The sequence below is a fragment of the Convolutriloba macropyga genome, chromosome 4, assembly GCF_964194025.1.
Source record: "Convolutriloba macropyga chromosome 4, txConMacr16.3, whole genome shotgun sequence".
Taxonomy (NCBI): Eukaryota; Metazoa; Xenacoelomorpha; order Acoela; family Convolutidae; genus Convolutriloba; species Convolutriloba macropyga.
The window spans coordinates 11,914,596-11,986,684 of record NC_134471.1 but is presented as its reverse complement, the minus strand read 5'-3'; the positions used below and the strand labels follow the sequence as shown (position 1 = coordinate 11,986,684).

Below are 72,089 nucleotides of genomic sequence, written 5' to 3'. Positions count from 1 at the left end.
TATTCAAAGTGGACTAAATAAGCTTATTTCGTGCTGTTTTTGATGAAAAAGGCTGAATTTTGAAATATATAGCCAGAATTTTTGACAAAAAATTTTAATAAAAAGAGTCAACAAGAATGTTGTGTCTTTTAAAATAAAATCAACAACACTGTTCTTCAAAAATTTAACAAATTTTTGCAAAAAAAATTTGAGGCAAAAAATTCGGAAAATGTGAATAAAAACAACGGAATTCACTCTAATTTTCTCAGAAGTTTAAACCTCGATAACTCCCCCTAAAAAACGAATATAAAAAAATCTTTTTGATTCCATATTCTACGCTCGACGGGCTTTCTAATGGTACCAGTCTCAACTCTCTACGATGAATATATCGATCGGCCAAAGTTGTCTGAACAAAAAAAACCATTTGAGTATACAGTTCCTCCCCCCTCAAGAGGGTCGGAACAAAAACAGTTATTGACATATCAAATTTTTACAGAATATTGCACCAATGGGTGGGTAATGGGCATTAAGGATTGTTGGTGGAGATTGTGCTAAGTGATATAGAGGCCTCTTACAACAAAAGAACGTGAACAAAGGCTTCTCAAGATCACCTACCAAGCTAGTTGTAGTTATGGGAACATTAGAGTCAGCAACCAAATGTTCAAGAAACTAAATAACGGGGAACAAATATTTTGTAGATAAAAAACCGTGACTCCAGGATTTTTATAAGATAAGACTTCTTATCAAGCTTTTCATTTTGTAGTATATTATAAGTTGTCATAAGATATAATAATTTTGTAAAATTATTTGTTTGGACGGCTTCTGAGGCAGCTATCAAACATTCTCACTGCTTTAACAAGCACAAATTTCTCAATCAATACCTTATATTTATAGTAGCGTGCATCAAAAATTCAATAGTATGCCTATCATGCTTATTTGGACTTTTGCTCACATTTTTCATAAATTAAAAAATTAATTTTCACATACATCAGAACAGTTGTCGTACAATAAGCATTGTAAAATTGTAACTGTTGCAAAATGACATAGAAAATGTCCAAAATCAACAGAAGATCAAGCCATCGATTGATATAATAAACTACATTTATGTTTACCAAAGTGAAATTTTCTAAAATGATTTATCTGGCTCTTAAATTACTATCTGCATTTATCTGCGAAGTTAAGTGCTATTGAAAGGGAGCTTAGAATATCCATAAGTTCGGTGGCTCTAAGTCCTGAAAAAGATGATTCGTGTTAGCTATATTCATGACGCCGCATTGACCAAATCGTGGACAAATGTGATAATACCTCGTGATTTTGTGCACGATATAAGCTATAAATTTTGTGCCGTTGTTTCAGGAGTTGTAACGGCTGCTCTCATTTTGTTTCACAAAGAAAGTTTTACACCGCCCCGTTCGTTTTGAGTGGTTACGAAATCTGTCCGGATACTTCGTTTATGCAGTTTGCTTTTGTAACTGTATATCCGTTCTGCTTTACTTACCGATGCATTAACTACTTTAACTAACTTGGTTTTGGAATTTTTTGTCAATTGAACTGGGTCCACAGATCACACAATACGGGATCTCTGTATGTTTACCAGTTCAACCGTTTTGATGAAACAAATCAAAGGCAAAATTATATGCCTGATTAGTGTTATGCAAAATTGGTTTCTAACTTAATCATAGGTGTCTGTGTTGCGATTTTTGCAGACTCACGAGTTGAAGATTGGAAATCAGGACACAGAAAATTGAATTCACTGTTCGAGACGTTTTCGATACAAGACACAATATTAGATAAAAAATTGCTCGAGACAAATTTTGTTATCGAGACACGGGAACAATTTAACAAATATACTGCTCAAGGGGTTGGTTTTTGCATTACGCAGTAACAAATATACTGCTCAAGACTATATTAATTCTACCATTTTGTTGCTGGGCTGACAAGAATTGAGATTGTTTGTGAGTTCTTATTTTTGTTCAGTTTGTTAACAATTTTTTCTGTTTACGTGGCATACGCGGCTGTTTCCGGTTTGCTATACATGGTTTTCTCGCTAAGGGGATGGATAACCGGATAAAAATAGAACACAGTAATAGTTTTCATCCTACGCATTTATTTAGATCTGTTTTGAATCTGCGCTATATTTTTTCTTCCTACGCAATTTTGTTATTCCTTAAGCTCAGCTCCAACATCGCCGGCCAAGTTTTCCTTCGCGAAAACATCATCGCCAGTTGGTAGTCCTGGATCAAGCTTCACTACTGGCCTCTTGTAGTATCCATCTTTCGTTCGGAGTTTCGCGGATCGAATCACTCCGTCGGAACCTTCAAAGGTTTCGGTTATTCGACCCAGATTGTAATATCCACGTTTATCGCTGTCTTCCACTAACCACACAAGATCACCCTGCCGGAGACTTTAGTCCGTTGTGGTCTTCTTTCGACTCTTCAACGTTGGCAAATACTATTTACGGAATCTGTCTCAGATGAGGTATGCGTAAGCTTGTGTTTGTAGGAAGATCTTTCTACGATCAACAAATTTCTCAGCACCTGATAGATACGGTAAGCAAATATTCTTGTTGCCAAGCAGAAAATAGTTTGGAGCAACAGCATATAGATCGGTAGCATCAGAACTGATCGGTGTCACTGGTCTAGCATTCAACGTCTGTTCAACAAGACACATCGTGGTTGAAAGAACGTCTTCCGTGACTGATCGATTGCCCAGCAACGCGTACATTGCCTTCTTGCAACTCCTAACTAGTCTTTCCCACACTCCTCCAAATTGTGGTTCTGCAGGTGGGTGGAACTTCCATCTGATATCTTGCTGAATCAGATATTCTGCAATTTGCTCCTTGTTCCATGCTGCTATATACTCTGCCAACTCCTTTCAGCTCCAACGAAGTTTGTCCTGTTGTCGCTAATCATCTTGACCGGCTTGCTCCTTCGAGCAATGAATCGCATAACTGCGTTCAGACAACTCTCAGTGTCTAATTTTAGTACAATCTCAATATGTACCGGTCGTACAGTAAGGTATGTGAATAGACAGCCCCAACGCTTTTCGTTTCTTTGACCAATCTTTACTGTGAAGGATCCGAAGTAGTCTACGCGCACATTCGAGAACACTGTTGATGCAATTAATTGTTCTTCAGGTAGATCTGCCATTACTGGTGCCTTTGTGCTCTTATCTTTCGCACTTGGTTTTGATCGATCTCAAAGCATTTCGTATGCCTAGGATCCAGAATTTCTGCTGAACTATGTCTTCAGTGCCTTCGTGATGACTACTCTTATGTTCTTTTCGCAAGAAAAATTCAACTAAATGCTGCTTCCAATGTAACAGTATTGGATGCCTGTTTTCGAAATTCAAATGACTTTTACCTATTCTGCTTTGGGCACCAATAAGTCCTTGCTGGTCAATGAATGGTGAAAACTGGAGGGTTTTGCTTTTTTTGGGAATTTCCTTTTCAACTTTGAGAGATTTCATCTCTTCAGCAGACTCTTCTTGCTGCAATAGTCTGAAGATACTTGCTTGTGCACTCTCTTTTTCTTCAACATTTAGTGTTCGTGTTGCCAGTATGTGTTTTTTAAATACGCGCTGCACGTAGGCCATTGTACTTACTAGTTGATTGAAATTGCTGAATTGTTCCCACTGGATCATCGGCTTCTTCTCCTCAATCTTTACTGAGAAGACCTTTTGGTCGTTTTGTTCGTCTGAAGCAAATGTTAAATTCACCTGTTCAAGTCATTCGTTCTCTCGCTGCTTCAAACAGGCCGGCCCAGTGAGCCATTCGCTTCTCTTAAGTTCGTCAACATTGATCGCTCGTGTCCCGATGTTAATACCACTCACATGATTCCACTGTGAAACATTAGTTGAGTCCATAATCTCTGTTACTTTGTCTGCAACAAACACCTGTTGCTTACGGTGGGAGCTGTGAATCCAATGCAGAAGAGTAATGAAGACTGTCCAAAATTTGTAATTGTGAATCTTTGATTCGTGTTCCTTCACTATCTGCTCATTAAGTCTCACCGCCATCACTGCGTGGTATGGAAAGGTGTTGCATCAGTGCGACTCTGCCCGTTCCAATTACAAATGCTAAGTCTGCTGTGTATTCTTTGGGCTTTGAACGTATGTATGCCACACATTGTGTCTTCAGATGCGTCGGCAAATACATGAAGTTACCATTTGTCCTTGGCCGTGCTAAAGTATCTTCTATCAAAGCTGGTTTCTGCTACCTCTGGAAGCTGGTCTTTCCATTTCAGGAACTCCTCTTCTTCGTTAGATTCCATTGAGTTGTCACAATGTCGTCCATTTTTTGTTTCGATGCTCTTCAGGTGTCGTCTCATATGAACACTGAATGGTGCAAACAGTCCAAGAGGATCAAACACTGAAGAAACTAGAGATAAGATCTTCCTTTGGGTCATTGGGGTCTCAACTTCTTTGCTTGTACCTCTACAAACCTGTAGACTATCGTCGGTAACCGTGCGATAAAGCTCAAGCACGGAAGAACCTTCCTTGATGGGTTCTACTTCAACCTGCTAATTGATCTTAAGTCCTCTGGTATTCTGTTGGTTACCACGTCACTGTTGGTGATCCAATTCTTCATTTCAAATCCATGTTTTGAGAGAAGAGGCTACAGTTGTTTGAAAACCTTGATTGCTTCTTCAGGTGTGTCGACTGAATTGATGAAATCGTCCATGTAGAAGTTGTTTTGGATTGTTTTTGCTGCAATTGGGATATCGTCCTCGTTATCGATCCCTACTTGCTTCAGAGCGTAGTTGGCACATGTTGGTGAACTCTTCGCTCCGAAAACATGACGTGGATGCTCGTAACTTTGCACAGGTTCGTTCATTGTTGGACGACATAGAAATCTCAAGCAGCCTTTATCTCAATCAGGAACTTGCACTTGCAGAAACATTGATTCAATATCTGCGGTTAGGGCTATTAGTCCCTCTCGAAAACTGAATATTGTTCCAATCAATTCGTGTAATATATCGGGTCCGGCTTATAGCTTGTCATTTAGGCATACATTGTTTTACTTGGCTGCAGCGTTGCAAACACGACGAACTTTACCCGGTTTGTTGGGGTTTAGTACTGGATGGTGTTGCAAATACCATTCCTTTTCGAAAGTGCCTCTGACTTCCGATTTTTTCAACATCTGCATCAATTGACTGTTGATACCTTTTTTTTCAGTTTGGGGTCCTTTTGGAGTCTTCGTTCCAATGAGTAGAGCTGACCAAGGGCCGAGCCGTAGTTGTTTGGAAGAATGGGATCTGGTTCACTCCAGAGCTTGCCTACTTCATTCAGCTCGCCTGTAAATTTTGTCGTGTTCTCTAGAAACTTCTGAGCTTGCTGCTCTTTCTTTGATTGACTTATAACATTTATTCTGGATGCATAAGTTTCTATGTCCCACAATGATTGGATATTTTCTGCCACTTTCACATCTTCCGTGGAGGCGAAATGACAAACATTTTGACTTTTCTTGCCAGGCGTGGGACCACTGACTACCCATATTATTTCTGTTCAGACGGCGAAAGGCTCACTTCGAGCTCAAAACTTATAGTTCAATGGACGTTGAAGTTCGTAAGCATCTTGTCCAAGTTTGATGCCTGCTTCCATCAGGTTGAATTTTTTGTTAGAGAGAACATTCAGGTGCCTGAATTTGTTCTTCAGTTCCTTGTAATCATTTTTATGTGTTTCCCAAGGAGATTGATGAGTGTGCAAACGCTTGAATCAAATGCACCGTTGAATGTAGTCCCTTTTTCGTAGTAGGAACCTTCTCTGTGCTCGAATATTGTGTCCCATGTATGCCAGCTATGTTCAAAGTAACGTCCGTGCCTTTGGCTTGTAGTTGATCCTTTACACTTTGATCGATTAATGATACTGTTGACCCACTATCGAGGAAAGCGTATGTAGTCAACCTGTTACCACCCCTCTGAACCCATACCGGAAGTATTTGAAGAAAACTAGTAACTTGGTTACTCTGGTTGATTCCTGCTGCGCTTACATTAACTGCATGACTACCCTCGTCCATTTGGTTTTATGGGTGTAGCAGTCTGTTGTGCTTTTTGGTACATCCATTTATACCGCACGGGTGGACTTTACAATCTTTGATTGCATGCCCATTCCCCAGACATCCATAACATAAACTTTCTTTTCTCAGTGCTGCATAGCGGTCGATGACATTCATATTCTTAAATGTTGGACAGTTCCATATTTTATGAGTGCCATCCGCTAGTGGAAAGTTGTTGTTTTGCGTTTGCTTCGTTTCGTTCGCATTTGAACTCGCACTAACAATTGATAATTTTCAGAATCGTTTTTCCATTTTAGTTTTTGGTCGATCATCCTCCTTACGTTCGCTCCTGAATGATGGAATTCCTTCATGGACAAAAGCCATTCGAGCAAACCAATTTTCGAGGAGAATGAGGTCGGGTCTATCTTCTTGGCACTCGTCAACGAAGAAGAACCACTTTTCTTTCAAGTTTGGGGGCATTTTTTCAATCGCCACTTGCAGCGTTGAACTCGAACGCACGTCACCCTCATAATTGTATTGCTTCAATACATTAACTAGGTTGCTGATTGTTATTGAGTAATTAATTATAGCCGTTGAGTAGTGCTTTCGAACTGGTTGTTGTTTGCGCAATGTGTTAAGCTGAGCGTTGACAATTAGGTAAGGTCGCCCAAACTTCCGTCCCAGTAGTTCCGACGCTTGAGCGTAAAACTCTCCCGAATAGCCCATTGCTTATATAGGTGATTTTGCTTTACCTGTCAACAAGGTTTTCAATTGACTCATTTTCTCTGAGTCAGGCATATCGCGATGGTGAACCGTTGCTTTGAACATATTCGACCCCTCCGGCCACTCTAGGGGGTTTCCATAGAATGAACTTAACTTCAACTTTGGTAGTTAGCTACTACTGCTTGGCATGCTCTTCGTTTGGTGACCGTGAGTTGAGTACACCTTCGCATAGAAGCTTACTCTCGGATAATCGTTGTCAATCCTGGTTTTCGCACGCTCATAACTATAATCCGGTCAGTTGGAGAATTTATCCGAGCTATGGAGCCAACTAGAATTATGTTTGTTTTGCGGGGTTTCCCAGTTGAATGGTGATCTACTTCGAATACTAGGGGCTGCACTATCATCAGAATCTGATGCCCCTGCTTCAAGAGCTTTTTTCTCGAATTCCAGTTTCAGTGCACCTTTTTCAAAAAAAATTGCATCTCCATCTCAAGCTCTTCCCTTTTCAAGTCGAATTCAATTTTCATCAACCTCATTTTTCTTTCTCTAGAGTCGTAAAGTCTTTCTCTAGAGCCGCAAGTTTTTCTGCCTTTTTAGCTCGTTAATCAGACGAAGCCTTTGAATTGTAGTCTTTGTTTGGGTTTCTATTTTCAGCAGTTCATTAAAGAACTCCTACAACAGACTTTGAAGTCTTAGCGGCAGTTGTTTCTGCATCGCTTGTCAATTGTACGGTTTGATTCTACTGATCCGTCATGTTTGTTTCTCCGTGAATGAATGATAACCAATCTGCGTTTAATGTTTGTAAGAATTTTAGTTGTTCGGCTTCGTAACATTCAAACAATTCGGGATCACGAAGAATATTTGCTCGCATTCGAAGAAGAATGCAAACAGAGTTGTCAAGCTTCAGTAGCTGTTGATAAATGGTCTTGAGCTTGCTTGATCTATTGTTGTTTCTGATTAGCTCCTGGCCCTCCTGAATTTTTACTTCGATTTGTTTTCGACAGTAGCTAATCTGTCTATGCAAAATGTCTAGACTCTGTGACGGAGTCACTTCGTTTCCAATTTGGAACTGCAGCTTGATTGAAAATTCCTTATTTAAGATTTCCGTATTGAAAATCGCGGAATTCTTAATTTAAGATTTTGTGTGTTGAAAGTAGCGGAAATCTTAACGTTTCTGTACTTTTGTTTATTTGTTTTAATTAAACCTTGCTATTCGACTTCTAATGCACTTTGCCTAATTGGCTTTGCATCATTAAATTGCCTGTTGAGTTTTGCGTTATTCGCTGATGCCCTTGGCATTTCACTTGTTGAGTTGGACAGCAATTTGTATATCACTGTCCAGGTCGGCGGACCAATTGTAACGGATCAAGATAAATTTTGGTATCAAGACACAGTAACAATTTAACGATTATACTGCTCAACGGTTTGGTTTTGGCAAGACGCGATAACAAATATACTGTTCAAGATTATATTATTCCAAAAATTTTATTGCTGAGTTTCTGTGCTAGCTCGAGTTGCTGGGCTGACAAGAATTGAGATTGTTTGTGAGTTCTTATTTTTGTTCAGTTTGTTAACAATTTTTTCTGTTTACGTGGCATACGCGGCTGTTTCTTGCTATACACGGTTTTCTCGCTAAGGGGATGGATAATCCGGAAAAAATAGAACACAGTTATAGCTTTCATCCTACGCATTTATTTGGATCTGTTTTGAATCTGCGCTGAGGTTTTACCTCCTACACAATTTTGTTATTACTTAAGCTCAGCTCCAACAAGAGTTTTTGGTGTAACATGGAATGAATTGATGACAATTTGAACTCATTGACAGACTTCAAAAGAATTTACAATGTTGTATTAAAACAAATTTGCTCCTCATTTTGTCGGGTTATTTATGGCCCATATTTAAAGATCAAGTTTTAAGCGAGAGTAGAAAACACTCACAATAAACGGAATTTATTTCAAATTTGAGGAAGTTTGGAAATAACCTTCACATTTGTGTATGATTCCACATTTTGAGCTATCGTCGAACAAAAGCCGCTAACATAGTGCCAATAAACAGAAATCAGAGAAAGCCTGATTGACATTTAATTAAAGAAGAGTTCTTCATTTAAATAATTCCGGACTAAAAGGCCAATCGCCTGTTTTAACGTACTCACAATATGGAAATTAGGAACGTGGAAATTAGTGACAAGCCAATACTTTTTTGCCGTATAAAATTCTCCTCATCTAAAATATAAATTTCGCCTATAAGGCACGTGAAAAAAATTGTAGTGTGTATAAAAAAAATTAAAGATCTATTCCTTTTGTGCCCCCTCCCTGCTTAGTGGGTGCATATTATTTGCACTCCGCCTCCCCCAGACCTAATGGAGGCACAAATTAAAAACATTCTGAATTAAATCAACTCTTTAAATTTGGAAACTTCAACTCCTTTTGCGTACATGTTTTGGGGTCTTTCCCATTATAGCCCAATATTATGCTATATTCATTGGGGGGGATACAGGTTATACAGGATACAGGGGGGGGATCATCATTGGGGGGGGGGATACAGGTTATCTGACCACTAAGCTGGGGCGGGGCTATAATGTGAAAAACCCACGTTTCTATAGAAATGAATTATAGATAACCGATACAATTTCGGTGGCTGGTGCCATGCTAACCTATAAACGTGTGCTATGTCTTCGCTCAAGTTTTGCAGGAAACGCATGACATCCAATTTTCTTTTTGTGACAAAGGAAATGGACCATTTGAAAGAATTTTCTTCTAGAAAAAATGACCTGCACGAAACCTTTTGCTTGCGCTGGTACTGACGGTATTGACGTTGACAGCAGTGGAAGGTGTTGACAACCAGGTTATATGTGCAATTATGGGTGCGTATTTTTTGCCTGAAATCTTGCCCGAATCCTGCTTCAAATTGATGAATGTCACCAACGGACCCATCAGTTACGGAGATGCAGCTACCTTGTGCGATGGTGGGGAGACTCCGACATTAAAATCAAAAGTTTGCTTCCATACATTCAGACTGTCTCGCCGATTCAGAACCTCAAGCAGCTCATTAAAAATATTTAGTTGTTACCAATCGCTCGTGAAAATTGCAAACGTAGCAGACATACAGATGAAAAAACAAACTTTTGAAAAATAAAACAGTATTTTGAGAAAGTCTTCGGAAATTATTTAAAGGAAATCTAAGAATTCCAAGGAATTTGTTGCCGACAGTTATAACTCAAAGAGAGCAGCAAACAAAAATTACTACTTCCAATGAGTGCAATATTTGGAAAAGTTTGGACGAGTTCATGTCTACGAAAGGACAAATAAGAAAAGACAAATAAGGCTTAAAATTGGGGGAAAATGTATGAGGTTTTTTTGGGAATAAATTTCTGATATTTTGCGAGCGACCAAACAATCTTAAAAATTGAAGCTAATTTTTTCAGCAAATTAATTATCGTTGTATCCTAAAAAAGTGAAGAAACATTGGTGTAAGTGCTGGATTAAAATGGTTGCTCAAAACGTAATAAATTTCTTCGAATATATTCGCCCTATAATCATTCACTTTTTTCAAATAGCATGTGATTTCTAGAGATGATTTCGGATTGGTTTTTCAGAGGCAATTGTCCACAGTTAAAAACAGTTGTGAAAAGAATATGAAAAATTGCAAAAAATGAAGTGAAGTTGTTATCAGAGCTGTCGTACCTTTTTCAAACAAGGTGCCAAATTTTCTAACAAATTTATTAATGGAATTATGGTCACTATCTTGTTTCTTAAAAAATGCTTGAAATTGGAGAATGCAAAGAAGACCCAATTTCATGTCTTGCGTGGTTATCAATTAGCACTTTTTTTAGATATAGTGGTAAATTAATTCTGCAATTTTTTGCAAAACTCTTGAAAAATGAAGAGTCAAATGCCTCTACTATCTATCAATACTGCCTTCCTTTAATGCATTCTACGAATTTGAACTGAAAGTTCCTTTAGGAGTGCCAATGAAATCAGAAAATTGCACATGTTTTGAAGATTTTTGAAAACTTCATCAAATTAGAGGTGTCAAAATCATTAAAATTCATATAAATTTTTAGCTATTTATCGACACGATATGTCCTCGGAAAGCATGACCAAATTTGTATGAACAGTAAATTGAGACAAGACATCAAAAGAGAAAATGATAATTTCGGTCAGTATCACAATGTTCCTGAAAACAATTGGTGCCAGCGTTAACATTTTTTGCAATAAATTGTTGAATAAGTCAAAAGAAATGAAGACTAAGAGGCAACAAAAATACAGCCAAGAGCAACAAAACTACAGAAAAGCAAAAAAAATACAAATAAACGAAAGAAGCTCAAAACAACACTGCCACCTTTTCCGAACAAATTTTTTGTCATAGTAATTAAATTAAACAACTATCAATTAAAAGGTTGTATAGGCTAATTTGTGATTGTTTAGAACAAGCAATGCAATCCGTCATTATCTGGCATAAATAAGTGTTAAAGTTGCGCGAAGTGAAGCAAAGAAATCCAAAACTCAAAAAGTTTTCGAAAACACATGATAACAGCTATTAAACAGCTATCAACTCATAGAATTAATTAGGCTCATTTATGACAGACTAAAAGTCTATTATATTCTTTTCATCAAAGTATCCAACCAAAAGTAATAAAAACTACCAAACTAAGTTTTGAAAATAAAGAGATCTTCAAAATGATCCCAGTAGAAAGCCAATGGGACCTCTCGATTTTAATTATGTTTGACAAAACAGCAAAAAAACTAAAAATCAGTCTACGCCCGAAGCTTTATTAATTTTTTCTGGAAACAAATTGTCATAGAACACCTTATTTATCAGTGATAAACTATGATCAGCACAACTATTCGTCAGAAAACTAAGAGTAAAATAACAACAAGGAGTAGGTCATTTGGCAGAACGTAAAAAAGCGATAAAACCCCGAAAATCTTTTCCAGCATCAAATTGTCACTCTGTAAGCGATCTGAAAAGCTTGACGCCTTACACTGCTCCTACTTATAGCACAGCGTGACTAAATTCCCTACTCTGTTTTGATACTACTCTCATAAGTAATAGAAAATCAAAAAAAAGTGTGAACAGATCTGAAAACAACCAAAATCATTTTTGAAAGTATATTGTCATAGAACTTGGTTTTCAATATCTTGGCATTCAATTTGATAGAACTTGCTTTCAGTGTGCTTTCAATTTGGCATGTTGGCATAGAAGGACAACGCCTAAACTAAAATTCAGAGATTTGAATGAAGAAAAAAACTATAAAAGAAACAAATGACCGAAAACTGACCATCTTATAAATTGGTCAGTACAAGCCAAGCAAGCAAATGGTTTTTTCGCAGAATTAGAGAAAATAATTGATAAGAGCATTTATTTTACAGTTTTTTCTGTAACCGTTTTTACCGAATGAAAACACAAAGAAGCGATAAAAAGCCTCTTTTTAGCTGAAGGAAATCGTGTTTGAAACACAAAAGAAAAGCGTAGACAAAAACTGTCGATAAAATTAATTAAAAAATAGGAAAACAATCTTAAAGAGTTCTCAACATTGTTGTTATTATCATAGGATTAATAGTGTTGATAAAACTTACGCAGTAAACAAGCTGCAAGCCGAATAATATGATTGGCCGTTTGCTCTCAGAAAACAAGGAAACGCAGAGCAAGACAAGGTCAAAAAATCGTTGGCAGTCTGTTGCATTTTATTGATACAAATGTTGTTAAAGGCATATGTTTCTTTCCATTACTTGTAAAATATTTATACTGCTAGCACGACAAAAAATTTTAATGATATTTTTCGTTATGCAATCCCAATTAAAGAAAACGTACCATTATTACAACATAAACGTGCAAATTATAACAAAATAAATCTTCGCGTACAATTAGGTCACGAGTAGTTGGGGGGTGACCGTGTAACATGTAGCCAATAAGCGGGAAGGAGTAACAAACGGAAATGATTCGAAAATTTTAGGACGAACTGACCGCTCTACTTAACTGGGCAAATGTGAAAGGTCTTCCTAGAGACAGCGATGCAGGATTTTTGGACTCAATGGAAGAGATTCGAAGAAGCACCTTTGAGTCAAAATAACACTCTCAGCGCCCAAAATGAAGAAATACGAAAGAATCGCGATCTTTTCATGAGTAAGTGAATTTTTAAATTTAAAGATTTTTCTGTTTCTGAAATCGTGAATTTCTTCTGATATCTTTTGATTTAAATTAGTTCAATGGAAAAAAAATTTGAAATCGACCAAGATTTAATTCTCAGCTGGAGCAAAAACAAATTCATATTAGCCGCGTTAGATTCAAAGAAGAATGTATAATTGAAGCTGAGGTCGTCAGCTCAGATCCAGTGACAAGAGAAAAAAAATTGTTTTAGTCATTTTTTATCCCAGTTCCACTATGAAGGTCTATATATCCACAGCAGAGAAGCATTTGAAAAGGCAGAACTGAAAACCCAAGATTTTTATGATAAATTTTTCATTTTGATCTTCATGAAAAAAGTAGGTCTCATGCACCAGGTTTTCACCGCTCCTGTGCAGCATTATGGTCTCAAACCAATGCAGACACTGAGAAATAAAAAATATTACGGATAACAAGTTCTAATTAGAATTCTCTTGCGCAAGGACGAACAAAGAATTATAGAACTGATCGTAAAACATAATCAACGACTAAAACCTCGAGACAGTTCATTTTAGTCAATTGGTTGGCAATTAGGTCATAAAAACATGCACGTAAAAAACGAATTTGATCGAAATATATTTTACCGCAAATTTTCTTAAACTTTTCTTCAAATTTTCTTCAAACTTCAAATTTATTTGCCCTCCCAAGACCATTTTCGCCTGCCCTACTTTGGTGACCTACTTTGCCATTCTCGCAATAGCAAAATCTCACTGTTAACAAAATCTCACTTTAGAACGGAAACCCTAGTGCCCATTGTGGCTTGCGCCCGACACTCGAGCTTAAGCGCTATCTTGTCAGGGCACTAAGTCTCTCAGGCGATTAAGATTTATATCCTTACATATATTTAGTGCCCATTTAGGCATGTTCAAAAATAGCGGTTCCTAATGCTAGTACTGGACTGAAGTCTTCTATTACCTCAATGTTTTCAGACAAAAACCACAAAGACTCTTTCCCATTATTTTATGATAGCTTTGCGTCTCTCAATTAAACTGCACTTCAAATTTTCCAAAAATTCATCCAGTGCCTAGGAGTTTTTCACAAATTCTCAAGTTGTTTAACAGTAGTGGATAAAACAAGGGATTCAACCACCAGTAAAATTTGTCCCTTTCTCCTAACGCTAATCGCGCATGTCGAATCGGCCAAATTTTACTGGTGGTTGAATCCCTTGTTTTATCCACTACTATATATTAGCTCTATATTCACTTCTTTTATATTTTAAATCTATCATTTCTTGTCTCACTTAGTGCAAACCACTAATACAGAGTTAAGCTGGTAATTAACTGTCATCAGACGGATCCGTGAAACGGTTTCACCGATATTTTGCGTTCTATCCCCACCGACTCCGGTGGACGTCCCCAGATACTAGTATAAAACTAATCAGTGAAACTGCTTCGCAGATGAGACCGTGTAAAAAGCACGTAAAACCAACTTGCAAAAAACTTGAACAAAAATTGAAAGAAATATTAAAATAATAAAAATTTTCATATATCCCCTAATCAATATTTAATCAATTTAAAAATAAAACTTTCTGTCTCACTTGGTGTAGTGGTTAAATCATCGAGTCTAGTTAAGTTGCTTTAGCAAACGGAAGGTTTGGGGTTTCTTCCTCACTGACTCCAGTGAACGTCCCCCGATCGGCGATGCCGCCTTTCAGGATTTGATGAAATACTATAAAACAAAGTGAGATAAAAAAAACCAAATTCACAGTTCTTAAAAAGGATAATCCCTGCTGTGAGACTGTATACGGGACACACTGTGATGGGTATACAGTCAAAAACACTGAGATCGGTGGAAACACAGTGATCAGTGTTTTTCTATGTCTTCTTGAATGTTATACTTATAAACATGCTCTCTGAATTGATTTCTAGTGTGACCATATCTATACTTATGAAGATAAATACATAGTCTACATTTCCTATTTCTAAATCTATATAATGATATATGTTTATAAACATTACACATACTACACGTTAGATATTGCTCAGGATCAGAATAATGATATCCCAAATGTTCTATATAATCTTTCACTTTAACCATATTTTTACAAACATAACAAGAATATTCTAATTCTTTACAATTATTACAACATTCTTTCCAAGGTTTATTTATACACTTTTTGCATTTCATTTTCATTGTTCGAAAAATTATTTTTTGATTATTTCCCTATAAAATACATCATGTCTCAATCAGCTAATACTAGTGTCATAAACTTCTGCGATGTCTGTAATCTAACCTTTGAATCAAAGAAGGCTTTATACAGGCATCAATCATACGATCTCAAACATAAGGAACTATTGGAGAAAATGTTTGAGTCTGAAGAAGAGAAAATCTCGGAGAGGGTGTATAATTTGGTTGAAGATGATTATATTATTAAAACTAGGGCTAAAACTAAACCAGCCACCAAACCTAAAACTAAAACTGAAGAGATTATCTACACCAGAATTAAGTATGAATGTAAAGAATGTCATGAAGAATTTAGAAGTAAAGTAGCTCTAACTACTCATTCATATAGTCACAATCGCATGTATCTAGAAAACACAGAAGACTTCGATATAAACTCAAGTCAGAACATGAGAGAATTTTATATTACTCATAAAGGTGGGAATTACATTGAAGATATAGATGAAGCAACTAATTACTCTTTAGAAGAAATTAAAAACTGTTACCAGTTTTGTAAAGTTAAGAGTTTTAAATATAAGATCACGGCTGAATGTGATTATAAGAAGAGAACCAAAGAAGAAGTTAAAACTACTAAAATATTTTTCAATACTGATTATATTAATAAACTGACTTGAATACTGATTATATTATTAAACTGACTTCAATCGGTGGCTAGATTTCAAAAAGGAAATATATGAAGGTTATGGTTATGATTTTGAGTTTCTTGGAATAAGAAGTATTCAGTTAAACATTGAACCAACTAAAGCATCTATTTGTAGTTATATAGATTTACCTCCTGATCTCAAAAACTCTAAATCGATATTAAATATACGTAGTTATAAATACAATTGCCTACAACTAACTATAACTGCTTGGCTACATCCCGCCCCACACCATGCAACTCGAGAAATTAAATTTGTAGATAAACTAATTGAACCAAGACAACAACATGAAGATGATTTTGCTTATATAATAAGAATACAGAAATTGTATAATTTTAATATTTGGGTATACACACCTTGTGGTAACGGTAAAATAGAATTGTTTAAACAAGTGGATGATTTTTAAAAAGATAGAAAAGATGTAAGAATACTAGTTTGGAGTAATGGTCAAATAGAACACTGTGCTCTAATAAAAAAAATGTAGAAACCTTGTTAGAACGACCAAATAAAAACAACATTAAATATTATTATTGTGATAGGTGTACCTATTGGTTTGACTCACAAATTAAATATGATAAACACGAATGCAGCACCTCATTCAAACCAGAGATTGTTTGTCCTAAGAAAAAACATATTACTTTTGTAAATGAACACAAACGTCAGAATATAACAAATGTTATAACTGCCGATATAGAATGTTGCATTGTTGATCCGCGAAGCGGTTTCACCGATGTCTCAACTAATGATTTAAAATATGTAATAGCTGAACATATTCCAATAGCTGTGGGTTACACCTGGCAAGGTAACTTCAAGCACTACTTCGGTCTAGGCTGCATCAAAAGATTTGCTAGAGATCTGTTAGAAATAGAAACTGAGAATAATTTCAAACATAATGAAAAGATGATATTCACAGAGGTAGATAAATTATATCATGAAACTAATAACACTTGTCATATCTGCAGCAAAACATGTATTAATAAAGTAAGAGGTCCTTGTCATGAAACTGGTAAATATAGAGGACCGGCATGTAAAATATGTAATCTAAGATACAAAACAACAAAACTTCATTCCAGTAATATTCCATAATGGCTCTGGCTATGACTTCAACCTACTATACAGTGAACTCTTTAAACAGAATAATGATAAAAGAAAAGTAGATAACATACCACTAGCTGCTGGAAAGACTAAGATGTTTAGCATTGGTTGTCTTAAATTCTTAGATATTTATAACTTCCTAGCTATGCCTCTAGATCAAATGGCAAAGATATACGGATGTAAAACTAAAACATTATATCCATATGAATACTTTGGTTTGGATGACTATGACAGCGAAGCTGCCAATGGTAGCAAAGCTACCTACCAAGAAGTTATAGGTAATCTAAAAATAGAAGACTTTAAATCCTCTCTACATAATAAATTAGCAACACAAGAAGAATTAGATAACTTTAATAATGAAAACAGTAATAAAACTGGTAAAGATCTAACTATAGAGTATTTACAAAATGATGTGGAAATATTAGACTATTGCATGAATGAATATGTTAAACTAAGTATGAAAGAATTCAAGCTCAATCCACTACATTACGTTAGTCTCCCGGGTTATAGTTTTTATTGTTGTTTAATGTCAAGCGGTGTAACATTAGATACATTACAAGATAAACAAATGCTAGATGATTTTGTTAGAGCAAAGCGAGGTGTTATATGCGGAACAATGGGTGATAGATATATAGATAACAGTGATGGTAAGACCATATGGTACATAGACGCAAACAACCTATATGGTTATGCAATGATGCAAAAGTTACCTTATAAGGATTTTGAGTTTATTACTACTACTACTCTAGATGTAATACTGAATACTCCAGATGATAGTGATCATGGTTACTATAGAGTTTGTGATATTGATTATACTAATGAATGTAAAGATAGAACAGAACAGTTAGAACTAATGACTAGTAAAAGAAAGATAAATGATAATGAATTGGGATGCAGAGAAAGAGAGAAAAGTAAAGCAAGAACAGAGAAATTAATCTTAGACCAAAACAACAAAACAGAATATATGGTTCATTATAGGATGTTAAAGTTCTATGTTGAGTTGGGAGTAAACGTAAGAAAAATACATAGAGTAATTAAATTTCAACAAGATTATATATGTAGCGATTATATTCAAAACAATACAAATAAAAGAGCAACAGCTAAAACTGAAGCAGAAAAGGATGTAAGGAAATTAATGAATAACTCATTATATGGAAGAATGTGCATGAATCCTCTACACTTCTTTCAAAGCAAGTTCTTGCATGATGAAGAAAAGATAATGAAAAGTGTAAGTTAACCAGCATTTAAGAATAGAACTAGATATAGAGATTATAGCCAAATAGAATATATAAAGAAAAAAATAGAATATGATTCTCCAGTATATGTAGGTGTTACTATATTAGAATTAAGCAAATTACACATGTATGATGTATTCTATAATATTCTACAACCATCCCTCAAAGATCTAACACTTCACTATATGGATACGGACAGTTTCGTATTAAGTTATAGTGAAGGTAAAGTTAGTGATGAGCATATGGACTTAAGTAATCTAGACATACCTATAAAAACTAATAATAAAGTCCACGGCAAGTTTAAGCACGAGCTGGGAAGTAGGATTATTGAGGAATTTATAGCTTTGTCCCCCAAAACATATAGCTTCAAAAATTATCCTAAAAACACTAAAGAAAAAGGAATAAAGAAGCATAATAATGCTAGGCACATAGATTATTATGATGCATTAATGAATAATACACAGAGAACAGTAGATGAAAGTAGAATACAAAAAGTTGGTGATAACATGACAACAACAAAAACGAGTAAGATTAGTCTAATCACATTTGATGATAAAAGATTATATGTAAATAATATTAAAAGCTAGCCTCATGATGAGAATCTATATCTATTCAAAAGAGATTTAATAAAAATGATCCACCAAGCATCAGTGAAACTGCTTCGCAGATCATTAGATGGAGACAAAGACATACTGGTTACTAATGTTCTAGAACTAACCATTAATGATGATAGAAAGTTAATTGAAGTTGCTATTATATCATATAACGAGCTTTGCTAATTTTTATAACAAATAATTATAGACCTAATTCATTCATTACATCCATATGGTTGGTAGTTAGTATATTATAAATCATTATCTGAGCCATATATTTTTTCATAGTGTCTCCCATGATTGTAATCTTATGTAGTGTAGCTCCAGCTATTATATTTTTATTATATTCTAGAAATTTTATTATCTTCCCAGCCCCATCTACATATTTAGAATAAGTTGAAATTATTAAATCATCATGATTTGGTTCCTTAATATGATCAATAAACTCATCTATAGTATTACAACGTTTTTTACAAGCTAAGCATTTTTTTAGATTAAGAGAGAAGCTGTTTTCATTATCCATTTTTTACTCTTAATTTAATTTTTCAATACATATAAAATGACTAAACTAGATAAACTTATAGAATTAAACAATCTAGAAAAACAAAACAGAAGAAATAGATTAGAAGATAAATTAAAACAACAAGAATATTATGGAGAAATAGAAGAGTTATTTGATCCTTTAACTAAAACTATCAGTGAAACTGCTTCGCAGATAAATGCAAACAATGAACGCAATCTAGCATTAAGTGAACAAACATTAAGAGCAATAGATTGGCAAAATCAAGAGTTAGATAAACAAACTAAGATGATTGGTGAAACTGCTTCGCAGATCGAGCAAGCTGGTTCCCAGTTTAATGAAACTGCTTCCAAGATAGGTGAAACGTTAAAGGGGACTCAAGATATAGCACCAGTTTTTGTTGATACAAAGACAGCCAAACTTCTTCATGACATGGGGGCTCAAACTAATCCTCAATTAAACTTAGAACTCGTAGATTTACCTAGTAGGAGATATAAAATGAATGGTGTTGGCATAACTCTAGAGCAGGGTGCATTTTTAGTTAGGGATAATGTATATGAGTTTTCAGAAGGATTTCTTGATTTTCTTACTAAATCAAATGTAACATATGATGATAAGGTTGAGGAAGATGAAAACAAAGTTAAAAGGTTTTTAAAGGATATTAGATATGATTTAGGAAAAGGGGATAAGAAAAGCGCTAGATATAGAACAATAAAACGTATAATGGGGGTAAGAGATGATATATTTGGCAGGGGATTAAATGGCAACCCAAATAATTTAGTAGAAAGACTAGAGTTATTAATACCAGAAACAAAAGCTGGTCATGATGGGTTATATGATGAAATGCTAGATATATCTAAGCAACTATTATCTATGAATATTATTCATCAAAACCAACTAGATAATTTTGTTTTTAATTATGGTAAATAGGTGAAACCATGACTACGTCCATCAGGGAACCTGCTTCGCAGATGACTATGTCCATAAATAAAACGATAGAAAAACAACAACAACAACTAGCTAAAGAAGTATTCAGTCCTCAAATAACAAAGTTTAAAAGACAAAGAATAATACCACTATAAAAAGATGAAACATGGTCAGCTGATTTAATTGATAAGTCATCTCTAAGTAAATACAATAATTATTATAAGTTTATATTAACGGTTATAGATATATTCACAAAATATGCATGGGCTATTCCTTTAAAGAATAAATCTGGTTTATCTATAACTAATGGTTTTAAAATAGTATTAAGTGAACATCCCCAAGGTGGCTCTGAACCTAGAAAACCAGAAAAGTTATGGGTAGATAGAGGTAGTGAGTTTTACAATAAAACATTTAAATCTTTACTTAAAGAATATGGAACCGGCAAAGCCGCTTCAGGGATAGAGCTATATTCTACTTATAGTGATTTAAAGGCTGTGTTTATAGAGAGATTCAATAGAACATTATTACACATAATAAATAAACCAATGTTCATCAATGGCGTGGTAATTGGGTTAATATATTAAAAGATGCTGTTGTAACATATAACAATAACATTCACTCGACGATTAATATGACACCAGTTGACGCTTCTAATAATCCTGATAAAGTTAAACACACTTTTAGTTTTAAGAATATTAAACCTAAACTTAACGTTGGTGATTATGTTAGAAATGTAGATAAACGTAATATCTTCTCTAAAGGTTACATTTTTAATTGGAATAGAGAATTGTTTAAAGTTAATGAAGTTCTAAAAACACAACCACCAACTTATAAAATAGGAGATATTAATGTTGAGATAATAGAAGGTAAATATTACGAACAGGAGTTATTAAAATCTGAGTTTGATTTTGAATCTAATAATAAAGTTTTAGAATCATTAAATATATTTCTTAAAATAAATAATGACAAGAAATAGATTCAATCAAGCTAAACATAAATCAACATCAACATCAACAAACAATTTAACACTAAGTAAGGCCCGAGGGTTGTTACTAGAAGATAATGATAATATTAACATGAAGGATACCTATAAAATTACAAATGTTCATCCTCCCACAGATGAAAAAAATGTTGTTAATAAAAAGTATTGTGACAATAACTTATTATCCTCTTCTAATAAAATAGACATTTTAAGTAAAAACATAACTGAACTAAGAAAAGGTGACTCAGTTAAGGCAAGAATTTGATAATAATAAGTTTAATCAGAATATAACTAACATACACTTAGATGAAATGTTTACTAACGGTCTGAGAGAAATCAAAGAATACAATAAATCTCTCAGAGGTGTTATAGTACAATATGTAATTGCTATACTTTTACAAAGTAAGTTACTTGATAATAAAGAGGAAGACAGACTTGAGATGCATTATAGTTTTAATCAAGAAGATATAATGCAAGAAATAGAAAGAATTTTTACTAATGAAAATAAGCAAAGCAATGACCAATCCAACAGCACCGAGTGAGAGATTACTATATCCCAACTTGTCAACCGTTAATGAACAATACATAAACGAAAAGATTCAAGCTAATAATAAATTTAACAACAATATTAACATTATAAAAGATATTAGAAATTACTATGAAACTGAAACTAATAACTATAATAAGAAGTTAAGTAGATATAAGAATTAACATAGCTGAGATAACAGAAATAGTATTATCATCAATAGCAACAACTGCAACAACAACATCAGTTTCAGTTTCATTAACAGGTATAGGATTAGCTTATTCTATACCAACAGCTTCTGCTACAGCAACTGTTTGTGGTTCATTATCAAAAACACTTAATACTAAAATTAGAAAAAAAATTATAAAGTATTCACAAATGTATATTTTAAGTAAACAGTTTAGTGATAAGTTTAAAAACTATATACTAAATCAATGAATGATAATAAAATAGATAATAATGAGTATAATGAATTTGTTAAGTTATATGAGGATTATAAGAAGAATAAGAAAAACAAGCTGAGTATTTTTTTAGATTAAAGATATTAGTGCTTAGTAATAACAATGTTTTTAGTAATAATAATATTAGTATTAATATTTATCGATAAATATATAATCATAATCATAGCTATAATCATAATCATAAACATAATATAATCACTGATATAATCATGGATATAATCATAATCATAATCATAAACATAATCATAAACATAAATATAAATATAATCATAATCATAATTATAATCAAATAATTATCTTTTCTTTGTACCTAAGTATAACCCTCTTCCTTTATGTGCTACTTTTATACCTTCACCAGTAGTTGCACATTTAATTAAATCAGGTGTAGCCGCTAGAGCTGCTTTAGGGTTTCTAGATGCAGCTGCACTTCTTATTTTACTTGCTAATTCTAATGCTCTTACTGGATTATTAGCAACTTTCTTTCCAATATTAACCGTAGCTTTACCAACACTTTTAAAGAAATCTTTAAGTCCTTCTGCTTCTATTGTTGCATCAGATACTGTCATTGATTTATTCCTTCTACATTTAGTGCAGGATCCTCTTAACATCTTAGTACCTTTTGAAGTAATAGCTCCACTTATATTATTAGTACCACTATAATGTCTACCTCCAACACAATATGAATTAGTTTTGAACTTATTTAAAAGACTCATTTCTATATATAAAAAATAATGGAAGTTAAAAAGTATAATCCCTTTGTTGTTATTAAGCCTAAGCCTAAGCCCAAGCCCAAGGTTAAGCTTGAAGCTAGAGGCTTGGCTCTAGAGAATAAAAAGAAATTAGACATTATTTATGCTAAAGGTTTTGTTAATACTAATAAGAAATAGATAGGTATTAACAAGAGTAACAATTAGAGCTGACTATCTATAAGTATAAGTATAAGTATATGGTTATGTATATAATTATAACAATAACTATATTATACTATAATTATAAATTATCGCTAGAGTTATATCTAAAATTAGAAATATCGCTAGAGTTATATCTAAAATTATAATTATATCTTTGACTTAAATTATATCTATGATATTGTGTCAACCATCTTATTACCATCACTATTCACACTAATAACCTTCCTAGTTAATACTAATGCATGACATATAACATCTGCAACTGCAGCACTAAATTTATAATTAAGTTGTATTGGTTGTGGACCTATATGATCCCTTTGATATCTAGTATCGAATACATATATTCCATAATTACTTTTGAATGTTCTATGATTTATATATGGCTTTACATTATGTGGTAGCCCATTATAATCTTTATTAAAGCTAACAATCTCTTTAAAAGCCTCATTATAATTTTTGATTCCATAATTAATATTCATTCTATCCTCGGGATAAAACTCACTACCAATCTTACAATAACATTCAGTAACATTCATTACATCAAATGTACTTGCATCATGAGTTTGTTCAATAACATTATTATTTTCAAAACCAACTATTATATATTGCGGTCTTTCCATACCACTTTCCATACCTATATCAAACAAGAAGTTAGTAGCATTGGGTACATTCTTATAAAATGTCTTTCTTTCATGATAACTAAAGTCTACATTATTCTTTTTACTTTAACCCTTTTGCACAATAATTCTATTATCATTACTAGGATCAATACTAGGTACACACCATGATATATCTCTAATTTCTATATTACCATCATTAGCAACTGCACCAGGATTAGCATTAACTCTATATAGAGCTCTATCATTATTATCTCTTTTTAATAATAGTTTAAATCCTAAACCATATATAATCTTTTCTAAATCATTTACGAAACCAAATATATCACTCATCTTAACCATCATATACATATGTCCTCGTTGTGCAGCAATATGGTCACCTTTAAGCTGACTATCTCTATTGCCCTGATTTCTAACAAAACCACTCTCATATTCATCACCAGTACTAATTAATAACTTTTACATCAATAGATTAGGATGACAATGATCTATATATTCAATAGTCCTACCACCACTCTTTTCAAGCTTAATTGAACTAAACAATGCCATCATACCATAATTAACTAATCTAATATTAGCATCATTAGCAAATACACCACCAGCATCATCAGATACAACAAATTCTATCTCTAGATATGAATCACGCAAATTTAAGTGATTCTCTTCTCTATTGAGTTTGATATTAATGTTAGTATTAACCGTATTCATTGTTGCCAGATTATAGGGTTTATATTTTATAATCTTACTTTTATGTATATCATTATTATAACTGTAAGTTGTATCCAAATTAAAATTAAAATCCATAAGTTGTATCCAAATTAAAATCCATTTTTATTAGATAAAAAATGACAGACAACTTGATATTATATGAACTACAAAAGATACAAGAAGCTTTAACTAAAACTAAAGAAGAGAATACACTTAACTTTAGAATGATAAAACCAACAGAAAAATTTAACTTTAGTGAAGCTATACTTAATACAACAAAATTAGGTTTAATTAGATTATCTGATTATAATTCAGTGTTTAATGTGAATAGGAGAAACAATCAATTCTTATATGCTAGTACTGTTATAGAAGATGATGAAGCTTTACCTCGGGCTCTTAGCTCTGACCCTAACCTTAACCCTATCTCTACCTCAAGCACAAACATTACATCTATACTTAATTATAATTATAAAGGAATCCCGTTGCTATATTCAACTATTACACCGGGAGCATATGAGTTAACTGACATAGCAGAATTAATAAAAGAAGCAACTGATGGTAATGTTATAATGGAACCTGATAAGAATACGATGAAATGTTTAATGGAAATAAAACAAGGAGCAATCAGCTTTGATATAGAAAACTCACTAGCCTCATTACTAGGATTTGGAAAAATAATTTATAAAAAATGTAGATATAAATCTCAGAAAATTATTGATATTATGGGTTTCAATAATATTAACATTCATTGCAATATTATATCTGGAGCTAAAGATAATGGTAAAGATACAGATATATTATATACTTTTAATCTAACAGAACCACCAGGTTACTTGATAAATATTATACCAACTAATACCAACTATCTTATATCAAAATGTAACCAAAGATAGAATAGAATATATTGAATTTCATATTAAAGATGAGCATGGAAGACCTATAGACTTTAATGGAGATGTATTAAGTTTTACTTTACATCTGTGTTAACAACTTCGTTGATCTGATTTACACTTACACTTATCTGCGAACGAGCTCTGCTCGTGTTAAGCCAAGCAGTTTCCCCCGATACTTGTACTTACACTTATCTACGAAGCAGGTTCCCTGATACTTGTACTTAGACTTAGACTTACACTTAAACTAAACTACCAAACTCTCCGATCCCAATTAATTCTTAGTTTACCATTAATATTTTTATTTTTAGTTATATCAATGACAATATAATTATAAGGATCTTTCCTTACCTTATTACATATATTAGCAAAGTCATTATAACTAAGTTCAATATTATTAAAGAAATCTTGATATATCGATGCTAGGACTTTACCTCTCTGTTCAAATAAAATAAATAGATTACAGTTCTCTCTAACACTCTGCCTATCCAGAGAGAACAGGTTTTGATTAAGATGTATCATATTGCAATTATTATGTCTACCTCTACAAAAGTATTCATTAATAACTGGCTCTTTGGCTCTAACATCATCGAATATAATTGGTTTCTTTAAGTCTTTGGGTAGTTTATCGGGAGATGGTAACTCTTTTATATCTTTAATAAATTCTATAATTGCTTTAAGGTTTATTCTTTCTATACCATGGTACTGATCACTAGTAGGTCCAATCATGTATAGCTTATCAAAGTATATACTAGCTAAATTTTTTTTTAATAAGAATGTTTTACCACATTCACTAGGACCAGATATTATACATCTAAAGTTATCTAGGAATGCGGCTTCAGTAATTATATCATCATCATCATTTAACCATGAATATAGATCAATATATATGTTTATAGAGATACTGTTAGTAGGACTAATGTTATTAGATTTAAACTTTTGATGAGGCTTCACCCATGTTTCACCATGCTTTTCATCCAATATATATAAAATTATCATTATCATTATCATTATCATTATCATTATCATTATCTTTATCATTATCATTATCATTATCATTATCATTATCATTATCATTAGCATTATCAATGTCATTACCACTATCATTAGCATTATCAATGACATTATCATTATCAATAACATTAACATTATCTTTATCATTAAAATTATCATTATCATTAACATTAACATTATCTTTATCATTAACATTATCTTTATCATTAACATTAACATTATCTTTATCATTAACATTAACCTCATCATTATCTTTACTACAACCTAAACAAAAACACTCATTATATATTCCTGGATATTTACATTGATTAACTAGAATATTCAAAGCACTTTTATTTCTAAATCCTCTATCAATAAGATAGATCATATATAAACAATAAGCCCCACAATAAGATTCATCATATTGTTGTGTTCTCTCATTAGAGCCTAGATCAACATATTCTTCTAAAAATAAAGGTGGAGTTTCTACACCAAAACTATCAAAGCAATACATAGGACCATCTTCTCTTCTTATAACTAAAACCCAATGTGTACCTTCAGTTGGATGTAGATTTACAATAATGTTAGAGTTAGGTTCACTTACCATTTCTGGTCTATCATCTCTCATTACAAGTCCAATTGGTGTTAGACTTATATCTTTGCCTATATATTTTATTCTGATATCACTCATAGCATTATTATCAATATTAAATTTATTATTGAATTCCTCAAAAAGTAGGATAAGCATTTTTATATATATAAATTTATCAAATCTAAGTCTAAGTCTAAGTCTAAGTCTAAATCTAAATCAAATCTATATTTATTATATAAAAATGCAAACAGGTAGTGCAGTTTTTATTTTTATTATTATAATTGGAATTTGTTATATAATATATGATTCAAGACCAAGTAAATATACAAAACTAGAAGAAAGCTTTGGTGGATTTATGAATAGGAACCTACTTAGATTTGATTATGAAAAGTCACCATTACATACTATTGTTTATGGTGGAACTGGTACAGGCAAAACATATTTTATTAGACAATATTTAAAATTATACTCAGTCCAAAATCAAGATGAAGATCAAGATCAAGATCAAGATCGAGATCAAGTTCAAGATCAAGATAAAATTATAGTTATAGTGTGTAAAGATGACAGAGACTGGATAGATCCTGAGTCTAAAAAGTTTTATACTGGGTTTAATAAATGTGATATAAATATGATCACAAAAAAATATGCATAAATTTCAAAATTGTGTAATAGTACTTGATGATATGGGTGATAGGTTAAATAAGGATATAGGTTACTATTTTACTGAAGGTAGACATTATAATATTCAAATGATTGTAATGTGTCATAAACCAGCTCAAATAATTAATACAGCAAGAATGAGTTGTGATACTATTTATTTAACAACTTATAATGGACCTGACCTATTTAAAAACTTTAATGAGATATATAAATGTGAACATGACTTCAATAAAAATAATTAGTGAATTAAATAGTAACTATTATAATTATACAGATGGAATGTCAGATGAACTTCGTTATGGTATAATTAAATATAATAAAAAGGAAAAAATTTTTTATTATTATTAGTAGTAATAGAACAATGATATATGATTAGAGAGTTGGTTTCTTTGATTTAAAAGCTCTTAGTTTAAAAGATGATTTGGAGAGAGAAGATATAAATAAACTTATAGCATATATGAAACCACTAATGATTAATGCAACAGATAGAAATGTTATTAATCATGATAATTATCAGTTTTATTTTAATAAACGTCTGACTATAAACAATATTAAAGTTCAGAATGATGTTCCCATAAAGAAATGATTATGGGAAAGGGTATGAAAATTTTATCAAATATTGGTGGAATTATAGGCGCAGGTTTATTTATATTTAATTGTTTTTATCCTAATTCAATATCAAGAAATGCTGGAACTGTAGCAATGGGAGCAAGTACAATGTTGAGTAGAGTAAATACATTAGTTAATGTTGGATATGGAGAAGAGTTGGAAGGTGAAACACGAAGCAATTATACTGATCAGGGAAGCAGTTTGGTAAACCACGAACTTTGTTCGTATACTGATCAGTGTAACTATGACTTCGTCAATGAAGAGATGGGAATTTTGAATAGAAAGGGAGGAAGATTTTTAAACAAACTATATATAAATAATGCAGAATTTCGAGAAGAGATTATAAATTTTGTTAAAGATGAAAAAGAATTAGACCTTGATTTGATTTTAGATAAGAGATGTAAAACTAATACACTAATACTTTAGGAAATAAATATTTAGCAGAGTGTATCACATCTAAAGATAATACTAAAGATTTAATTGAAATCATGGCTAAATATTACCCTGTGAAGGATTAGGTAAATATTATAGTTTACCCTATTATAAATGCTTTTACAATGTTTAGAGTGTAACTATAAATGTGGAAACATTGCTGTTTTAAAATATCATTATGAATCATTTCATAAAGATAAAACTGATAAATGCATGTGTGGTAATATAATATTAAGTGGTATTTGTGCTAATATTTTTTCTCCGTGGGGTTGTTCTTTAAAAAATGAATCTAGTTCTAGTTCTAGCTCTAGTTCTAGTTCTAACCCTAGTTCTAATTCTAATTCTAATTCTAGTTCTAACCCTAGTTCTAGTTCTAACCCTAATTTTAACTCTAGTTCTAACCCTAGTTCTAGCTCTTGTTCTAGTTCTGGTTCTGGTTCTAACCCCAGTTCTAGCTCTAGTTCTGGTTCTGGTTCTATCTATGACTATAAAGCTAACTCAGATCCTAAACCTAAACCTAACTCAGATCCTAACTCCAACCCTACCCCTAACATTATCCCTAACCCTAACCTTAACCCCAGCTCAGAAGTATTAACTAGATGTTGTAATAAGTGTAATTATATCAAACCACTAAATAATTTTGATGAGGGTAAGTATACATGTAGAAGTTGTACTTCTGCTAAAGTTAATTGTCCTTATTGTACTTCTGTTGTGAGATATGATGGGATACGGGCTCATGTGAAGAAACAACATCCAGATATAGAATTGACTAGAGGATTTAGTAGAAATCTGCAAAGCAGGTTCCCTGATATAACTGATCGGTGTAACCGCTTCGCGGATAAAACAATTAATCCTAGTTGGCAAAGTCCTAGAGCTGTAAGTCCTTTAGTTATTAACCAAACAGAGGAAAGTTGTTCATGTAAATACTATAATTTTGTATCATTTCTTATTAATAATGGAATAAATATAGAAAAAATATAAATTTATTGAAAAGTATAGATAATTTGAAATAAAAAGTATAAAAAAAGAAAAAATATATCAAAAAAGAGGGATTCACTCTTTAAGAGCGAAAAAGAGCGATCTTTTCTACTGGGGATCACTCCGAATAAGAGTGAATCACTCTTAAAGAGTGAAATGTAAATTTTGCTTTGATTTTTTGATTTTTTGTTTTATTTTTGATTTTAATTGATTTCTTTATTGAATTTAGAGCTAATATATAGTAGTGGATAAAACAAGGGGCTCAACAAACAGTAAAATTTGGCCCGATTCGACATGCGCGATTAGCGTTAGGAGAAAGGGACAAATTTTACTGGTGGTTGAATCCCTTGTTTTATCCACTACTTTTAACGGGTAAAAAAATACGGTAGTCAAAAACTGTACAAACAAGTAAATCTGAAGGAGAATGATCAGCAGGTGCTATTAGATATGAAACAAACTAAAATCGATAAAAGAGGAAAAGTTATAGTTTGCATTGATCTAAAAAAAATAAAGATCTCAAACAGATCTGTTTTTTTAATTGAATTCGTAAAGTAGCAGCTTGTTTGAAAAAATGCCTATAATTCGTGCCTATAAAACGTATTGTAGTGCATATTGTAAAGTAGCCATTCAAAAAAGGTCATATTTCTGCCTTTTCTGTTGTAAATATTTAGCTATCTCGTTGACACTTTTTCCTTTAAATGCACGTGACATCAATCAATTAATTGTAATAAATTCAGGTAACCAAACCAAGAAATCACTGAAAAATAATTTATACCCAATGAAATACATATTATAAAGTTTTATAAAAGATGACGCTAGTAGCCCAGGTTGAGGTCCCAGACGGAAAGTCGATATGTCCAGACCGTCCCAGACGGAAATAGCCTATGTCCAGACCGTCCCAGACGGAAAGTGCCTATGTCCAGACTTTCGTGCGTTCACCAGACCTTCGTGCGTTCATGTCCAGACCTTCGTGCGTTCACCAGACTTTCGTGCGTTCATGTCCAGACTTTCGTGCGTTCACCAAACTTTCGTGCGTTCATGATCAGACTTTCGTGCGTTCACCAGACTATTCGCGATAATGTGGAAAAGAACCAAAAAACTCAGATCAAGCAAATGTCCAAAAATCACAATTTTCTTATGGAAATGCGTAGTACCAAAGCCAAGAAGCCCTTTGTATAAAATAAAAATATAATAAAGATCGGATGCTGTTTTACTGGAAAGAGGATGTGACCTGTTGTTGCAGAGACCAAGTTGCCAAATTGAAAAAAAATAATGTACGAGTGAAAAAACTAAAAAATCAACTGATTTTTTCAAAAGAAACAATTTTAAAAGTTCAAACCAAAAGAACTTTCACTTTAAAACAGAAACAGATCAATTGGCCACTGCTCAGAATTCCGGTTGTGTTTAATATTATTGAGACCTAATCATAGGATCACAAAAAACAGCCAATAAGGACAGAACTCAAAATTTTACAAACAATTTTTCGAAGCCACAATATTGAAGCCATTATATCTATAATACATTAAAACCTTTAAAAAGTTTAAAACTGATAAAAGCAATGAAATATTTTAACTTTTTGACTTTAACAGCCTTTTCTAGGTAAAGGGTCTTTGCGAAAAAGACAACAAAAAGAACCACAAATATTGACAAGCATCAAAAACACTCGAAATTCTTATAAAAACACATTTCTAAGCTCTATAGACATTAGTCAAAACATAACCCCAGCAGAAAATTTATGAGTTCTGGCAATACTAAGATTAAGTTACTTGTTGACCACAAAGAGAAAGAAGAATGGGAATAACAAAAATGTTTTCTTTAAAAATTATTTGAAAGTCCGTTGGCTATAAATTGAAATCTGCAAATAGATTCAGTTAAACGACCATTGAAATTTTCAAGGCTTTTGATTGCCATAACTATGCCAAACGACAACAAAAAGAATAAAAATTAGAGGCAAAAAACAAAAAAAAAATATGTGTTTTTGAAGATCACGGATGCGCATCCGTTAAAACTACAGGCTAATCACACGTTCTTTTGCGCATTCCTTCAATACTAGTTGGAAATATTTTTCATGTGATCACTTGAAAAAAACAAAAAATAACAACCCCAAATACAAGACAATATGAAAAAATTGGGAAGTACAAAATCGTATTCTTAAAAAAAACTAATTTAAAGTCATTAAGAGTTCTGACTCTAATCCAAAATCAGTAACTATATTCATTTAAAAATCTGTAAGAGCAATTAGAATTTTTGATTGACAGGAATATGCCGCACAAAAACTAAGAGAACCACAATTAAAAGCAAAAACAAAATCACATAAGTTTTGTGAGAGAACGGCTTCGAAGTCGTTAAAACTATCAGCTATTCACAGAATTCATTAAAAATGCTCATTTTGGGCATTTTTCAATGGCAATTTGAGCTAGACTTAATATGAATAGTTGAAAAGGGAATAAATCACAAAGACAAGAAAATAAGCAAACTTCCACAAATCTTTTATGAAATTTTGTAGTAAGAAAGCAAAAAGAACCTTGCTTAAAATAAAACCACTTTAAGACTATTCTTTTCTTCATTTGGAATAAGTTGTGCCCTACATAATATAAGACTAAGCTACATGTAGACCGAAATAAGAACAAAAAAGGACGAAATTCAAAACTTCACTGGCATTCTTTTAAAACAAATATGTACAAAGGTCATAAGAGGCATTACATAACAAGTGCGTATGCGTGTGTTATATGTGTATGTGTGTGCTTGTGTGTGTATGAGTGTTAGGGTAGGTGAGGAATTAACAACGCGTGAACTCTCTGATTGCCACCAAGAAATGAGGCACTACTTAGCGTAAAACGTAGTTTTTAAAGGAATAACATAGACGGCAGACTGCAGGAATAGATGCGAAATAGACTTCCGTGTCGTAAGATAAAGAGGTAGAAATAGATAAAAGAGAGAGAAACAAATACAATAGAAAATATAAAAATTTTAATTCAACGGGTGTATCATTAAGAACATTTATGGGTGCAAAAACATGTGACAACGGACAAGATCGAACTTAAGTTCCCGGCGAAAGAATTGTGAGCGTTAACCAGTCGTCTGCCAGGCCCTTGTTTCTGTTTATCTTTCAATCAATTTTGTTTCACCAACAAACATAATTTCTAAATTCGAGCCATATAGGACACCCAAAGAGCACGAAATCAAGCGTGAAACAGTCAATGAAATAGTCAAGCGAAAAAACGTTCTAGAACAAATGAAAAACGGAAAAGAGCGGGAGAAGACGAAACAAAAAAAACACATCGAGTTTCAAAATAGAATTGAGTTCACTGGAAAATAAAAACTACTGTACCGAGCCAGCAAACTTGTTGAACAATGCTAAACAAACAGAAACAATTTGAGCAAAAAACTATCAGCTTTTGCTGAAATTGTGAAGCTAACATACCCCGAAGACATTCCACTGAAAGACATTTCAACCATCTCAACCATTAATCCAAAAGCACACGCTTGAAAAATGTTAAGTGTTCAGTGGAAAAATGTTCAATTGCAATTCACTGAGTTTCGATATATTAAAATTTTCAGAACCAATTTATTTTCTCTAAAACTTGTCCAGTATTCCATCCCCAACCCCTAAAATTTTTCACTGGCCCTTAAAACTGATAAAATCTAAAAATGACATAAATTTTCGAAAAACATCAGAAAACAATTTTTGTTTTTGAAAAGTCGCCCAGATTCTTGATATTAAATTCATGAATACCATTCCAGTAAAAACATTTTAGTAACTTCTTATCGGAACCCCTAAAATTTCCAGTGACACCTAAAAATCAAAAAATTTGTAATATGGCACGAAGTGTTAAACACTTGAAGGAAATTGTAAAATTGACAAAATTAGCATAAAAACAATGTTAATATCCTCAAAACCACTTGTGCCCTCACAAAACAGTCCAGTAGCCAATCTCATAGCCCTAATAAAGTTTTGTTTCCCCTCAAGGACAAAAACTGAAAAAATGACAATTGATTTTTGAAAAAGTTAGAAAAAAAAGAAGCAAAAATAGTTTTATTTTGCGAGTTTAAGTTTTCATCAACTTTCCAAAAAGGGACATAGTAAGTTATTGTATCTCATAAAAGACCTTTATAAACATTGATAAACGTAAATTTGGGAATAACCAAACACAATACTCATCAAATAACGTCAAACCGAATCAAAAATCATCTAAAAATCATCATCAAAATCGAAAACCATCCAAAAAAAACCTGACAAATTGCATACTATTAGGCTTGAAAGCTCATAAAAAAGACCTTTTCAACCTGAATTTAGATCTTCCCGGCAGCTGCAGTACTCTAAGCACTTGAGTGTCTACTTAGGGGGTCAGTTAAGTGACAGTTAAGTGACTACAATAAAAATTAATGACTAAGTGGCGTCACAAGTTGATCCCGTTTTGAAAGATCAAAGTCATGAAAAAATGTGGGAAAACAGCATACAAAGTAAAAGACCGAGTACCAAAACAATCCAACTCTCAGATTTTAAAAATAAACGTAACAAGACAAGTCCTCAAAACAATCTATGAAATTGAATGGAAACCTTAGAACTACTGTGTTTGAGCAGCAGATCAACTGAACGATGCCCGCCAAAAAGACAAACAGTCTCATAAGTTTACATAAACTCAAATAACCAAACTAAAAAAGCATAGTAATTGCTAAGACTCTTGCATCTTTCACCTCAAAGATTAAATTTTATCCATTTTAATATAACCATTAACCAACGCAAAAGCCTTGAATGTGGTTTATTGGCCACGAAAGATCACTATAAAACTCAAAAAAGCATATCAAATTCCAAATAAGTTCACTGGCACTTAATTATCGATGAACAAGAAAAATGAAAAACATTTGCAAAAATTTCAAAAAAAAAAATGCAAATTTTTTTATTGAAACACCTTTTCTTTTATTGAAATATTGCTAAATTTCGTGATATTAATAACTTCAGAAGCTTTCCATTGTTTCCGGGAAACATTCAACATCCAGATTTTTAAACTTAAAAAGATTTCACTGACTCATGAAAATTCGAAAAAGGATAACAAATTTTGGAATCTTTATTAAATCCGTTCCACTGCCACTAGAAACTACACAGTTACAATTTATCAAACTCTAGACGAGGATCGATATCCCTTGACGCTGGAAATGCTCAAACAGTGACAAAAAAATTTCAAAACATTGAAGAAAAGAAGAGATAAACATCATTTTGCGTGTTTTTGTTTGCAGTACCAAAATATATGGCTCACAAAAGTGGTCATGAAAACTGTTTTTGCCGTTTAAAGGACCTTTATCAACTTTGACAAAGGTAAATTTGGGACTGATCAAGCAAAAAAAACCTCACAAATGGCACGACTTGAAAAAAGCCATTATTTTGGGCTCGAAACCTCCTAAAATTGACCTTCTAATCTTTAACTTAGGCCTTTCCAGCAGCTGCACCACTCTAAACACTTAAGATAATGCCTCTAAAGAAATTTAGACCTCAATGTAGCTGTGAAAGAAAATTAACAATGAAGTTAGGCTCAATCACCAATTATGAAAGTTGATCAAGCAAGAAGTCATTATTTCATACTTTTTCAAGCGTCACACTTTTTTTAACATTTCACGTTTCATATTACACTAGACTTTAAACTTAATCAATTTTTCGCTCAATTTTCACACTTGTCTCGTACAATCTTACAAAATGATATAAAATGAGCAATCAACTGAGCAAACTTCTTGGAAAAAATTCTTGGAAGCCTTAAGGCATGTTTCTTTGAAAATTTTATTGGAAGCCCCATTTTTTCTCATGAGATAGAGCATACACTTTTCAAAGATAATTAAAGCAAATAATTGAAAACGGTCACAAAATATGGAAATTTGGCAAAGAGGATTTTTTAAGGTCTATAATTGTGTCCATAAAAAGAAATGTTTTTTACAAATTGCTCATTTTTCTGAAAACCATAAAGAGTGATAATGAGAATGACACAACAGAGCCAGGTGACAACCTCTGCAGTCCATTAGCTCCTACGATAATATTCAAGGAATTCAGAAAAGAACACTATTTGGGTTGAACGATTATTCAATTGTTGGATTGATTCGCTGCACGAGAATTGCAATGTTACTATAAATTATAATTGAACTCTTTCTTTGAGTTTTGAACAGCAAAATTAGGATGTGAAAAAGTTGAAGTATAGTTCTGGGAAGAAATCAAAAACAAAGGAGGTTGATATCGAGAGCTGTTTTTAAGGAAATATGAACAGAACTCGGAACATAAACAGAGGATTACCAGCCGCCCAGGCCGAGGCCTCGACTTATGAAAAAACTATAAAATTCTAGTAGGGGGCACAATTAATACAATGGTCGAGCTTCTTAGTTAAAGTCGCGCTAACATCTTTTCATGGGCCGAGCTGAAGTCTTTTCATAACGAAGAAGGTACTGCTGGGGTCTTTTCATGGGTTCACCATAAGTCATTTCATAACCAACAAAGTCGAAATAAGCCCTTTTCATGGGTCCACAATAGTCTTTTCATTAGTCTAATTTTTCTTCTGAGTTCAAAATTTTCAATTTTTTTCTGCTTCTGTACTTGCAGAAGCAGAACAGGAGCAAGACTAAATAGCTTTGCACAAGAGCAGTCTAACTTAAGAAACAGTTGGAAAACTGCCAAAAGCCTTAAGAATTACGTCAAATCTTAAGATAAAGGGTTATGGCAGCATATTACCACACTACTTGATTGAATGAAACCAGCTAACTCAAGTGCATTGGTCCTAGTCGCATTAGCCATTACAAATTTCCGGCGTTATTCAGTTTGTTTTCCCTTCCAAAATAAAATTACGAGCTGTTTTTGAAGAAAAAAATGCAGGTTTTTGAGGGATCCGTGGCTGTTCTGAATCGTAAAAGATGAAGGAGCATACATGCTGACTACGTTATATGGAATATTGCACGTAAAATTTTAATTGCAAAAAAAGCAAATATATGAAAAGACCAATGATGGACCCAACTTTAACTCGACCTGGTTTGCAAACATTGTGTCGAGCTTAAGCCCAGCCCAAATATTGGGTCGAGCTAAAGTGTTTTGTAAAATTTTGGGTCCAGTAAAAGTCTTTTGCGAAAAATCTGAGTCGAGCTAAAGTTCAAAATGTCTTAATGTCCAGCAAAAATCTTTTCATAGCTCAAATGAGTTGAGTGTGGTCTTTTCATAGCATATTTTGGTCGCAGCATTGTCTTTTCATAAGTCTGTACCCAGACCTGGGCGTCACTTGATGAATAATGCAAAACTGTCATTCTCGTCTCACCATTCTCGTTACTAGTCGTTCTCCACACGATTTAGTAGCATCGATTAATCGCGCAGCATGGTATATAAATTGGATTTAACTACAGTGGTGAAAGTTGTTCTTGGACTATTTTAACCTAAATAATTGTAAAAATTTGACTTTGATTGCAACGGGCTGTTGCAATTAAATTAGGATGGAATCTTAGTTGTCCATATACGAACACGATAGCTGCAGTTTTACCCCAGTCGACTTTTACGAATTCTAATGACATGGATTTAACTGCTTTAGTGAAGATTCATCTTTATTTTTGCTGCTGGATCAGCTTTAGGTTTGGTGAGATGTTGATTGATACACGTTTGTATGACACGTATCTGTTTCCTCAAAAGATGATGGATCGGCAAAGAAAACTACAAACAACACAACGTGCCAGTGGCGAACAAATTCAATTTGAATTGCTCTACAAAACAAAAAAACGCACGTTTGCAATTCATGTTAGCAGCTTATTTAGGCCAACTGGAGCTCTTGGCAATCCAGGTCTCAAAAGACTCATTTCCCAAGGAATATGCTATCCCAGGTTGAGGTCCAGACCCAAATTGACTTCTGATCAGACCCAGTCGAGCGCACACCCGTGTGTTCCCAGACCGAAATTACAGGGTCTTTTCCGAAGTTCGAGCGCACTACGGTCTGATCATGGTCTGGAGATGGTCTGATCAGAGGTCATTTTGGTCTGAAAAGTCTGATCATAGGCGGATTCGAGCGCACTTGGGTCTGATCAGAGGCGACTTCGAGCGCACTTGGGTCTGATCAGATGCGACTTCGAGCGCACTTGGGTCTGATCAGAGGCGACTTCGAGCGCACTTGGGTCTGATCAGAGCCGACTTCGAGCGCAATTGGGTCGGATCAGAGGCGACTTCGAGCGCAATTGGATCTCATCAGAGGCGACTTCCAGCGCAATTGGGTCTAATCAGAGGCGGATTCGAGCGCAATTGGGTCTGATCATAAACCACTTCGAGCGCACTTGGGTCTGATCAGATGCGACTTCGAGCGCACTTGGGTCTGATCAGAGGCGACTTCGAGCGCACTTGGGTCTGATCAGAGCCGACTTCGAGCGCAATTGGGTCGGATCAGAGGCGACTTCGAGCGCAATTGGATCTCATCAGAGGCGACTTCCAGCGCAATTGGGTCTAATCAGAGGCGGATTCGAGCGCAATTGGGTCTGATCATAAACCACTTCGAGCGCACTTGGGTCTGATCAGAGGCGACTTCCAGCGCAATTGGGTCTAATCAGAGGCGGATTCGAGCGCAATTGGGTCTGATCATAAACCACTTCGAGCGCAATTGGGTCTGATCAGAGACGACTTCGAGCGCAATTGTGTCTGATCAGAGGCGATTTCCAGCGCAATTGGGTCTGATCATAACCTGTTCGAGCGCAATTGGGTCTGATCAGAGACGACTTCGAGCGCAATTGTGTCTGATCAGAGGCGATTTCCAGCGCAATTGGGTCTGATCATAACCTGTTCGAGCGCAATTGGGTCTGATCAGAGACGACTTCGAGCGCAATTGGGTCTGATCAGAGCCGACTTCGAGCGCAATTGGGTCTGATCATAAACCACTTCGAGCGCACTTGGGTCTGATCAGAGGCAATTTCGAGCGCAATTGGGTCTGATCATAACCTGTTCGAGCGCAATTGGGTCTGATCAGAGACGACTTCGAGCGCAATTGGGTCTGATCAGAGGCGACTTCGAGCGCAATTGGGTCTGATCATAACCTCTTCGAGCGCAATTGTGTCTGATCAGAGGCGACTTCGAGCGCAATTGGGTCTGATCAGAGGCGACTTCGAACGTTTTTCCGTTAAACTTCCGTAGTCTAAAATCTCATTGAAAATCAGGGTCCGTCAACACTCAATGGGCCGCAAACGACCAAAAAAATACAAAACACCGATAAAATCAAAGAAATAAAATCAAAGCATCATATTTGAGAATAAGGACATCAGAATTGATTTTTTGTTTTTTGACCCAAAACATGAAAGTGTTAGTTTTTTGAGAACAAATGGACTATGGTTTAGGGTTTCTGAGGGTCAAAACGAAAAATAATTAAAGAAAACGAGAACACATCAAAGAAACATTTGAGCATCGTATTTGAAAATATAGACATCAGAATTGATTTTTTTTTTCGTTTTTGACCCAAAACATGAAAGTGTTAGTATTTTAAGACCAAATGGACTATTGTTTAAAGTTTTTGAGGGTCAAAATGAAAAAAAAATCAAAGAAAACGAGAACACATCAAAGAAACATATGAGCATCGTATTTGAAAATAATGGCATCAGAATTGATTTTTATTTCGTTTTTGATTATAGGTTGATATCGAGATTGGTTTTGACAGAAAAATGAGAAGCTGGCTCATAAAACATCAGAATTTATCAATTGAATAAGTCACCATTATCCGGGTTGAGGTGTCACCGCTAAAAAGCGCTAAAAGATGTAAGGTTTGCGGTGAATTTTAGTAAAAGTTAAGATTTGCGTTCAATGCGATGAATGCGGTGAAAAAAAACTTTTAAGCGGTGAAAATTTTTTTTCAGCGCTCAAGCGGTGAAAGAGAAGATTTCACCGCTACAAGAAGGATGCGGTGAAAAAAACTTTCACCGCTACCAGCAGAATGTGGTGAAAAAAAACTTCACCGCTACCAGCAGAATGCGGTGAAAAAAATTTTTCACCGCTAAAATCGCAAATCTTACAAATATTCACCGCGCTAATTTCAACGCTTATCTTATATTCACAGGAAATATCATTGAAGTAAGTGACAGATGGAGCAGTGGATTACGAAGTTGGTGACACGCATGAGGTAGAGGTTGGAACCCTTGGACGGCAGTTTCTTTTCTATAAGAAATCCGGTGAACACGGTGAAAAAAAAATTTTTCACAGCAAAATTCAACGCAAATCTTAAAAAAATTCACCGCTTTCAGCGCATTCAACGCTAAAAGATGCGGGCGCTTTGCGGTGAAAAAAGTTTTTTTTCAACGCTATTCACCGCTAATCTTACATTATTTTTTGTCAAAATCTCGATACGGGTATCACCATTATCAATTGAATAAGTCACCATTATAACCATTATTAATTGAATAAGTCACCATTATCACCATTATCAATTGAATAGGTCACCATTATCACCATTATCAATTGAATAAGTCACCATCATATGTGCCAGAGTAAATTTTCATCTCGTGAAGCCGCATCAATTTTCAAAAAGGTTGGACGGACTCAAAAACCTTGTGCCGGAATAATGTCCTAGTTGGGCCTCTCAGAATACATTGAAGCAGTATATCTGAGTAGTAAGATAATAGGGTACTAAGATAGGGGGGTTATCCTTCGAATTAATACGTGTGATAATAGGGGGTTATCCTTGGCGGCGCTACAAGTGAAAAATTTGACTGCGGCTGTGCATAGGTGATACATGTAAACCAGCTTTCTTCCGCCTTTATTCCCTTCCATTTGCGCCTTTCTCCGGTTTGTTAGATTTGTAATAAAAGATTGAATTGAAACCAAACTAAACAATCAAAATTAGGTTTAATATTTACACTGTGTATTACTACACGCAGTTTCACCAAAATTGCATGCAATTAAATTAGCATTAGTGCCGTCTCATTTTGCGTGCTGGTTCTTCTTCGCAGCTGCTTGTTTCTTCAGCTTCAAAGTTTATGAAGGGGTTGTCAAGAGAGGATCTTTCACTAGAGCTGTCGTCAATATCTGCAATATCGTCAGTGTCAATATCAGATTCAGTTATCTGCTGATTTACCACTAAACCCGAGTCGGGAGTTTCCCAAGAGCTGGTGGTGGAGTCTGGCACTGAGAGAGCCGCTGTCGAGGAAGTTTGGGACACTACAAAGTCATTATCCCATTCTGGACTAGAGCTGAGAAGTAAGTTTGAGTAACTGTCATTATCCCACTGAATATCATCACTACCCCAATCAATTTCACCGATATCACAATCAACGGTCTCATAATGTTCGAAAGGTAGAGTTTTTGTTCCGCAGGGTAGAATATACCGTTTGTTATCGAACGCTGAAAGGCATTTTTCGCTGGTAGTAACAATTTCTAATACATGATGATCGGACATTATTCGTGTGTTTTCAGTGCGAAACACGTTCCCTGTTTTCAGTGTGCTCAAGAAATCATTTTTGGGCGGCCTTTGTTACTCCTTTAGCTGAAAATTTTCGAAAACCTAAAAAAAGCCTTTAATCAGGTCTTTAAATGTTTACTAGCCCCCTATGTATATAATAAATAAACTAATACCATTCAGAAGCATACTAACAACCTTTGTAATTTGAAGATAGAACAAACATGCTTTAGAATAAACAAAGAATACTTACTTTCTGAGAGTTTTGAGTATAGTTTTGACTCTAAAAATACAAACTCCGTAATAAAGTCTCCCGCAAATTCTTCCTTAAACTTGAATACTACCAGTTTTTTTCTGTTCTGTATGAATAGTGGTCATTCGGATAATTGGATTAATCGAATTCACTAACAACAGAAGCTGGCTTTTGCGCTAATTCCTCATAGAAGTCTGTACTCCGGATTTTACATAGTGAACTATCTGTATCACTATATAACAAACGACAATCAAAATGAGCGCGCATTGTGTAGTAATGGAAACTGTACATTTGATACTTAGCCAGATCAAGCATAGTTGCTCTAATTATTGTTGGGGTATTCCGATAAACTTTTCTAGCGCGGAATGACAAAGCGGCCAGGTTATCTCCGAATGTCATGAAGCGATCAAACTCGAATTTTGAAGTAAAACACAGAACTTGATCAGCATCTCGCACAAAGGTAAGCTTACTTCGTCTGCGTCTCGATTCGAAATTCTTACCATATACTGCATTGTTCATGAGCTTATAAAAGTTCTTTTCGGATTTATTGCTAGCGGTTTGACGTTTATTACTGTCGAGTGTTATATAGGGTGCTAAACATATCGCTTGTTTGAACTGTAGGACACGGTGTACTTTAGCAACAAATAACCCAAGACTAACGTATAACTTGAGAAGTTTGTAATGCAATACATAGCTTTTTTGTGGAATAGCGTTTGAAGCAATTTTTTAACATTCGAGCTGGGTAATCTGTGATGTTCCTTAACTCAATTTTATATTCGCCCAACCAATCATCTTGAACTACGTCTTTGTTAGGGGCAAGGGGAAAGTGTCGGTTGTCATCGTGTAAGTGAACAGGGTAATTTAGGTCTATTTCAAGAAAATAACCAACTGAAGCGTCGTTAAGGGTATTGCTCATCTTTTTGTACGATTCGATGAGTCTTAAAAACTTGTAAATTTTTTGTGTTCTTCCTTCTTGAGTTGTAATAGTATCAATCAGAACTCCAAATGTCATTCATATGTATTTCTCATCTGTTGACGGAATCACTTTTATTGTTGTAGTAGACTCACAGTCGTTCAAAGCCAGACAAATATGATGTAAGTCATAGTTTTGTATGTTATGACCGACCACAGGCGTCAAATTGATATATCGTCTCGCTCGATTACACTTTTTGCGTGCCAAGCCCAAGAATTGGCCACTAAAATGACATTGGCTTAAATCTATGCTCTCTTCGGGGTAAATCTCGCTGTCAAATGATTCTTCGCATATCCAACAGTGTGTAGCGCTATTTTTCTCCAAATGTCTACAATTTCCGTTGTAGAACGGAAACTGTTATTGGCGTTCACGTATGTCCCTTGCTAACGAATGCAGCATTCGAACAAATTTACCCATACAACCTTCTGAGCTGTCCACATGATTAAAATAGGGTACATTTGAGTGATCATCAACTAGTACCCAGGCAATTCCACACGGCTCGTGCTTCGCAATAACGCGAGTTGCTGTTTGGTCAGTTGATGCATCACATCCAGCGGCGGGTAGGAGAAAAGATTCAAAGTCGAAATAAATGACCATTGGAACAAACCACGAGGCTGAAAAAAATTGAGAACCTGTATTCAATTTCATCTGGTGATGGCATTTGAATAACTGCAGGGGTATTTAGATAACAATTTTCAATATGAATATTATAGTTTTTCAGTCCATCACGACACAACCAGAAACAATTACGGCAAATGCGGTAACCAAATCTGAATTTCAGATCTCTAACTCTACAAACGACTTTCACAAGGTCAGTAATGAGAATATAGTGATAAATGTCGGCATCATAAATAAGTAAAATATCCAAAACAAAAACTGATTCAAAAGAGGAGACTCGTAGAGGGTAAAGTTGTCCTTTATTGTAGCCAAAGACGTTGATTGTCACATCATTGAGGGTTTCAAAGAGTTTCATTTGCTCAAATCCCATTGGCATGTCAAATTTGCCAGCAGGTTGGTGAATGTTCTCTTGTTGATATGTTGCTGGGGATTTTTTGTCAATATGATAGTTCCTGTCATCTCTATCAAGAATGATTCCATGATGCGCTTGATACGGTGCCACCAAGCAATAATTGAAACAATTGGCTTCGTCGTGGTTTCGAATGTTGAGCAATCCGCGACAGTTTGCGAGCTTATGGGGTAAGGCAAGATAGGATGAGCCACGAATTGGTTGGAAGTGGGCAAAATTGATGTCAAGTTTGGTTATTTTTTCAACAACCCAACCACTTCCAGATGAATCAAACGTAGACAAGACAGCTATCATTTCCTCCACCATGCTCCAGTACAACTCGTCTGCGAGACACTCTACGTAAATGGGCATCCTGAGAGAATTGGCGTAACTTTCAATGCGCATCTCGACTTCGGTTGAGTTTTCATCTTGATGCAGCTTTAAAAACTGTAATATTACCGCAAATTGTACTTTCTGTGGACCTTGGTTCAGTCGTAGCTCGATTAGCGTTGGAATTGCAGACCCTTGATTGAGTGGGAAGCTCTCAAGATCTCTGTCAGCTGTATTACTGACCATTTTGTACGTTTGTTACAAACCGTTGAAGGCTGTCTCCGCTGTAGCCTCTTTCGGTTGCTATTTAGGTCCAAATACAGGCAGCGAGTGAAGGGAGTTCATATTCTGCGCAAACAGGTGCGCATCATTGGATCCCATGAAGCACCATTGGCAGCAGTTTGTGAAATTTGAGTGGCAAGTTCGCATTTGCTGTTCAGCTTCAGACAGTTTCCTTGAATTGAACACACATAGGGAGCAGTTATAGACAGGAAGGCCAACGTTTTCTGGATGAAATTTATGTTGAAGTCTTGAACCGTTCCCACAAGTGCTAAACGTAGCGGAACAGAAGTTGCACGAATAGAACATTTCTAATAGTTTCGACAAGTTTCAAATTCTAGCAGAACTTTGTTAACAAGTAAATAACTCGGAAATGACTAAGGATCATCGAACTGAAGCACCAATGTGATTTCTGAACGCAAAATTTGAAATTTCAAAACGCTGCAATCTGATTGGTCGGTTTTGGCGGATACCTTTTATTCGAAATTTTGTTAGTTTTGAGAGAAAAAAGATGTGTTTTCAATTCTCCTTAGCAATCGTATGTCAAAATATACCACCAAAAAGAACCCTACCGAGTGTTGCCGGTCATCGTTTGTTTCAAAAAACGTTTGTTGAGAAGCTGGAAAAACATGATAAATTTCAAAGTTGTATTAAAACGCGCTATTTTATGCATTTTCAAACACGGGTGTTTATAGTTCTCCTATGTTGTTAAGTTTGAAACTTTGATGAGCAAAAATTCTCCCAGTGCCAAAAAACATAGGACCCAAATTAAAAAGTTACTCAAAAGTAAACAGAAAAAAATTGTTTTTCTGTCAATCAAGTCATTAGTTAATAATTATATGAGAATTACATGACGTGAAGTAAACATTAGTCATTTTTCTGAGGCCTTTTTTGATGACAGCTGTTCTGAAATAAATTTGCACTGAGGACCCAATAAGTAAAAAAAAAAGTAAAGAAAACCGATCTAAGGGCTTTATTTAGGGTACTTCATATGCTAATTAATGCCAGATGTGAATCTGACATTAATTGCCAGATGATTTGAAAATTGGCGAAGAAGCCTTTTTGGCGATGATGCTTACGAGTAATAATGTCAGGCATCAAGCGGTGATCACAAAACCGTTGCAACAATTTGAAATTTTTTTTCACTTATTAGTAATTAGGTTAATTAACCCTTAATTAGTCGTTAATTAGGGGATAATTATCTCACTAACAAGTGAGTAAAATTTGACGAGTGTGATGAGATGTTTTGTACTTTAGAGTACGCTTAGACTTACTGAACAATCAGTTTCATACCAAGTTTTTTTTGGAGACCTTTTGGCGTCAAAGGTCAGAGGTCATGTGTCAAATAAATTTTTTGATTTTTTTAACAAACGTGCTCTTTCTCTTTCACTTGATCCACAAATAACAAATGGGAGGTGATTCTGGTGTAAACTGAAGAGCGCATCTACTGAGTTAAGTGTCAAAAATTGACGTTTGAAATGTATTTTTCCTAAAATTTTCTTTAATTGCTTTCAGTTTTTGAACATTTCTTAAACTTATGAAATTAATTTGGAATTCATTCCATGCTACAGCTATGGCATGGAGTTAGCATGTCATTAGCGTCAATACAGCGTACTCTAACAAGTGACTAAATCTCTCAATTTTTTTTGTTTAATATTATATGGTAGCGAAGATTTTGTAGATTGAGAAAATAATTTTTGGATATAATATTGAAAAATCACACCACGTCATATTAGTTACAATAAATGAGCGTTTGTTAGAAAACTAATTTGTATGTTCACGCCATAACGAAAACCAGTTCTGACATGTTTGAACTTGATCAGCAGAGAAATTATAATTTCTTTGGCTCAGCAGATTTAAAACTACAAAAACAGACATCAAAAAGTTAAATTCAGCTTCCGGAAACTTGAAATCATACTTAACTCAATCAAGTTCGCATCTCACTAAATGTAATAAAACAGTTTTGTGGTGATTCGTCAAGTTTCTTTTCAAAATGATTGTCAAAATGGTTGTCATTGAACAGAGCCGTAGAATTATTCTTGTGAATTCCCGCAAAGAGAGATGGACTGGATGTCGGTGTAAAACTGGGACTCTGATCAACTGCTGTTGTTATTGGCAAGCTGGCTGAATCCAATTGCGATTCATTTTCTGGGTAGCAAGGTGATGACTTCATGCCCCAAATGTCAGCTAAGCTTTCGCAAGCTTGATGAGCCCATAGCTGGTTTTCAAACAGAGGCACACAGTCGCAATCGTAACGAAACAAAATTCGTTTAGCGTCGTCAGGTAATGACTCCATGTCAAGATGTTGAAATTTTGGCAAAACTTATGGAGGTAACTGTCCCCCTGATTTAATAAGGCTGCATGGTTCTGTCTTCTCTGGCGAAGAAGCAATTGTGTTATTGAAAAGCTTATGTATCAAACAGTGCTGGTAGGTTTGCCAAATATCACCTTGTCCATTCTCTTGAATCAGCACAATAAAGTTTTCGGACACTGTCTGATAAAACAATGTTCGCTCCAAAAAAATTACAAATTCAGCAAGTATTTGAACGGACATAATTTGATTCAAAAGAGGAGACTCGTAGAGGATAAAATTGTCCTTTATCGTAACCAAAGACGTTGATTGTCACATCATTGCGGGTTTCAAAGACTTTCATTTGTTTAAATCCCATTGGAATTTCAAATTCGCCCACAGGTTGGTGAATGTTCTCTTGTTGATATGTTGCTGGGGATGTTTTGTCAATATGATAGCTCCTGTCATCTCTATCAAGACTGATTCCATGATGCGCATGATACGCTACCACGAAGCAATAATTGAAACAATTCGTCGTGGCTTCCAATATTGAGTAAACCGCGATAGTTGGCGAGCTTATGGGGTAAGGCAAGATAGGATGAGCCGCGAATTGGTCGGTAGCGGGCAAATTTGATGTCGAGTTTGATTATTTTTTCAACAACCCAACCACTTCCAGATGAATCAAACGTAGACAAACAGCTATCATTTTCTCCACCATGCTCCAGTACAACTCGTCTGTGAGACCCTCTACTTAAATGGGCGTCATGAGAGAGTTGGCATAAATTTCAATGCGCTCCTTCGTTTCGGTTGAGTTTTCATCTCGATGCAGCTTTAATAACTGTACTTTTACTGCAAATTGTACTTTTTGTGGCCCCTGGCTCTGTCGTTGCTCGATTAGAGTTGCAATTGCTGACCCTTGATTGAGCAGGAAGCTCTCAAGATCTCTGTCAGCCGTATTATTGACAATTTCGTAAGTTTGTAACACACCGTTGAAACCTGTCTTCGCTGTAGCCTCTTTCGGTTGGTATTTAGGTCCAAATACAGGCAGGGAGTGAAGAGAGTTCATATGCTGCGCAAACAGGTGCGCATCATTGGATCCCATGAAGCACCATTGGCAGCAGTTTGTGAAATTTGAGTGGCAAGTTCGCATTTGCTGTTCAGGTTCAGACAGTTTCCTTGAATTGAACACACATAGGGAGCAGTTATAGACAGGAAGGCTAACGTTTTCTGGATGACATTTATGTTGAAGTCTTGAACCGTTCCCACAAGTGCTAAACGTAGCGGAACAGAAGTTGCACGAATAGACCATTTCTAATAGTTTCGACAAGTTTCAAATTCTAGCAGAACTTTGTTAACAAGTAAATAACTCGGAAATGACTAAGGATCACCGAACTAAAGCACGAATGTAATTTCTGAATGCAAAATTTGAAATTTCTAAACGCTGCAATCTGATTGGTCGGTTTTGGCGGATACCTTTAATTCGAAATTTTGTTAGTTTTGAGAGAAAAAAAATGTGTTTTCAATTCTCCTTAGCAATCGTATGTCAAAATATACCACCAAAAAGTACCCTACCGAGTGTTGCTGGTCATCGTTTGTTTCAAAAAACGTTTGCTGAGAAGCTGGAAAAACATGATAAATTTCAAATTTGTGATAAAATGCACCATTTTATTTATTTTCGAATACGGGTGTTTATAGTTGTCCTACGCTGATAAAATTGATGAGGTAAAATGGTCTCAGTGCCGAAAAACATAGGACCCAAATTTAAAAAATGCTCAAAAGGAAACCGAAAAAAATTGCTTTTCTGTCAATCAAGTCATTAGTTAACAATTATATGACAATTACATGACACAAACATGAGTCATCTTTCTGAGGCCTTTTTTGATGACAGCTGTTGTGAGATAAATTTAAACTGAGAACCCAATAGGTCCAGAAATGTAAAGAAAACCGATCTAACGTCTTTCCTTAGTGTAATTCATATGCTAATGGATGATGATGCTTACGAGCTTTAATGTCAGGCATCAAGGCGGTGATCACAAAACCGTTGTGAAATTTTTGTTTCACTAATTAGAAATTGATTTAATTAACCCTTTATTAGTCGTTAATTAGAAGATAATTATCTCCATAACGAATGAAAAACATTTGACGAGTGTGATGAGATGTTTTGTACTTTAGAGTATGCTGAGGCTTACTGAACAATCAGCTCCATCTCAAGTATTTTTTGGAGCCCCCTTGGTGTCAAAGGTCAGAGGTCATGTGTCGAAAAAATTTATTTGAGTTTTTTTTGTTTTTGGTACAAACGTGCTCTTCTTCTTTCACTTGATCCACAAGTAACAAATGGGAGGTGATTCTAGTGTAAGCTGAAGGGCGCAACTACTGAGTTAAGTGTCAAAAATTGACGTTTGAAATGTATTTTTCCTATAATTTTCTTTGATTGCTTTCATTTTTTGAAAATTTCTTCAACTTATGAATTGAATTTGTAATTCATTCCATGCTATAGCTGAGGCATGGCGATAGCATGTCATTGTCGTCAATAGAGCGTACTCTAGCAAGTGACTAAATCTCTCAAATTTTGTGCTTAATATATAATGGTATCAAAGATGTTGTAGATTGAGAAAAAAATTTCTGGATATAGTATTGAAAAATCACACCACGTCCTAGTAGTTGCAATAGTTGAGTGTTTATTGGATAAAAAATTGGTATGTTTACGTCATATTGAAAATCCGCTCTGAACATTTTCGAACTTGATCAGTGAAGAAATTATAATTTCTTTGGCTCAGCAGATTTAAAACTACAAAAACAGATATCAAAAGTTAAATTCAGCTTTCATAGAGTTGAAATCATACTTAACTCAATCAAATTAGCATCTCATAAATTGTTTATAAAACAGTTTTGTGGTGATTCGTCAAGCTTTTTTTCAAATAAATTTACCAAAAAATAAGTCCATTAAAGGATTCTCAGGTACACGTTTTTTTGGTGCATTGCAAACTTTTGGCGTCTCTATGACACCAAAAACACGTGCTGGCCCTGGTGTTTGAAATTGTGTAGCTGAAAGTAACGCTGTATTAAACTGGTTGTCATTGAACAGAGCCGTAGAATTATTCTTGTGAATTCCCGCAAAGAGAGATGGACTAGATGTCGGTGTCAAACTGGGACTCGGATCAACTGCTGGTGTTATTGGCAAGCTGGCTGAATCCAATTGCGATTGATCTTCTGGGTAGCAAGGTGATGACTTTATGCCCCATATGTCAGCTAATTTTTCACAAGCTTGATAAGCCCCTTGCTGGTTTTCAAACAGAGGCGCACAGTCGCAATCGTAACGAAACAAAATTCGTTTAGCGTCGTCAGGTAATGACTCCATGTCAAGATGTAGAAATTTTGGCAAATCTTTTGGAGGTAAATGTCCCCCTGATGTATTAATACTGCATTCTGCTGACTCTGTTTTCTCTGGTAAAGAAGCAATTGCGTTAATGAAAAGCTTAGGTATCAAAATGTTCTGGTAAGTTTGCCAAACATCACCTCGTCTCTTCTCTTGAAACAGCACAATAAAGTTTTCGAACACTGTCTGATAAACCAATGTTCGCTCCACAAAAATTACAGTTTCAACAAGTATTTGAACGGACAATATTTTTTTGTACAATATTTGAGAAAGAAATCAAATCTAATTTGAAACAAGACGGTTTCTGAAAAATTGTGTTTTTGAAAAAATAGAATTTTCGTCGAGTAACGAGTTCGTGAAAGAAAGCAAAGTGAACTGAACGCAAGGTTTAAAAAATTTGAATAACTATATTTAGAGTTATGTTGTACAACGTGAAATTCAACAATTTAAGTCTGGGATTAAATTTGGTTGTAATCTCTGTAGAGTATGAGCTCTGTTATATGCTCTAATTTTTGTTATTATACATGGGTTGATACAGTCTATAGTGTGTAGTTGCAAAAATCAATTCTTATCTATAACGTAATTTATTATTAGCATTTCATTGTTCACTAGTACATGTTTAATCTTATCAGAAGTTTCTTACTGCTGTTATGTAGGTTCACATGTATTTCTAATTATATGAAAATACACACAACCAGGGTCACATCTGTTCCAATCTATAAACTTATGGTCCGCATATATTTCAATTTAACAGGAAACAAAGTACACTGCACTCCTCAATGACGTCAAATACACACCTAAGGTCATATCAGTTCAAAGTTATAAGCATATGGTCCGCATATCATTCCAATAAAACAGAAAACAGTGTACAATTCACCGCTGGTCTAAATACACATGCAGGGTCTTATCTATTTTTGTATATACGGAACACATAAATTTTCTATAAAATGGAGCCGTTTTGCAGTCGGGATCACATCTGTTTCAATTTAAAAGCAAACAAAGTCTTATCTAAGGTCACAGCTGAACCTAATTATTCGATATTTGAACAACAACAGATATTTGAACAACAGCGATATTTGAACAACAGACGATATTTGAACAAAAGCCATAGGCGTACTTGAGCCGGTATTCACAAATCATTTTGATTTAGTTAGTCAGTTTAAACACTAGTTTAATCCCAACTTTGCGCCGTCCTTGAATTGCATTTTTACACATTATAACACTTGAAAGTAGTAAAACAAGTTGCACACTATGCCTTTCAAGTCCAATCAATAAAAGACACAGTTTTTGGAGATTGTTATTTCGATATAACCAAAACTGATAAGAGCTTAATCAGGGCAACGCTGAAAATCCATGAAAGAACAGGGATATATGTATTTCTGAAATTGTTCAAAAAAACAACAGACGATTACAAGTTTGAACAGAGAATTTCGTTAATTCTTGGAGAGTTTGGAAATTTGGTCAGCTCAGCTAGCAAAATACAGAAAGCGGTGACGGATAAGCAGTCATCACCACCACTAACAAAAAAACCAACATTTCAAAAAGAAGTTGTCAACAACGATGGTTGAAGCGATGTTTGAGCGTTCTTCAAACTACTTTAAACATTTTCAGAAACAGTTCAAATATCTCATTGTGGAAGGGAAACCTAGTTTTTCTATTGGAAACTTTTAAGCAGTGTGTGCCCATTTTGATTCCGAATTGTGCAATTTAGTAAAAAGCCATTACCACGTTTTGATTGATAAAACAGTTTTTGAAAACGACACATTGAAACGATGTCAGAGCTTTCCTGTGCCTTGTGTTTAACAGCTTTCAAATTCTTGTTTTCGACTGCACCAAGTTTGTAGACTAATGGAGATGTGTTTTCAAAGCTTATATTAGCAATCGAGTTCAACAGTTCCGCGGGAAAAAAACGATTCACAGTCCATGAGCATACAACTGCCAGATTATGCTAACAAAAACAAAATATCGAAAAGCAGCTCCACAAAACAAACAAATGTCAATACCAAACAGAGTGCCAAGATGCCGGTAGTTTCCAAAAAAGACTATCTACAATGCCCAGCCTCCATCAAATCAAATTCAAATTGATTTTGTTGATAGTGAAATATACGAAGAGTTGAAACAGTTCTGTATGGTCCTCATTCTGGTGCTTTTTGTCAAATTGTGGATATTATTATGGGTGGATATGGAAAATTGAATATTGATTCTGATTTATTGGGTGTTGGCTTTGTGTACAAAGAAAAAGTAAAGTTTTGAAAAAAAATAAATTTTTCAAGTTCGTAAGGTTAGAACATCACAAAATCCACAAAGTTTAGAGTTTGGACTTTGAATTGGTTGATTCTCCAAGAGTTGATAGATGTTTTGATTGTTGGCAACAGAAAAGATTCTTTGATATAGGTGTTTGTACGATGAAATTGACTGACCAAAGTTGGTTGTTTTTCTGCATAACAGTAACCAGTGAGTTCCAATATTTTCAGCAGTTGTTGCATTAAGAATAAGGAAGCTGTTTCTGTTCATTTTTCTCGGAAATTTGTTGGCCGCAAACCCGCCATGAAATTTATTTTTAAGAGTTTTGCAGCCTTGGATTAAATCATTAATATCATCTTCCTCCATCTTTAATTTGTCAGTATGTGATTCTTTGATACTCTTCTTGGGCTATCAAAAAAATTTTGCTGGCTTTTTTGCCAATAAAGAATTCTCAATATTGTTCGGTAAGGCCACAGAAAATTTCAACTCTATAGAAATTGAAGAATTTGTAAGCTCAAGATGAATAAAATTGTGGGATGCTTGTGGGTGATGGTCAAATCAAAAACCATTATGAAATGGTTCGGGTAATCTGTCAAACATATTCCATTACCATTGTCGATGTGAGCTAAATCCAATATTGTTTTAAAGTAGAGACGTTTGTCATCACTTGCGTATATCGGACTTTGTGCCACAGGTAAACCGTTTCGGTAAATATAAATCTGCTCAATGTTGAATTTGGGGAAATTAAATGGATTTTGTCTGTTGTTTCCAAGAAACGCTTCGACAGTGTTTAGACAAATTGCTAGCCTACGAATTGGCTCTCTGGCAAAAAATCTTCTTGTTTCCAACTGTGGAGACCCGTTGACGCCAGAAATGTTTGTGTTATAGTCTCCAGGTAGGAATACGAAGCTGGAATTGTTAATAATTTTTTTTCTATAGCCGATACGACATCATCGTTCAAAGTCATCTTACGAACATACAAATTAGCTTCGACAAGTTTTACTTTGTAGTGCTTGGCTGCATCGTCAGACAGTATAATAAAATTATAGATTTACCGTCTAAATACAGTGCGAAGTGTCACACCACTTAGCAAATGTCTGTCACAAGTGAAAAAGTATACTGCAACTTTACCGTAGAATGTGCACTCAGCTGACTGCCTCACTAAGATTTTCCTTCTGTTCACTTCTCCATTTGACAGCGATCCTGAATTTTCTTTGTAAGAGTAGCCCTGACATGCCAACCAGGTGTTTTTGCATCTTTGTCAATGTGAAAATTCTGTTTCAATAAAACTTTCATGAGCATAGTTTCCATCAGCGTTTGAAAATTTTAGTCCATTAGCAGACACTGTACAGTCACAGAAGAGTGAATGTAAAACATTATTGCAAAAATAAGGAGCATCTGTATTCGTAACATCTGTTGCTGCTCCTGTGTCATATCTCAAATCAGCTTCTGATGGCTGGACAATTTTGCATTTCACTTCCAAGAAAATTTTTTATAAGTTAATAAAATTAATTCGGTCACCGGTGTCCATTTGGACCGTAGACTGGGCCTAAGTTTTGACAAAAACTACCATTGAAAATGACTAAGAGAGAAGCTTTTTCGATTAAATCCAAAAAAACTATGAGTTGCTTCTGATGGTAATAAATTTGCAATGATCGTTCGCTCTCACAAAAAATTAAGACCGACTTTTTTTTGGAGCTCGGTGCGTTGAAATGGTTTTTTTTGCTTTTGTTGGTTGCTTTCTGTGACTTGACTCGCATTGATTTCCTCCGATGTGAAGTATTTCGTCGAGATCCCCCTGTCTGTTTTTGACAGTTTTTGAGACTGTATTTTTAAATGCCTGTTTTGGGAGATTTTTGCTCCCGACTACATCCAAAATCTCTGGAATATTTTGTTTCAAGAGCTCTTTACCAATACGCTTCTCCGTAGGCAAAATGAAACGACGTGCTAAAGGCAGCGCAACACGTCCAATGCCTGCAGCTAGGGCTCCAAAACCACTTCCTCTTTGGCGATAATGACCAGGAAGGTGAGGCAGAGACGATGCTTGATTAGTATAATAAGATTCCTTTTTAGAGGGAACATTTTTCGAATTGTAGTGTTAGAATAACTGTTCCAGTTCCCGAAAAAAAAATGTCCTGTTTACGTTCTCTGTTCAATTGAAATCGATTGAATTGTGTTGAATAGGAGCATCTTATAGTCTAAATTTGTAGTAACTATCCGATGAGTTGGTTCAAGCTCACACACAATACCGTTTTCCAGACGTTGTTCGGAATCACTGACTCGCAGAAGAGGAGCCTTAGTGTCACCGACGTAATGATATTGGCGTAGATGAAATTTAAATGCTTTCCAGCACGAAGGTCAGCTTGTAACTACCCATAATAAGCTTTTGTATCATCACTTTTCATAATCTTGTTCGCATTGGGAATTATTTTGTACCCAATATGTATTCCATTGCCATGATGAATTTCTTTAAATCCAGAAACGCTCGGAGTTTTCTCGCTGGGAAAAGTTATTCCCTCATATTTGCCAAATAAAATTTCATGTTTTCCAGAGCTCTTCAACTCTCTGAAAGAATAATGGGGCAGTCCAATTGTAAGCTTAAATGTAGCAGGAAGTTGAGCCACTGTATCAAAGGTTCTTGCCATAAAACTAAATTGTTGTCCACTATAAGGTCTAGAAATAACATTGGCTACCGAAAAAATTTTTTAGGAGTCTTCATAGTCTTTTAAATTGTATACAATTAGATTTCTGTTTACTATGTTTTCTATTTTTGTTGGAAATACGATTTCATTTATCGCCACTCTCCAATCACCTGTAAGATGAGTTTAATTATTGAAAAAAATTTGAAATGATGCAAGTGTGTTTGGATCAAATATTTCTATTGGAGCGGATGAAACAACGTGAACTGTAAACTTGTCTTCAAACCGGTTGTTGGACATTTTCAACGACAGGGGGCCTGAGAAGTTGTAATTTTGTTTGGTAAAATTTTCTTTGAATTGGTTCTTTGTCTGCGTTGACTAGGGAGTATGTTGGTTTAATGTCTGAGTTCCCTTTTCCTGAATGCTTCTTCTTTTTTAACTACTCTCACAAAGTCTCCAATAAAAAAGTTGGGCTTCTGAGTTGAGCTTGTTTGTGCTGCCAATGACACTAGTCGTGGCACATCTTTTTTGTAACTTTGTTAGGAGCAATTTTAGTTACTCGATTGACTCTTGATTTGATTGTTTTCACAAATTGGTCTAATTTGTCAATGTAGCTGTAGGTCCACTTTTCTTCAAGATACCGATGAATTATCTTTTTGAGTGATCTAATGTTCCTCTCTGCAAAAGCCGACTTTTTTCGCTGTAGGTACTATATAAATGAATTCCAAGTTTGGTACACAATTGTTTTAAAGCTTCAAGAAATTCTGTACCATCGTCAACGCATACTTTTTTGGGCTGTTTGATTTTGATCATCTTTTTAAATGCTTCAGCTGCTTCTGTCGCATACTTTGTTTTCAATGGTTCCGCTTGAATATATCTTGACAAACAATCAACCGCTACTAGAAGATACTTTATATTGCGTTTATAATTTGCTAGTTTATCAACGCGTGCCAAATCTAGAGACCAAATTTCGTTAATGTCTTTTACAAAAACTTTAAACTTGCAAAATTTTAATCGAATTGAACGGTACTTTGTGAAAGAGAGCTTCGTTTCCAAATTGGACTGGACTTTACCCATAGGGAGCTTGCTTTGAGTCTGCAGTCTCTCTATGCTTCCATACGAAGCTGGTCCTTTTATATAAAACTGCTCCAATTTTTTTAATTCAGGAAAAAAAGACAACATCTTCTGTCTGGTCTCTTCTTTGTGTGTCGTTTGGTCCCTTTCTTCTTCATATCTTGTTTGGGTTGGTTTTGAGCCACTGGGTTGTTCTCTACTAGAGAAGAGCTCCCGTCGACTGGGTTGTTCTCTACTTGGGAAAAACTCTTGTTCACTTTCAGACGAGACCTGCAAGATTTGATTGGCATGTGTGCTTGCAACAAGATGAGGTGAGATATTAAGAGCCATTAAACATTTTGAATAGTTTGCAATGTCATTTTTTTAGTTGGTTGCTGTAGATTGTACAAAAAAGTTGAAGCTTTAATGCCCAGTGTTTCTTTAATAACGTAAATAACGTCGTTCGACTCTATGGTTACTGTTTCAGATTGGTTAACCGAGCCAAGTATCATTTTTGATCTTTTGATTTGGTTTTTATTCATGAATTCTAGCTCTAACAATATGGAGTCGAAATCTTCGCTTTCTTGTTTTTTCACGGTCGGTTCAATCTCGCTGTCTTTGCTCATGGGTTCTGCTTTTTCCTCTCCTGAGGTTTCAATCACATTGTTTGCAGTCTCAACTGGTTCAAGTGCTTTCTCTGTTTTTTCCATTGAATTTGACTGGTTTCTTTGCAAAAGAGACAGCTGTGCAGCTTTCTATTTATAAAGGAGATTGTCCAAAACTTTTATACCGGTTGATGTGAAGCAAACATTCGTTTTGGAATTAAAATGAATGAATACTTCGGTGTGCATTTCGATTTTGTCAAATAACGATAACCAGCAAAACCAACAGTTTTGACCAACTGTTTCCCAAGCAAAATGTTTCAAAAAAGTTTGTCTAGACAATAGTTTTCTGAGTAATTTTTTATGACAATCTACAAAATTTTTTCTTATTGGATCATTACCATTGACAATGTAGAGCAAACATTTGCAAAGGAATTTAATGAAATGATTTAAAGCTCTCTCGATCTTCTCTTTTAGTTTTCTATCCGATAGGTCTAGCAGTCGCCCCAGCAAACAAACTTCTATCACTCTCATCGCTCAGAATTGTGATAACAGCTTTAGCTGATGGCAGATAAAAATTGATGCTCCTGGAGGAACAATATTTGAACAGTAGCGCAAGACGTCTAATGTTTTGGGATTCGAATCAATAAATGAATGACCAAACGGTTCTTTGGCTGCAAGCTCATAGCTTTCTTTTAAAAATTGTGCATTATTCAGTTGTCTACCAATAAAACAAATCTGTTGTGTGTCACGTGTTGAGTTAAACAATATGATATGTGTTGTATTTAGATCAATTGTTCTGGACTATCTGCTTTGCTGGAACAAATTGTGTTTAACATAAATTACACTGATGTTTTTATGTTGCCCTGCAGTTGCTAACTTTGAAAATTTTTTGTCATTAAATTTTTCTTCACATGAATAATCGAACAAAAGAAGGCAGTTATCTAACTCTGAAATGAGTTCAAAATTAGAGAATTTTTTAAAATATATGTTCAGTTTTTTCAGTAGCGATTGGAAGTTTGGCTGATCATGCTGATAAAAATAATAAACTGTTTGGAATTCTGGGAAAATGTGCCAACTAAAAACACTTTAAAAATGAGCTCAGTTTTCCCGCAACAAGATGGTTCACAAACAGCCATGAACAACCGGTCAGAGGTGGAAATAATTTCATTCAAAACTTTGAATTTGCAAGAGGGTATCCAACTGTTCAATAGAGAAGTGTTGATTCGTCACAGTCAAGACTGAAAAAACCAACTTGGCGAGAGACACAAGTATAACAAAAATTATTATAATGATTTGCGCAAAGTATAAAACCTCTGGTCGAGGCAATCTCGAATTGCAAAACCTCTAAGATCGTCTTTCGTGGTGGTCGGCGTCAAAAACAACGTCAGTTATACCTCCGCCCGAATCTAGTTGGTCTTCGGATTGACTCATTTTTAAATAAAATTATTCAAAAAAAAATTGCTTTTCGAGAACGTTGAACATAAAAATTATTCAACAACAAAAAAATCACAAGAAACATATCAAGAGTCTTTGTCTCGCTGTTTGTATGTGATTGTAAACTTGCATTTATCGAATCTTGTTTATCTCTAAAACAATTGACTCTACATTGCTCTCTGTAATCAGCTGCTTGATTTCGTTGGGAAGAATCTCATCATTCAGAGACATCAGAACTGGTACTGCACGCTTGGGCGTATGTAAAGGGGTTATTTTCAACCTTTTCATTTGCTCCTGTAAAGACATGGTACAATTGAAAGTACTCCAGTAGAGAAAGCTTCTATTTCAGCACCAGCACACACAATCTGCTGTTTCCTCAAAACTGTTTGGCTTCTTGTGTCAATTTTTCTTCCTTGATGAGAGTAACCGTTAACTGATTTTCAGGCGTTATGCAACTGTAAACTGCCAAATTTGGAGACAAATTCACTTGAAGTAGAGACGGAGCTGGTTTCTCCAACCAACGATTCATTCGTCAGCCACTGGTCAAAGAGTTTTGCCTTCTTATTGGTACAATGCTTGCTTCTTTGTCGTTTTGGGCAACTCAAAGCATGTAATATACAAACTGGTGTCTCCCGATATACTTTCAAGTGTTCAATGTTTGGAAAAAACAGAGTTCCCAAGTTGATAATGCTCCACTGTAACAGCTGCCGTAAAGTTTCCCTCTTTTCTGACCCTTTTGAGTAAAAATCAGAAAAGGGAAATCGAAGAACTATACGTTGAAAAATCTGTTGCAAATAATGATAAGGGTACTCTCCCGTCTCCCACGAGAGACCATGAAGAAATTTAGATACCCACAGGAAAGATCTTTGCTCACTCGAAGAAAGTATGTTAAATGAGTGTGGAAGTAAAAACGAAATTATATCGTTGTAATTTTTGCTAGATACCGCAAGCTCTTTTATTATAAATCCAAATTTTTTACTTCGAAAGCCTTCAAAATCATGAACAACCGCTCCGGATTTCAACATTCCAGCAAACTCAATAAACTATTTTTGAAGGATTTTACCTATAAACAAAAGGAGATTCCAGTCACATAACCAAGGTACTCATTTGTCACTGGACAAGGTAAAACGTAAGAATAGCCTCGACCCTTTTTCACTATATTCATATACAAAACGGGAAGCCTCGTGAAGTATCGCATGCAGTCTCAAAATTTTGAACGATATAAAATATTTGCCGAGGGCTGAATTATCGATGCCAATCAAACCACCATAAGGTCGCACTTTCAAAGCTATATCTAAATCAATCTCAGGATCCAAATGAAAACAAGTAGCTAAAAAGTATAAAAATCGTTCACCGTTTTTTAAATATTCTTTTTCGATTTCCTTGTAAGCTTCGTGAATACTCATCAAATCAACTGCAGCAAGGGTAGCGATATGATTTTATAAAGGCTCACTCAAAAATGACTCTAGCCTGCCTTTTCCACCCAAATCAACCTACCTGCGGAAGAAAGCTAGTTTACATGTATCACCCATGCACGGCCGCAGTCAAATGCTTTACATGTAGCGCCTCCAAGGATAACCCCCTATTATCACACGTATTAATTCGAAGGATAAACCCCCCCCCCCCCCCTATCTTAGTACCCTATTATCTCACTACTTATCCGCTAGAAATTTATCCACTTCGCCCCTGCCATTCTGAAGCACGATGCATACCATTTTTTGGAGACTAGAAACTGATAAACCAGACGAGTTGTACAAACCGACAAACGAAAGTTTTTTGTCAACACTAACTTCTTATGCATATACCAGTTACGCATTACGCAGAGTTTCCGAGGATCTTCTCCGGTTCAAAGTAGAATATTTTCCTCAGATATTCAGTTGCATCCGCAGAGACCACAAAAATTGACGAAATAAGTTTCAAGCTGAAGAGATTCAGCAGAGAGGACGAAGTAATTGGTCACAATGGGCTAAGTTTCGCTCGTTAAAAAAAGAGAAAAACACTATAATCTGAACAAATATCTTCGAACGTTTTTAGAATGAAGTGAGGCCTACTTTGAGAATCACTGAGAACCTGTTTATTGTCTTGACGCGAAGCAAGGCGCTTAGTATTCTCTTTGTAGTTTTCCCCTTTGACCTAATAGGTATTTCCTAGTCGAAAATTAATGGCAAGTTTATAAAAATTTATCAGAAAAAGCTTATAAGTATTTCCAAAAAAGATGCATTATTTTTACAAGTTTTTACAAAAAATTCCGAAACTTTTGCATTAATTTGTAAAAATGTTTAAAATCTTGCCTTAATTTAGAAACAGTTTGCAAATACTTCCATTCATTTTCAACATGTTTTTGCATTATTTGTGCATTATTTTATAAACAAGATCTATTGTTTCTCCGATCGACATTCAGAGAAGACGTTTTGTCAATTAAGCAGCTTGAAGCACAAAATGACCAGCTAACGAATAGGAAAAGTTGAAGCAGATATAAGCCCTCTCAATAACCAGAAAGGGTTTCAGTTAAATTCATATGACTTCATACGCATCAGTTTCTGAGCTATAAAAAAGGATCGAGTTCATTACAGGATCTAAAAAAGAAAAACTCTCATAGAACTTCTAATTTTTAGCCTATGGAATACTCGATGTTATTTGCGACTGGCCTTCAGTAGTCCACTGACATAGAAAATGGTAGCAAGTTTATTGATTTCAGCTTCTGCTAACTCTGGCTGCAATGATTTAGCAGAATCGGTGATAATTCACTATTGAGAACACCAAGTTAACCTTCATAATTCTGTCGACACTGTTATCTCTATCCAATAGGATACTAGAGAAACACGTTTCCGCAAGTATGAAAGGAGCTTGCACGCTCAAACACCCCGGGTCGAGGTGTCACCGCTAAAAATCGCTAAAAGATGTAAGATTTGCGGTGAATTTGAGTAAAGATGTAAGATTTGCGCTCAATGCGATGAATGCGTTGACAAGAAAAATTTAAGCAGTGAAAAATAATTTTTCTGGAGCGGTGAAAGAAAATTTTTCACCACTACCAGCAAATTACGGCCAAAAAAATAAATTTCAGCGATACCAGCAGAATGCGGTGAAAAAAATTTTTTCAGCGCTAAAATCGCAAACCTTACAAATATTCACCGCTAATTTCAAACGCTTATCTTAAATTAACAAGATTAATGAATAAACTGAGCGACAGAACGTAGTGACAGTGGAATAAGAAGTTGATGACACGCAGGAAGTGTGTGGTTCGAACCCGTGTACGTCAGATTCTTTTTTGTAAGAAAGCCGCTGAATGCGGTGAAAAAAATTTTCACCGCTAAAAACCGCAAGTTTAACTTAGAATCAATCAAACTGTGATAACCAGTGTTGTTTCAGTCTTAATAACTTAACTATTCTATCCCTTCATGATCGGTTCATATTTGATGCTGTTTAACATGACTTATTAATTAATATTTGCAATTAACTTTCTTTAAAACTGAATTATATACCAAGAGTAGAACCAGGAAGTTGAACTCTCATGTTATACATGTGGTCCCGCGATTAACCCCGTTGTTTAGGAATCTAATGTACGGACCAGCAGTATAGAGGTGCACCCCTGCCAACCCTGATCAGACTGATTTGGGTCGCGCACGTGGGATAGACTGCGACCGCTCCACAGAGTCTGGCACCACTATCTACACTGTGTACAGTCTAATCAAGACCACATCTAGAGTCTGCACGGTCTGATCAGGGCAATACCTAAGGTTTCGACAATTTGATCAGAGCTCCGCCCAAAGTCTGGATAGTCGGATCTTAGCGTTTTATAGGGTCTGGATAGTTGTGTAATTGAGAACAGGTCTTTTGAATCACTAAGCCAGGCTGCCTTGCGAGCCAACTCAATGGTCTGAAAAAACTTGGGTTGCGCCGTCGTCTGACCAATGGCAATTTTTGGCCTGTTCGTTCTGGTCAATGCCCTTTATTTCAGTCTGTTTGGTCTGGCCAACACCCACATTTTGGTTTGTTTGGTCTGGGCGATACCCATAATCAAGGCCTGGAAGTCCAGACAAAAGAAATAGAGAAGCGGGTTCTCTTCAAAAGATGTAAACCTGTTATGCATTGTCTGATTTCAAAATAACATTCTGTAATTGGTAATCAACATCTAGATGATTAGACAACTTCCTCAAACTATTTTCAAAAATTCGTATCGGCCTTTAAATTGCTAGTTTTTTCACCAATTTTTGCACGGCACTTACTGATGTAGAAAATGTTTAATAAAGGAATGAGGGAGAAAAAAGCAGGAATTGCGTTAATATTTTAGACTTCGATGGTGATACGGTACCTGTTCATTTGTGGAGAGATGACACTCAGCCCGGGAACACTCGTGATGCGCGGGATGAACAATGTACAGCCCAAAGTCGCCCCGGCAGACAACCGAAATTCTTCGGAATCGATGACTACGCATGTGAAGGAGCACAACTGCACTTTGCTATTTGCCAGTACTTATTGTCTGGCATCGGCAAATAGTTCTACGACTGTTCTTACTGTGATGACATTCATTTACAAATGTACGTGGTTTTTTAATCGTAAAGATACCCTTAACTATTAAAAAATCTAGGTAGAAGACTTTTGCGGTTATCAATAACTGAAGACAACCGTAAATGCAGGCATCAAAACCCTGAACACCAATATTTTGGAACATTTTTGCTCTGGCTTTAAACTTCAACGGGTCATCCATCATACAACATTCATAGGAGTCATAAGCGGTTGTATAAGAGACTTAGCTTCTACACTAAATCACCCGTACCTAACGCCAAGTCAATATCAGTACTACGGAAGTCTAATTCCAAGTCTAGATATCAGTGCTGATTCAGAGCGATGATCATAACACATTTAAGACTTGTCAGACTTGGCCAAGACTTGGCAAGTCTTAATCCAAGTGCGAAAATAAAGTTCCGTACGGGTATCGAACCGACGCTCTCCCTAGCTGGTTGTCCTTCTTACTGTGCCACGGCGACTGAAGAAAGTTTGTCTTTTACGCCGTTCAAATACGCTTGAAAGAAGCAAATTTCAAGCGAGAAAGCGAGCAAATCATATTACATGGGAGACTTGCATTGCCCAGTACTGATATACACTAAGAGTTCGGTACGGGCATGTATAGTTTGTGCGATTTGTGTCATTCGAGAATCAACAAAAAATTAAATTTTCTCACAAGATGTTGAAAAGTTTATATTTGAATTGACTGATACGAAAAAATGGATTATTGTACCATGGATTAATAATAAAATTAGAAATAATTACGTCTTGTAAAATCATAAGCACACTGGCACCAATCTTACTAAAATGAAAAATGAGAAGCAGCCTCATTTGGCCAACTAGTTAATGATAACATCCGTATGAATAAAAGTAGTAACAAAATTGATAAATTCATTCGTATTGCAAAGTAATAATCGGATTCAAAACTATGTTGCACAATAAAAAATCAGATTTTTTGCATATTTTTAAATATAAATAGCAATAGTTTGGCTTCTTTCAATAATTTTACGCTTTTCAGTTTGTGTTGTACCGTCATGTATATGATTTCTCTCGTTTTACGTTAAGATAATGATTGTTTTCATAAGCTCTGAGTAACACTGGTACTTTCTTTCTCTCATAATCACATTTTTGGTGAGATTTTTTTTTGGAAAATTTTTCTCTGCTTCACTCTACAAACGTAAGATCTTTAGCTCTCCTCTTCAAAGAAAAACATTTGAACTCCTATACCGTGATCATATATGATCTCTTAAGTTTCATTCTAAATTCGTAATTGTTCAAATGGTTTTTTGGTTATAATCCGACATGGATATTTGTTGATCGTAGTTGTAACAATTTTTTTCTCAGATTTCATCAGTGTTACCCCCACAAATGTTATTTCTATTTCCTAAGGAACTCGAAAATGGTTTCATAGTTTCCCCATTGAGACCATATATTATTCGTAGGTTTTGTTTTGAGATAATTTTTCTGCGATCACATACAAGCGCAGTACAGTTTGAAGGCGAAAGTTTATCGTTTCGTCTTCTCATACACAACCTTTATGAATTTTGTGACATCAGTAAGGGTCAAACAGAACTCAGATCTTATACGAGGACATTCAGTGATTTCTGTAATTTCATAAAAAGAAGAAAGTACTGAGAAATTTATTGTAGTATTGGAAATCATATATGGTTATTTTATGAAACCATAAAACATCCATTTGGTAGTTCGGCCAAAGTTATATTCTATTAAGAAGCTTCTCCATATCACGTTTCCTGCTGCTAAAATTGTATTTCTGCTGCTAAAAAACTTTTAACAATTTTCAGAATTATCCGTAAGAAGAACAGATTCACCTGGACCGTTATGTGGAATCAACTGTTTCACTTGCATATGTTTTGATTTCTTGATTTCAAACCTAGAAATTTTTAATCATATACTGCAATATGCCTAAAAAATCCACCGTATGATCTATAAACTGTTTATATGATTGATTTCAAACCATGAGAATTAAGAGAAAAATTCACCATAATGTCATCATACATTTGTTTGTACTTGCTGTTATTAAAGCATCGTTTTTCTGTGAAATAATCCAATCGTTCTCTATTTTTGTCGTGACTACCTCATTTTCATTAAAAAAAAAGATAGACAGAATACTTTTAAAACGGATTCGTGGACCAACTAAAGAAATTTGAATATGTTAATACCATCCAGTGAAAACTTTTTATCAAAGTAATATAGACATAAAAGCTGCTAATAAAACGTTGAAATAATGTTTAGTAACTAAAGCTTATAAATCTACAGTTTGTTAGTCTGCAAAAATTGGAAAAGTTATTTCAATTGGTTCGCTTTTCTTTATCAGGAACTCGGAACAACATTGACGTCAGTAAACGGAACCCGATTAGCCAGTAATTTTGGTGTGGCTGCTTCATTTGCTTTTGGAAGTGGATTTAAATATGAAGAAAAATATTTAACGAATATATGATTTCAATCAATTGTTACTTCTTTTAAAAAAGCTGTTTGTAGAGAACAAAAAATCCTGAATCAGAGTTTAAGTAAAGGTTTAAACGAGGACAATAATTGCTCAAAAATCTCATCGAATTTGTCTGAATATTATTTGGCCCCGATTGAACCATGCATGAACACATTCGTGCGCAAAAAGAAGTTAGAAATTTTGGAGACCATTGACACCAGAGTGACAGCAGAGTTGTTTCAGCCTTATTTTTTGGAATTGATTCATGTATGAAAAAAGATCTGCGCAAACAATCGAATAAAGTCTGTTCGGTTTTGAGGTCATTAAAAAACGTAATTTTTATGAAAAATCGATTGTGTCCATAATAAGAAAAAAATGGTTGTGGGGTTGAGTAAAATATCTTGAAACTTTGGATTCAAAAAGATTGTATTTGGCTTGATAAATAAGGAAAAGGAGTTTAGAAGCCAACAGTTATGTTGTATTAGCCGTATATTCCGCAGTAACTTATGCAAGAAACCGAACTGAAACAATCAATTAGAAATCGTTCTTTCAAATGATTTGATCTTATATTTTAATATTATTAAAATTACTTTCACTGAATTTCAACACAAACGTCCTGTTTGAGCGTTTTTTCAAACTCTTATGTTAATGCTTTCAAATTCTGTTGATGTGTTATGAAATTTTGTGAAAAGGTACTGCAGTTTCATTTCTCCGCTAAATACGATTGCAAAAAAGAAAAACAGAATACGCCTTAGAAACAGTTGCGTTGGTTTTCCTCTCATAGTGGGAAAACAAAAATTTTAAAGTAATGGAACTCAATTATGACAATGTTAAAAATTAAAAAGTCAATTTCTCTATTATCTCGAGAGTTCATTTTTTGTTTCGACCTCACTTGTGGGGGAGGAACTATATACTCAAATGGGTTTTTTTTCGAACAATTTTGACCGCTTGATTAGTTCGTCCAACAGAAAGAAATATGGGTGGTATTATTAAAAAGCTCATCCAGCATAGAATTCAAAATTAAAACGATTTTTTTGAATTTTGTTTTTTTTCGAGGAGTTATCGAGGTTTAAATTTTCACGTGAACACGGGATATTCGGTTCACTTTTGTTCACTTTTACCGTAATTTTTGTTGAAGTGAGATTTTTCTATGATAATTTTGATTCAAAATTACATTTCAAGCCAAAAATTAAATCAATTTTCTGTTCCTAACAATCGGAACGCAATAAAAAGACTAGCTCTGGTCGCATAGGGAAGTCTACTACGAAAAACCATATGAGAGCTCTTTTTTTAAGAAAATTTTGCATGTTTTTTTTATTTTTTCAAGTCACCTAGAGACTAGTCACTTTTCATATGGAGGTTCTGTTAATGACACATCTCATTTAAAATCAAATGAAACGCAATGAACAAAAAACTCGATTCCAATGGATCGCTCAATTTTTTTTGGATTCGTATCTCAGTTTTCGTAATTTTAAATGAAATTTTGACTTTCTTTTTGAGGTTTTACTAAATTTTAGGAATCCTATGACATAAAAATGTTGGTTAAAAGCGCAATAAGTTTTGTAATGAGCATTAAGTGAACCTATCTAGTGCTTTTAGTGGACTGCTAATGGCTGTTAAGACTTTTGAATCTTCCGAAATTGGTTTTTAATATTAACTAATCATGAATTTATTTTTGTGAACTGTAATTCAGTCTCAGAAATGACACAACACCTTTTTCCTAGTGCAACCAAAATTAATCTCGTTAGCGGTTTTATCTTCTATTTATTGGTTATCTGACTTCAATGCCACAAGATTTCAATTTTTTATTAATTTTTGGACATTTCGTGTTAGTGGTCTCTTTTGAAATCTTATCATGTTATCCTAATAATAAGGGCTCCCATTGTTTTAGCAAAGAAGTTCAGAGATAGAGTTTTCTGAGAAAAAAAATCTTTTGGTTTAAATGGCTTCAACTCTTTCTTCTCGCGCTTTTCTACAGAATTTTTGTTTTTCGCATGTTTTTGTTTTTTTCATAGCCATAAGATTTATTGAGATGTCTTACTCATTACCTATGCATGAAAAAAATTCTTGTAACCACATTGTGGCACAACTGAAGATATTTATTGACTTCCGTTGAAAACTTTTGAAATTAATGGTTGTTAGATCTTTAAAAATATTTTTTTGAAAACCTTTTTTTAAACATTAATCAACCTTAAACCTATTTCCGTGAACTGTAAGTCAGTCTCATCAAAGGCAAAATCTTTCTGCCTTCTAAATTGATAAAGTTTATCTAATTAGCGGTTTTGTCTTCTAACTATTGGTTTTTTGGATTAGATGCACGAGTTTTCACTATTTTTTAAAAAAATTTTTTTGTATATTATTTTTTCGTAATTTTGGTTCAATGATTCCTGAAATCTTATTACATTATCCTAATTTTGATAGTTACTATTGGCTCAGATAAGACTATCAATGGATCGTAAAAAATTTTTCAGAGAAAAGCTTATGGTGTAAATGGCTTCGACACTTTTTCTCTCAATTTTCCACCGAATTTTTGGATTTTGCCTGTATTTGTTGTTCTTTCCTTAGTCAATGACATGTTGTAAACTTTTATTGATAACTTTTGAATAATAAACCTTCTTGTCGTCACATCTAGACATAATCTAGCGTATTTAATGGCTTCCGTTGAAAGTAATTGAATTTTAAAGAGTTGACACCATGGGTTTTCTCAAAATTTCGTGGTCTTTATGTATTTTTCATTGCCATACGATTTATTGTGACTTCCCATTGATGAAGAAGTTGAAACTATTGAATTCCGTTGAAAACTATTGAATTTAAAGGCTTTGATACTAGTGGTTTTCTAAGAATAATTTCGTAATTTTAATATATTTGTTTAAATTTGTTGTTTTTCAATTCATTTTGTTAAAAAATCCCATTGCTGCAAACAAATTATTTGAAATTAGAAAATTTTTTACTGAAAAGTTCATTGGAGTCAAATATGACTTGCAGAAAGAACTATTTGAAAGACTTTATTAATTAAATAAATAAAGACTGAAAATAATCTTCCCTGATTGGATAAAAAGGGAATAATATCTTTTCCTTTTTATCCTTTAGATGTTTACCCATTTACCCCTCTTCTCAGAAGAGAAAGTTATTTAGTCCGTACCAGTTCATCACCTGATATAATTATAAAGTAAATTTCTCTCTCTCTCTACTCCGCTCTTGTTTTGTATTGAGATACACGTTAGACTTTTGCATTGGGGCCCGTGCACTGTCTACTGAAGCTCAGATAGAAGAGTAACAGACTAGAAATATAGAACTTTAGTTAGTCAGGTAAGCCTTAAGAGTATACCTTATTCTTGAGACAACCATAAGACAGTTCCAGAAGTATCCTAATAAAGGTAAGCTCAGAACACGTCTTATCTGGTGCGACCAGTGCTGAATTAAATTGGGTAAACAAACAGAAAAAATATCGAAAAAATAACAAAAGTATTGTTGGTAAACATAACAAATAAAAGGAACATTAAAATGGCTTACAACTACAATGAACAAACATATACTAACAATTTCTTAATACTATTTACAATTGCTAACGATTGTCCACAAGAAAATCGTGAAACTATCTACAGAATAATAATAAATTTGAAAAACAACCTCTTTAAAGAAACAAAACATATGCAACAGATTAACATACATAGAAACCATCTAGTACATTACCTACCAGTAATACTACTGGATAGAGATCAACATAACAAACATTACGCATTCACACTAACAGATGAAAAAGGAAATAAAAAGATATTTTTAATTTCCAAAATGAAACATCACTATCGGATATGTTTAAAATATTCTTGAAAAGACATGAGGAATCACAAGATAAAACAAAATTGACAGCTATAACATCCACTACGTACGAATCACTAAGGAATACAGCCGAATACCTGAACGAATATCGTCAACAAATACAGTCAGTGAACGATAAATTAAGATTCGACATGAAAAACTATAACAATTGGCTAACAAAAATAATTGAATTAAAACCAGATTTTAAAACAACAACATTAGATATAATAAAAATAATATCTGAATTTACATTCTTATTTTGGTTAGATAACTTCGAACACATTAATGAAAAACGAGTTCAATTCGGAGAAACATTTCAAGAAGAAATTAGTCATTTATGTAACGAACTACAAAACATTTGGAATAGCGAACATTATTCAGAACATTTTGAAAGCACATTAAAAATATGCTCCGATAGCATAAACTTCACCGAAGGATTACACAGTCATGTAAAAATCACGGATCAAAGTCAAACAGGATCTTCTTCATTTAACTTATCAAGAAGCCTAACATCGACATCAACACCTAAAGACATTCAAACAAATAATAACTTACAAATAAAACAAAAATCAACACTAAAACTTAATAAACAACTAACATCGAATTTATTTGGAAATCAACAACATATAGACGAAGACATAGATATCTCAGATTCAGAAGAAAGAGAGATAAGATTTGAAAATCAACTACCACCATCAGTGAACCAAAATGCTCGACGGAAATATCCAATGAGAGATAATAGAAACAATACCTATTTTAGTTCTCTAAATGACAACCAAGAATATCACGAACAATATTGGAGACAACAAACAAATAATTACATAGAACTAAAAAATGAAATAACAGCTGCGGTAACAAATCACACAAATAAACTAATAGATGATCTGGAAATGAAATATCAACAGATGAATAAAAGAATGGAAAAAAGACAAGAAGAAGCACTAGAAATGGTATTCAACAGACTAGATAAAGCTCTGGATAACATAAATCGACAAACAAACCTCAGAACAGAAAATGAACAATTATTCACTAACAGGAATATAGATAATACTACGAACGAAAATATACAAATTAATAATAGACAATACAATCGACAACAAGAAAATCGGAATAGAAGAACCAATTCTATCACAACAGAAGAAAGAGAAACAACCGTAGTAGAACCTCCTCTACCCTTTTATAAACAATTGACATCAATGAGTATAAACGAAGAACCTCAAATAGAACAAAGCATCAGCAGTGGTTCAGTACCAACAACAATAAGACCTTTCGATGGTACAGACCCAGCATATACTGTTGAAGAATACTTAAACAGTATAGTTGCAGCTATGATATTTAGCAGTGGAATAGAACCAGTAAACAAACCTGGACACCACCAATGGAAAGTAAAAAGAGCAGCTTTAATACTTCATACCCTACAAGGACCTGCACAAAAAATAGTATTCAACACTTCCAAGTGAAACAAAATTAGATTGGGAATCATTTTGCAAAGAATTTTCAAATATGTTCGATTCTGAAAAGTCAAAACAACAAGCAAAAATAATATTACAACAACTACAAAAGCATATAAACGAATCCCTAAGATCATTAGCATTGAGAATAGAAGCTCTCTAAAAACTGCATATTCATTATACACAGAAGATTACAGAAATAGTGTAATGAACCAAACATTTATTAGATGTTTAGATAACGAACTAAAAACAGCAGCATTAAAAAAGTATGCGAATCATAAACAAACCCCAAGAGAACCGGAAATGTCATTCAAAGCATTGGTAGAAACAATAGACCAGATGGACCTAACAAGAATTATAACAAATAATCACAAACGACTATATGAAGTTAATCAGAGTACAAGTAATATCAATGACGATCTAAAACAAATGAATATGGCCTGTAACAATATCAACGAACTTTACCAAAATTATCTAGAACAATTTGAAGGATTAATATGTAACGTCCTTAACGGAATTAATAATACATATGACAAAAAGAACTTTAAAGGTAGACCAAAATTTGCATTGTTTTGTAGCTATTGCAGCTCACACGGACATACTAAAGGTAGATGCTTCAAAAGACCACGTCGAGAAAGCATAGCACGACCAAAAGAAAGATCATTCTATGGTCACATGAGAAATAATCAAAATTTACCAAACAGAAAAATTGATTCAAATAACATTAACGGAAGACAATTACCACCAACGTCACCGATATATAACAATTCACGAAGTCGAACCCCATACAGATCACAATCACGAAACAATTATAATAACAACGTAAATCCTAGAGATAATAGGAATTATCAAGGATATCGAAAATCACATAATTTTAATAACAGAAGTACAAGTTATAATAGAAACAACTACAGTAGAAGCAGAGGAAACAGCTACAATAGAAATAACAATCATAACAGATACAATAGTAGATCAAGTTCAAGATATACAGACAGAAACAACTCAAGACAACAATCACCATATAACAGAAATAATAATTACAATAACAATAACAGACAAAGATATAACAGCAGAGATTCAAACAGAAACGACAGATTTAGACAACGTTCAAGTAGTAACAATAGAAATTACTCAAACAACAACAACAGAGACGACAGGAAAAATTCATCACAAAGAGAACAAAATCAAAGAAATTACTCTACAGAACGACGAAATGAAGGAAATAAATATAATAATAATAATAACAAAAACAGAATAAATAACCTTAAATCAGACAAAAACAACGATGACCCACCAGGAATTGACGAATACGAGCACACATCAGAGTCATCAGACGCAGATCAAGAGATATTAGATAAATTCTATAACGCAAACGAAGATACATGCAATACATTAATAAATACATTAGAAAGTAATCCAACATGGATATTACCAATGTATCAATGTAATAAATTTGAACAAGATTTCACTAAACAAAAACCAATTTTAGAAATTGATTTTCTACTGGATTCAGGAGCAACATTAAATTTACTCAATGAAGATACTTGGAATGAGATAAAATATAATAACCCAGAAATACAATTGGAAAAAGCAAACAAAACATTAACTGCAGCGAACAATACCACAATAGAAACATACGGAACAGTCAAATTACCTCTAACACCAGATAGAATCTCGAATAACAGAAGCAAACCCCAAAACAATTTTTACATTCATTTTTATGTAACTCAATGCAATCATAACATCCTAGGCACCCCTTTCTTCAAAGAATATATTGAAACGATAAACGTAAACACCAATAGACTAAACTTAAACACAAATACAATCTCAGATAACGATATTATATTCTATATGAATAGTACAAAAGGTTACCCGTATTACTCTCGATTATACCCAATATTTAACAGAGAAACAATTTATATCGAACAGAACCAAAATAAAAGCATAACATTTCCAATACCTAAACAATGAAAAAATCAAATGAAAAAACAATTCATAAATCACATTTGTATTTTGAACCGATAAATATCACAATATAACTTTTACAGATATAAAAGACTTCACAGCTGATGAATAGTACTTCATAGACATTTTACTAGTTAACAAAAATAGACATAGAATAACCATAAATACAGGGTTAATTGGTTTCATGAATAGAAATATTACATTTAAAAAACAAGATAACGAAATATATCAAACAAATTCAATTGACTTATACACAGCATTGTATCATCTAACATACGAAAGTGAATACGATATGAATGAAATACTAAACATACAAGAAAACGAAACAATCGAACAAGTAGCAGCATTTGAAAGAAAACCAAACTTTAAATGCAAATTTAATATTAACAAATATTCAGAACAAGAAAAAGAATTTATACAAATGTTTGATTTTCAGCATTCACACTTAACACGAGAAGAATTCGAAAAAGTAGTAACAATCATATTACAATACAAACAAGTATATGCAACAACAAAATTTGACGTCGGGAAAACAAAAGTAAAATTGAACCTACCGATGAAAAAAGATGCAATTTTTAAAAAACAACGAATAAGCAAAGTACCGATACACCTTCGAGAAAGAATACAAAAAC

At 34.3% G+C, this 72,089-nt stretch overlaps 1 protein-coding gene across 1 annotated transcript; it reads left to right on the top strand.

The window, feature by feature from the left end:
• The first annotated feature begins 12,659 nt into the window (after positions 1-12,659).
• On the top strand, positions 12,660-64,164 carry LOC142338255 (uncharacterized). Its single transcript, XM_075387926.1, has 3 exons — positions 12,660-12,823; positions 61,562-61,808; positions 64,112-64,164. The coding sequence occupies exons 1-2, from the start codon at positions 12,712-12,714 to the stop codon at positions 61,765-61,767; spliced, it is 318 nt and encodes a 105-aa protein (XP_075244041.1). The 5' UTR covers positions 12,660-12,711; the 3' UTR covers positions 61,768-61,808; positions 64,112-64,164.
• The last annotated feature ends 7,925 nt before the right edge of the window (positions 64,165-72,089 follow it).

Bases quoted from the DNA above. Each gene is read 5' to 3' on its own strand.
- LOC142338255 (XM_075387926.1), top strand. From the start codon at position 12,712: ATGCAGGATTTTTGGACTCAATGGAAGAGATTCGAAGAAGCACCTTTG. The intron at 12,824-61,561 runs GTAAGTGAATTT...TTAATATTTTAG, and splicing joins GAATCGCGATCTTTTCATGA to ACTTCGATGGTGATACGGTA.